A 72,089-nucleotide genomic window follows, 5' to 3' on the forward strand; every position below is an offset into this window, starting at 1 on the left:
TGGTTTTTCATTATACTATACGTAAACAGTCAATATAGCTTTGTGAGTCACGTCTTCAAGTACTTCTATAAGTACCAACAAAAGTCCTGTATTATAACCAAAATCTGTGTATAGATCTATACGGAACTGACAATCCCACGTCCCGACTATTAGCTACAGTTGGACCAGAAGGTCTGGGGTGACAAATGTCTAACATTCCGAGACCTAAAGAACGTCGTAACAGACCATCAGTCATTAGCATGGTTATAATAACTCAGAATTTGGTATGAACAATACGTTTGGTTTACAAATACATGTATACCTTTAATAGTTTTATTTTATAATAAAGCTATGTTACATTATTTACCGTACAACTAGTAGTATCAGGTACATACATTTAAAGTGTTTATACAAGATACAACTTTAGAAATCTATTTTCCTAGTACAATACTGTTTAAATTTCTGAAAACATGAAATCAAATGGTTTTATAAAGATATAAAACAACATTACACCGCTTTAGAGTACAAAAATACTTATACATTTTCATTCTTAGGATATTTAAGACTACATTACATTTTACAAGAAAATATTGGATTTTCGGAAAGAACACTATCATTTTAAAGAAGCAAAGACTTATCTTCTTATACAAAATTCTTATGAACTCACCAACTTAAATGTTGACAATCTTTTCAAAACCACTTGTATTCTCAGGAAATCAGTAGACAGGTATTCACGCAGGTTTTTGTGAAGACAGAGCATAGTAGTATACGCCTTATGGTTGCTTTATACTTTTGGAGTCAAACAAACATTGACTCGAACTCAATGTAAATATTAAATTATCAATATGATGGTTGTGTTTGCCTTGATTACTATTATGCCTTTGTTATATTGTACATGACATCATCCGCCCCCGGACGTTTCCGCTGTTCCGGTTCGGGGGTGTGACACTATGTGTCCTTTTAGAGTCGAATATTGGCAATTTACTTCGTTTTTGCATGATGTGTGGTTTGGAGATTCGCCCCTATCACTTATTTTCCATAGAATTTGTGCCCTGGATAACCATCATTATTGTACAGTTAGAGATTGGGTAGACATCGGTTGGGAGTTAGAGAATTTTATACGTGCTCCTAGAGGTGGTGTCGAGTAGAAGCAATGGGATCATTTTATTTCCATGATGCAGGATCTTCAGTTCGAGTCATGTCCGGATAGATTGGGTTGGGTCCTTGATGTCTCAGATACTTTTCAGTTTCATATGCTAGATCCTTTCTAGATGGCGGTATATTGTTTACGGGAAGGGCAGAGACTTGATGAAATAATTGGATTCCCATCAAAATCAATATTCTTATTTGGAGAATTCGGTTACATAGTATCCCCATTTGAGAGAGACTTTCTTAAAGAGGAATCACTATAGATTCCACCTTGTGTCCTGTGTGTAATCGTTATGTTGAGACAGTTGACCATCTTTTTTTTCTAGATATAGTGAGTTGATTGACATATGGTCGCATATTGCTATTTGGTAGGGTGTTCAGAATCCTGCTCAGATTGCAGTGTAATCTCTTCTTTCTTGGTCAATTTCGATTCCTTTGAGGGATGGTCAACAGAAGGCCTTTCAAGCGGTGATTTTTACTACTTTTTGGTATTTGTGGAACTTCCGCAATAATATGGTTTTCGGAAAAATTCTTCCTAGGAAATTGAACATTTTTTATGATATTGTTCATAGGTCATTTATCGAATTCTAATAGGTGTAGGAAAGCAAAGTTTGGATGGTCTTCTTGGCTGCATAATCCAACTTCTGCTACTTTATCTATGCAATTGTTGTTTTCTAGCTTCTTGCTAGTTTTTAAATAAAATTTCCACCATTAAAAAAAACATTTATAGGCATCTTGAATTTCAGTAATAAAATACTTTGAGTTTCTCTCTATTTTTTATTTTCCTTCTACGTCAGATGCTAAAAATATATAATATAGTAACAAAGAAAGTGAAAGTGTATATATATGATTTGATTGAAGGATCAAGTATAGTATAAGCACCATAGTTGATAAAGGTTTGAAGAAGCCTCTGTTTACCACTACAAGATTGAAAAAAGGGAGAAGTTCTCTACCTGAAAAGTCGTACACGCAGATATACTTTCAACTTCTTTTCTTTTTTCTCACAACATATTATTATTAAATTGATAATTTATGGGAAAAGAAAGAATATTATTAAAGTAATAATTTTAAAAAATAGGGGTTGTTGAGTTTTGTGAAGGTATAAGTTGTGCTTCAATGGAGAAAAGATGGTGAAAGCATGAGGAAAGGATATGGAGATAAAAGGTACAACAGCATAAACATGAAAGGGTGCTGGTGGTGATGACAAAAGCAGTTTCATGGATGTTAAATGGTCTGAATGTAAGAAGCCTCTTCCTCAGAGAGTCATACGTGTCATTGGCATCCCATTACCACCTGAACATCTACATGTAATTAATTTTTCATTTTTTATTCTTTTAAAAAATCTACATATCATATTGATATTAGATTTTTTTAACTACTTTCATTTTTTTTCTTCTTCGGAGTTTGTAACACTCATAAAATTCATGAAAATTTTAAACTTTTAAATAAACCCCAAAACCATCATTGTTTACAAATTATTTTTAAAATAAGTCCAATATCATAGAAATCCCAAATCATGAAACAAAACTTAAGGAGGTGCACGTTCACGCCTTTGCCTTCCCACGATCCTCTAAGGTAACTTAAACATAATCCAAAACTGTAAGCCCCAAAGCTTAGCGAGTTTCCCCCAAAATATCAATACATAACAATAGTGAAAATCCAAAACAACATACTGTGAGTCTAATCAACCATCAAGTTGGAATACCCCAGACCCCTCAACCATTGGGTTGGAATGCCAACATACTATTGGTCCAATCAACCACCGGCTTGGAATACCCCAGGCCCCTCAACCACCGAGTTGGAATGTCAATATACTATGGTTCAAGTCATCCTTGGGATGGAATACCCTAGCCCGTCAACAATCAGGTTGGAATGCCCCAGCCTGTTGGCTCATGCACAAAGCAGTGAAGCCTCAGCCCCCAACCAATCATGTGCACATAGTACATATCACCATATAATTAACCAGCTAGCAATAAATAAACATATCTTACAGATCACTAAGCATATCATCATCCTAACTATGAGGATACTGATCTAACAGATCACTATAACATACATGCATAACAGGATATCAATCCAAGGGCCAGTATTGGTGCCTTCGACCCACAATTACTGTGAGGAAAACTCACCTCACAAGCATCGCATAATTGATAAGGCGTGACTCCGAATATCATCTCACAACTCAAATGCCTACAAACACCATGTGACCAATTCCATCAAAACCCAAATATACCCAAAATGCTCTTAAAAATTAAACTTGGTCAACCATGGTCAAAAGTCAAAGTCAACGGTCAAGGTCAACAGTCCATGTTGACCCAACATGTCATGTTTCGTTAGCAATCAACCGGTTGGGAAAACCCCAGCCAACACGCCATTTTGGCTTTCAAACACGTTGTGTTTTCCTCGAGCTTAGTACATTCATATGTTCCTTCGATTCCACGGACTCCAAGGCTCGAATCAAGATTCAAATGCTATAAAAAAGGATAAACTTTCCAACTTTATCCGTTGGGACTACTCCAAGGGTTCAAAACCCCATCCACAAGGTTTGAAGATTCAAGGACTTAACCAATATGCACTAAATCCTTGAAATCTGGAACTCATCCTTTCAAGAAGAGATTCTAGCATCAAAACCAACCCAAAGGTCGGAGATTTATAAACATGCATGTCCAATGCATATCTTTAACCCAAAATGGGTCATAAAGGGGAAGTTATCACCTAATCTCTATGTATGGCATCAAAACTTGGCCAAAGACGAGATCCAAGTCACTACAAGGTCACCTTGACCTGGAGATTTAGAAAGTTGCAAACTTTATGAGATCCATCAATGGCAACATCCAAGAATAAGGAGAAAAAGGGACAAAACATAAGATCTAGCTACATACAGGAATAAAAATTGGATCTTAGACACGTATAAAGGTCTAGAAGAGTACCAAACTGAAGATGAGGGTTTTGCATGCTAGATCATTGCTTCCTTCTTCTAACTTCCTTAATATTTGGCTCCAAAAGAACCATGCTAGCTCACAAATAAGAGGGAAAGATGATTAAGGTTCACAAGGGATGATGTGGGGGATTGGAGGCTGATAAAATAACATCCATATGGAGTTAAGGATATTTATATAGGGTGCAAAACCCTAAAAATTAGGGTTTTCTAATCTGACTGCCAACACACCGTTTTTCCCTCCACCAACACGCCATGTTAGTCCATAAAAATACACGGCCCAAAAGTCCTTCAACACGTCGTGGTGAGGCTTCACCACACTGTGTTCCAAAGGAAAAATATAAATAATGTAATAAATCTTATACATGGGAATCAAGATATTACAACTCCCCCCCACTTTGACTAGGCTTCATCCTCGAAGCTTGTTATGGTGAAAAATAAGGATAATGCTCTCATATCTCAGCCTCTGGCTCTCAGGTCCACTCGGAGCCCCTACGATGCTACCACTATTCCTTTACCAATGGTACTTCCTTACTACGCAAAACCTTTAACTTCATTTCCAGAATGGCTACCAGTCTCTCAACATAATTCAGGCACTCATCAACCTGAATATCATCCAAAGATACCACTGCATCCTCATCCAATACACACTTTCACAGCTATGAAACATTGAAAGTGCTATGAATCTGACTAAGCTCGTCAACAAGATCCAATCTATAAGCAACATTGCCAACCCTAAAAATAACCCAAAACAACCCAATATATCGGGGACCCATTTTCCCCCTCTTTCTAAAGAGAATTACACATTTCCAAGGTGAGACTTTTAGTAGCACCATGTCGCTGACCTAAAACTCCAACTCGGATCGATGTCCGTTGACATAGATTTTCTGTCGACTCTGAGCAGTCTGCAACCTCTGCCTAATCTTCTGAATCATCTCCGTAGTCTGAAGGACCACCTCGGTCTGCCCCATAACCATGTGGCCAAACTCCCCCTAACAAACCAGGGTACAACTTCTCCGCCCATACAATAGCTCAAAAGGTAGAGCACAACTGATGTAGTGAAAACTATTGATGTAGGATTACTCCACCAAAGGTAGGTAAGAGTCCCAACTCCAACCAAAATCAATGAAACAGGACCACAACATATCCTCAAGATTCTGTATCATCTGCTCATTCTGGTCTTCGGTCTGCGGATGATAAGCTATGCTGAAATGCAACTTCGTACCCAGCTCTTCATGAACTTTTGCCAAAATCAGGAGGTGAACCGAACATCATGGTCTGAAACAATAGAGACCGGAACCCTATGTCAAGCAACGATCTCACAGATAAACACATCCGACAACTTCTCAGCCGAAGAACTCTCCCGAATCACCAGGAAATGGGCACTCTTGGTCAATCGATCCACGATGACCCAAATAACATCAAAACCCTTTGCTTTCTTCAACAACTTGGTGATGAAGTCCATCACAATATGCTCCCATTTCCACATGGGAACCTCCAGAGGCTGCAGATTTCCATGCAGCCTCTGATGCTTAGCCTTGACCATCCTGCAGGTCATGCACCTCTCCACGTACCATGCTATCTTCCTCTTCATGCATGGCTACCAATAACTTAATCTCATATCCCGGTACATCTTGGTGGCCCTGGATGGATAGAGAAGTGAGAATTATGAGCCTCCTCCAATATAATCAGTCTGACCCCACCAGACATGGGAACCCAAACCCGACCACAACGGGTCATCAATCCATGACTATCTGGAACAAATTTGATTATCTCGCCCCTGATCCTATCAATCTTCCAGTTCTTTTCCCGAACACCCTCAGCTTGAGCCTCCCTAATCAATCCCACTAGCAGAGAATCCACTGATATCCTCATAAAATGATACCCCATCAAAAGACCCAACCGACTTGTGGCTCAAGGTATCTGTCACCACATTCGCTTTACCCAGATGGTAAAGGATCTTGCAGTCATAATCCTTGACTACGTCCAGCCACCTGTGCTGCCTCATATTCAGGTTCGGCTGATACATAATGTGTCTTAATCTCTTGTGATCCGTGTAGATAGTATAGCAGAAACGCCTCTAAATATTGAGGGCAAAAACCACTACCCCAAGCCCATATCATGGGTGGGATATCTCGTCTCATGCGACTTCAGCTGCCACAAAGCATATGCTATCACCCGTCTTCTCTGCATGAGGACTGCCCCTAAACCAGTGATGGAAGCATCATAAAAACCACAAGATCATCAATTCCCTTTAGGACGGTCAAAAACGAGGTGTCGCACAATCTCTGATGAAGGGTCTCAAATGTTGACTTCTGCTTAGGGCCTTACCGGAAATCCACCCCCTTCCTCGTCAGACGAGTGAAGGGTACTGTAATCTTGGAGAAATCCTGAATGAATCTCCGGTAGTACCTTGTGAATCCTAAGAAACTCTTGATATCTAAGGGAGATTTCGGAACCTCCTACTGAATCACCGCCTCAAACTTGGCTGGATTGACCAAAATCCCATCCTGGTTAACGAGGTGTCTAAGGAACTGAATCTCTTGTAACCAAAACTCACACTACGAGAACTTAGCATATAGTCGTTCTCGTCTCAAAACCTCAAGAAGCTCGCGAAGATGCTCCTCGTGCTGCTCTATGGTCTTGGAATACACCAAGATATCATCAATGAACATGATAACCGAACGATCAAGCATCGGTTGACAAACTAGATTCATCAAATCTATTAATATTGCAGGCGCATTGGTGAGCCCAAATGGCATCACCACAAACTCGTAATGCCCATAACGAGTCTGAAACACGGTCTTCTCCACATCCTCCTCCCTCACCCTAACCTGATGGTATCCGGACCTCAGGTCTATCTTGGAGAACCAAGATGCTCCCTACAACTGATCAAAGAGATCATCAATCCTTGGAAGGGGATAACGAGTCTTCACTGTTGTCTTGTTCAACTCCTGATAATCAATATACATCCGGTGTGAACTATCCTTCTTCTTGAAGAATAAAATCGGTGCTCCCCACAGAGAACTACTCGGTCTGATGAACTGTTTGCCTAACAGCTCCTGCAACTGAGATGATAACTCCTGAATCTTAGGTGGTGCAAAACGGTATGGCGCCTTGGCAATTGGGGTCACACCTGGAACGAGGTCAATCCTGAATTCGACCTGCCTCTTAGGAGGCACACCGGGTAACTCCTCCAAAAATATATCAGAGAACTCCCTGATGACCAGAACATCAGCAACCAAAACCTGATCCCCAACCCGCGTATCCACCACATAAGCCAAATAGCTCGTGCACCCATGCTGAATATACTGTCGAGCCCTGGCTGCAGAACAAAACCTATAACCCATCTTGGTGCCCTCTCCATTGATAACGAGTTCTCCCCCACTTGGGGTTCGCACTACCACATGCTGATCCTCGCAGTCGATCACGACGCCGAACTAACTCACCCAATCCATGCATACTATCAAACAAATATCCCCCATGGGAATAGGAATCAAATCGATTGGATAAGGCACCCCGAAGATGTAACGCTCGGCTTGGAATCACTTCATTATTTGGGACCATGTCCCAATCATCAGTTATCATAAGGCTTAAGGCCTTAAGAAGAAAGGTTTAGACCCATTTGGATGTGGGTGGTGTTGGTTATGTGATGATAGGGTTCGGTTTGTTTTTTAGAGCCCAAGGGTATCAGTAAAGGCGTTGATTCGGACCTTTTATGAATTTTGGAGTTAATTTCGGTTTGTTTTCAAATTAAATAAAGTTGATAGAAGTGTAGTGCCTCTCATTACCTTTCCGTGGATATAAATAATGCCAAAAACGGATAAAGGACGCAAAAGTTACGATGGAAACGCATGGCGTTCAAGGAAATTTGGCCACAGGTCTAGGTAGGAACATAAGGCCTTCCCCAAGGGAACACAGTGCATTCACTGGGAAGATTCAAAAGCTTGTTTTTAGGTTTTGGTCCCTTTATAAGCATCATTATGGACCTAAACCTCTTCCATTCTTCATCGTCCATCTTCTCTAACCCTAAGAACGAAACCCTAGCCTCCATTTGTGTATTTCTTGAGCTTCATGGTGATTTTTGTGTGTTTTGGTGCTTGAAAAGAAAGAAGGAACTTCTTGAAGATTCAATGCTTGATTTAGAGCTTTTGGATCCAGGCTTTGCTCACCTAGATCTAACTTCTGGAGGTATAAAGTCTCAACCTTGACAACTCTTTCATGTAGATCTAGCTAGTTGATTTTGGTTATGTTTTGGTCCCTTTATGGTGGTTCTTGTGAGTAGAAGTTACTCCAGAACCTTTGATCTTCATATTTGGTCCTTGTTAGGGTTATGAAGTCTTAAAGTTTGGATCTTGATGAGTATAAACCTTTCATGCATGTTTTGGTGGTCTTTTGGTAAAGTTTGGGACCTAGGGTTTTGATTTGGGTCCCATTAAGTCTTGCTAAGTCATAATGTCAAGAACTTTACGACTTAAGAAGTCCCTTTGAATCAGATCTGGAAGGTTGGACTAAGGTCTTAAGGTAAACGTTTGCATCTTGGCCTCTTTATGGAGTTAGAATGCTTGAAATCATGATTGGGTCCTTTTGGACCATGCAAAGGTGCCAAGTTGACAACTTTATGGGTTAAGTCAATAATATGAAGCTATTATAAACATTTGGACGTTGGACTTAAGGTATTAAGTCGTTGGTGCAATTTTTGGACATTAACCGGGAATGTCGTGCGTTCGTCTTGGGAACACCGCGCGTTCGGGTCATCAGTGGACTGTTTGGGCTTTTTGTTTTGGACTTGATTTTGGGGTTGGACCTTTTGTTTTGAGCCATGTTCAAACTTATCTAGTTGGATAGCCCAGTTTGGGCCTAAGGAGTTTGGGTTGGGTCTTAGTGGGCCCAACGTCGGTTGGGCTTTAGTAGGCCCAAATGGTTTAGGCCATTAGTGGGTTGGGTTAGATTGGGCCATCATTGGGCCTATGTTTTGGGTTTATCCCTGGTTATTAATTTAGATCAGTTTGGCTTCGTTCAGTGCGTGGAGATTATAAAGCTTGCATATATTTTCTGGTAACTGCTCGATATTAGTTCGAGATAAATTCAGATACCACAAGTGCTTCAAACTGCCAATGTATTCGGGTACCTCACTTATGCTAATATTACTCAAGCTTAGGACCCTTAACAATGACAGCTCCTGAAGTAAGTTCTCCAGGACCTTATTTGAGAAGTAGAATGTTTGCCAACTTTTTATCACCCCGACAAATAAGGCTAAGAATGTCCTCACACTTTTAGCTCCTTTGAGTGGCTAAAACCTTCCGGAAACCATGTATTCCTCACGAACAAATGATATATTGCGGTACCTTTCCAAGGATTCCGTCCTAAATTCTTTCTTTTTCTCAATGTCTAATCTTGAAAAAAAAATCACAAGCAACAGATGTAGCCAAGTCATTTAAGAGGTCATGCATTACAAACAATGATTTGTTATTAGGAGCATTTTGAAAAAATGACCTTGACAACAACTGATCAAAATATTCGTGACCCAAGCGTTCCATTGTCTGGCTTGCATTTGATTGGTGAAAAAAACCTTCGTACATCCACAAGAGAATCAACTTCTCCTTGTCAAACTCAAAGTCCCTGGGGAATAAGGAGCAATATGCAAACAACTGCTTCAAACATGGAGAAAGATCATGGTAGCTTAATCTGAGAGCCACAACAACCCCATCTCCCTTTTCTAGGCTCCATATCTCACTATTCAACACAACTTTCCAGTCTTCCTCATGTATTTTTTTCCATAATAACCTCCCAAGTGCTTTCAAAGCCAATGACAAGCCATTACATTTTCTGACAATACCTTCGCCATATGGTTAAGTACCAGATGTGAATCAAAGTTGTTTTTTGATTCTCCCAATGCATGTTGACAAAATAAGGATAGAGCACTTTCATGAGATAAAATAGGCAAATTATGAGGTTCATTGTAACCAAGTTGGGTTAGCAACGACAGCTTCCAGGTTGTCATGATAACTTTTCTTCCGGGTGCCCCTGCAAGAAATGGGCCTCCTAGGATTTCCCAATTGGTATAGATGTCACTCCACACATCATCTAAAGCAAACAGAAAACGTTTCTTCGAGATCCTCTCTTTTAGAGCTACTTGAAGCAAATTTAAATAATTAAATTCTTGATTTGCCCCACCTAGAGATTGGAAGATAGTTTTGCTAATATTCATGATATCAAACTCATCAGAAATGCAAACCCAAGCCATGGGTTCGAAATGATCCTTCCCTTGCATTTAATCATACAAAAGTCTACCTAAAGTGGTCTTATCTAACCCACCCATACCAACTATTGGCAAGATGCTAAAGTTTCTATCACATGGTTCATATAGCTTGAGAAGCAACGCTTCCTTATCATCTGTGCGTCCAACAATACTAGATGGATCTAGCAAAGAGATCTCTAATTTTCTATTTCGAAGTTTTCGGCTTTCACCAATTTCACATAATCCAAGATTATTTCTCTCTTCTAATAGTTCTTGTAACTTGCTGGTAATATTATGTATCTTGTTGCGCATCTTAGTACTTGACAAACTAGAGAAACAAGATGGAATTAACTTTCGTACCTTGTTGATGGTGGCCCCGTATTCCTCAGAGAACTTACGATGGATAGCTTTGGTTGCCAAATCGCCAAGTAGGTCGTCTATGTCGTAAGGCAAATGTTGAAGAGCATTCAACCATTCTTTAACAGCTTCCTTACTTATTTCCTTCTGAGAAGCATCATTGAGCAGAGCTTTTATATTGATTCATGAGCTATTCAATTTCTCGAGCTCCTTGTCAATTACTTTGGAGCAAGCAACCCTCTTCAAGGCTTCAGAAGCAAGCTTTTCAAAGAACACCGCAAAGAACGCAGAACCAAGGATTTCAGCCATTGCTTATAGTGAAAACCTAATATGGGAGCACTTGTATGTATGAATGATAGGGATTTGGAAGAAATGAGTGTACGGAGAAAGGACGATTCAAACCATTATTTATATTGTTTCTTAGCTGCTGTTTTGGTTAGCATTTATAATACTGTTTTTGCATATTACAGCTAGTGCATCATATCGCCGGTGGAATAATGGATTTTGGATTTAAACCTTTAATCATATTTTTTCTTAGCATTATATTACAGCTGATAGACCATCCTATATACGTCCAATAGTGGTGGATCCAGATTTTGGCTGAGCATTTCTATTAGTACTTCTTTTTATATAAATATAAATACGTTTGTTAGATATTTTTTTTAAAATATTGTTAAAAAGCAATTAATGTATTTGGGTTTAGCTGTATTTATAAAAGGAAGGAAAAACATATAACATTATATTATACATATACTTAAAAACATGACGGCTTATATATGAGTCGGCTACATTCTTCGGCTCCTGGCTTTTTTTTGGAGCCAAATGGAAATCGTCTACAACGTGTTCGTCTCCTTTGTTGCTTCCCAAAAGATGTTCTCATCCAATCACACACTTCAAGAACCTACAAAAAACAATGGACGACCTTCACTAACAGTTTCTATGGATTTTGAGTCTTGAAAATCCAAAATATTTTTTGGTATTTTCTATGGATTTTTAAAAATTAACATTCATATATTCTTTTAATCCTTGATATTAATCCTAGCAAAAATGAAACACACTTTGAGACTGTTTTTCGACATTTTGATCATATTTTATACATATTTTCTTCAAATGGGCATAAGTATGTTCAAACAGATGTGTGTGAAAATTGCATGAAAGTTTGGTCAGATGGTTTATTAATGCATAATTGATTTTTATTCCACTGGATTTTTCATAATTAGGCCATTAAAGGAGGAATAAGTTGACAATCACCAAGTTGCCCTTATATTTCTTTTTAATACATCAAATTAGTCGAATTAATTTTTCAATTTATACCCATTGAACTTCTTGACTGCATCTGACATATGATCTCATCCATTCTTCTAGATTTTTCTATAAAATTCAAATAACGTGATTATGTTTTTTACATAGTATTTTCACTTATAAGTCCATGAATTAAATTCACGAATTGGATCAATTGATATTCAAAGCGAGTCGGTATTCAATTTAAAGAGGAATAAAGTAGCTCTATCGATGTTCCATTTGAGCAATAGAACACATAAGTGAAAGCTTCGGCATACTTATAAATACTATGCTACATATACTTGCTCTATTGTAAAGAGAATAACTATTGGTGAAAGAAATATCCTTGTTAAACTGTTATGAGTTCATAGGTAAATAATATACATTTAAAAATAGTTACAATTTTTGAATTCTTCTTGATCTTTAATGTAATATTTGATAATGGAGCTATTTTTGAATTCTTCTTGATCTTTAATGTAATATTTGATAATGGAGCTATATTCTTATTGAAAGAGAGAAAATTAAGTGTTCTTGATAGAAAAACTGAAAAGCTAGAAACAAGAAGAGGGAAAATAAATCCTAGCTAATAGTCAAACCCTAATGGACTAAAGGTTAAAGAGTCCATAAACATATGGGTTAATAACATATGGTCTTTTTTTTTTGGTTTCATTTAGATTTGTAACAATTGCATGATGCTCTTAATTATAGTTTCCCGTTGGTCTCGTGAATTTATAAATATTTAAGACATGGATTTTTTTTTTTTTTTTTTTTTTTTGTCTTTTGTATTGTAGATACTAAAAATATGCAAGTAGCACTACAAGCAGAGCAAAAAACTTGTGAAGTAAAACGTGTTGTCTCAAATTTGGAGAAAAGAGTTTGCTATTCAATGTTAAAGGTGTTGCAGGTAGTGTTGTTTAATTAAATTGTTAGTAAGTTATGTTTTTTATTGAAAAAAGATATTTGACTGAGGCAGAGAAAGACCATTAGGAGCACAATTTGAGCAGTTCATGGCACACAAAAATGGAAAATAATCATTTGTCGTTATATTGGACACCAAGTATGTATACATGTCATGTTGGCAATCCATGTGATTTGTGTTAGTTAAGAGATGATGTGTTAGTTACCAGTCAAAGATAGTTAGGAGATCTTCTACTTACTCTCGAGTTAGGAGTTTATATGGTATAATAGCTATCTGGATTCATGAATTCCAAATTCCCACATCTTCATATGTAGAATTCTTGAATAGAAAATTTGGATTAGGTTGAAAGTTTTTGTATATTCATTTTAAAAATACATCAGGTTCTCATCCATTCGTATATATTACAGATTCCTAATTCAGAAACAGAACAATACAAATTTATCCTAATTCTATGCCTCAGAAGCACTTATAATTTTACAATTTTCTATCTATAATATGTGTCAACTAGGTGAGAGTGATCAGCAACCCATGGTCAGGAAATTTCTTCATACTTCGACACTTTGTTATTCGCCCAACCTCATCAGCAATCTCACAACCAACATAGAATATTTTCATCTCCTGAAAACCTAATTAATACTTGTTTAAAGCCCTGAACAAGATATCATGGACAATTATGTATACAAACAATCAGAGTACATGAGCATCTTGCCTCATCAGCATTCCCATCTGTTGAAGTTCTATAGTTAATTTCTACAGATGATCTTTAGACTAGCTCTCCATCTTTGTTCAATTTAACAGGAGTCAAAATTTGGTCCCTATCCTTTGGTTTTTTCAAGCTTCAAGGCATAAGTGGTATTTCACCTATACACCAAGATTAGAGTTTTAATAGATTCAGAACATGTAGAAGATGAAGTCAGCTTCGTAAACCACTTTTCATCAAATAGCATATGGATTTGTCAATCAACAAATAGTATGATAGAAACCGACCTTCTACACAAAAGCAATAACACAAACTTTTTCTTTCACAAATAATCAATGTTCGATTTTTTATTGCTTAAGCATATGACATAACCAAACGGCATATGCATAAAATGTTGCATTCCTGACTGAAAACTGAGAAAGGTGGGAAAAAACGATGATGGGGCTGTGGGTCCCAATGCCTGCAAATATAAGCCTACTAAGTCCATAAAATTAAAACGAAACAACCCCTAATTAGTATTAATCGGGGGTCAAATGGGTCACATATCATTTGGGATTTTCAAAGGGCGACTATTCCATATTCACAAACCCTAATCATATTCAAATCCTAATTAGTATTAATCGTGGGTTAAATGGGTCACATATCAATTGGTATTTTCAAATCCTAATTAGTATTAATCGTTGGTCAAATGGGCGGTGAATCATTTTAATTCATTTTGCAATCGAGCTTGACGATTCCATATTCATAAACCCTAATCGATAAAATATTTAATATTTTTTCGTTTGGATGAGGAAAATCAATTATTTCATATATACATATTGAAACTAGAAGAAGTCAAAAACATAGAGAGGGGCATACCTTCATATTAAACTTGTAATTACTCGTCAAAAGTGGAGTCTGGGATAAGGGAGATGAGGGGCCAATAGGAGCTTCTTCTAATGCTCCTTTCATTCAAATTTGGGCATCCATCGATTCTCAAAGACAAAAGCGAAGGAAACAACTTTTCTGGTAGATGTAACATCTTCGGGCACTTGGAAACAAAGAGACGCTGGAGAAAGGTGAGGTTTTGGAGTCCCATTGAAACTGATTCCAGTTTCTGAAATCCCATTATCGAAAGAGAAGCAAGAGATGAAGGAAAAAGATGCGACAATTGATCAAAGTTTTTCACATCATCATATATTCCGCCATTTAACATCAAGTTCTCGAGTGAGGTTGGGAAATTCTGTGGGCCCCACTCTGAGATGGGCTTCTTCAATCCTCCTATTCCAAGGTAACTCAATTTGGGAGGCCAAAGCCCACGAGGAAAGGAGGCATCAATACTTGGACACTTTGCTATTACCAGAATTGTTAAAGAGGTGAGATTGGGTAACTCATGGTCGGGAAACGACTCCATTTTTGGACACTTTGTTATCATCAATGTGGTGAGGTGAATACAGTAACTTAATTCAATGATAGATTTCAGATTTACCCAACCATTTATATCTACAGATTCAAGCATTTGCATGCTTGATTTGATAAGCAACCTACTCTTTTCTCCTCCAAGGTCCTCTTCCAAAAACTTCTGACAACCTTCAATTGCAAATGACTTGAGCTTCTTCCCTCCTCCAGTTGGGAAAGACACTGATGTAATTGAATCACAATCATGGATATTCAGAAACTCAATGCTATTAGGACAACTGCAATGCTCAATACTCTCACAACGTGCTATAGACAACATCCTAATAAACGTCTGGATGCTTCCACAGTTATCCTCCACTTTCTCTCCTAAACCCACCAGATTTGAACAAGCACTCACATTCAAATTCCTTAAATTCACTAGAGACTTACTTGCCTCTACTTCTGATTGCCACAAATATCTTATTTCATTACACCCACTAATGTATAACTTTTCAAGTTTCCCAAGATACTTGAAAACACTTCTCCACAGTTCATCAGTAAGCCCTGAAATATTATCTATTTCCAACATGGTGACTGAAGAAGCTACATGAAGCAGAGTTGTCAACACACCATGACCACATCCTTTTATTTCTAAAACTCTAAGTGAAGGTAGGGCTTCAAGTGAGACTTGAACTAAATTAGGACAAAATTCGATATGAAGTTCTTGAAGACATGGAAATGCTGTGTCTACAACCCCACCATTATCAGTTGACCATACCTCCCACCCTGACATATGACGAAAACTTAGAATTTCAAGTGATGGGAATGCAACTCCAGTTCCAAGTAACTCCAAATCAATAACTTTCACCTTGCTCATGCCAAGAATAAACAGCTCCTTAAGTGATGGTAACTTCCCAAGACTTGGTAGACATGTACATTCTTCACAGAAATTTATGGACACATGAGTTAGTATAAGAAACGAGGGATTCCCAACCCAATTTGGAAACTCTGTACCTCCATATGACAAAATTTCAAGCTTTTTCAAACTATCGTTATCAGGCTTCAGCTCATTAAGGACCTCCTTATCATGGGTTTGCTTTCGAGAAACATTCAACCCATAATCCCCATAACCCCAATCCAACTGTAACTCGCTAAGTTTCTTTTGTGATAAATTCGCCTCACGTGCCTCCATTGCATTTTGCACATCGCCCAACCCCCAAACGGAAATTTTCCCATGGAGATTTTGCAAGTTCTTAAGCTCGTTTAGTCTATTTTCACCTCCAATAATGACCTTGGAGAGAGTGTGTAGGTTCTTCAATTCACCAATCCCCGAGGACATCTTCTTCAAACCGGGAGTATCGCTAATGTCCAAATGCCGTAAATTTCTAAGCTTTAAGAAGTTGTCGGGAAACTTGGTTATAAAACAACAGCCACAAAGGATCAATGTCTGTAAGTTGTAAAGATTGCATATATTTTCCGGTAAATGTGTGATGGTAGTGTGTGATAAATTAAGATACCGCAAGTGTTTCAAACTGCCTATTATTTCAGGTACCTCCTTGATGCTAAGATGACTCAAACTTAGAACTCTCAACAATGGTAACTCATGAAGTAAGTCATCGAGGACCTTATTTGATAAGTAAAATGTTGTCCAACTTTCTATCATCCCAACAGGCATTGCTAAGAAAGTTCTCAATTTTTTAGCTCCTTTAAATGGTTCGAACCTTTTGTAAACCATGAACCTCTCACAAACAAATGATATATGGCGGTATTTTTCCAAAGCTTCCTTTTTCATTTCAATGTCTAATCTTAAAAAATAATCTCCAGCAACAGACGTGGCCAAGTCATTCATGAGGTCGTGCATCACAAACAACGATTTGTCATCTAGTGCATGTTGAAAAAATGACCTTGACAACAAGTCGTCAAAATATTCAAGACCTAAGCGTTCCATTGACTTGTTTGTATTTTCATTGTGCAAAAACCCTTCTGCCATCCATAATAAAATCAACTTCTCCTTGTTGAACACATAGTCTTTGGGGAACAAGGAGCAATATCCAAACAACTGCTTCAAAGAGGCAGAAAGATCATTATAGCTTAATCTAAGAGCCGGAATAATCTCGTCTCTCTTTCCTAACCTCCATATCTCACTATTCAATAGTTCCTTCCATTCTTCCTCATCTCTTTTTGTCCTCAATAACCTCCCAAGTGCAATCAAAGCCAATGGCAAACCATCACATTTTTCGACAATACCTTCACCATGTGGTTTAAGTATCGGATGTGAATCAAAGCTATTTTCACCCAATGCATGTTGACAAAATAAGGATAGAGCATTGTCATGTGACAAATCAGACAATTGGTATGGTTGATCATGACCCAATTGGTTTAGCAATGACAGCTTGCGGGTTGTGATGATTACTTTACTTCCTGGTGCTCCTGCTAGAAATGGGCGTTCTAGAATTTCCCAATCAGTATAGCTCTCGCTCCATACATCATAACACCAAGGGGGAAATGATGTTCCACATGTTATATCATGTTAAGAGGTAGAGAGAGAAAATAGAGAAAATTATTTGATTGGTTGATGAATGAGATAACCAATCATCTTTCTTGTTTTATCTCGTCCTCGTTACCACAACATCCAACATAACGAGCTTCAACGAGTTGGGGGGGGGCGGTGTTCCCCGCGTCGTGACGTTGTTTTCGTGTGCCAACTCAGCCAATTCGTTTCTCGTTGCGACCCACACCGTATACTCTTAAAAAAACTAATCATCTGTTTACTTTTCAATTTCGACAAAGATATCTTTTCAAATACCAACTATTGTTGTTTTTATGGTATGAATACATTGGCCGCTATTTTAAAAATATAGGATAATTAAATTATATAATATATAAATATAGGAATTTGTTACATTTTTTTTTATAGAAATCAACATTTATTTCGTATGATATCTCATATGATACGAGCATGACAAGTTGATATCAAAGTTGTTTTGAAAAAAGCCAAAAATCAAAAGTAATCAAGAATAATCTGAAGTGTTGGAAGATGATATTGATTCTTGAGTAAAAGATCAATGAAATAGTTACCAAAAATTTCCAAATTAATAGAAACGACTAATTTCCATATTCAATACTCGTGATCTTACAAAACAAAGTAACAATAACTTCAAAGAATACCAAGTTAAATACCGTATCTAAATTCAACAACTAAGTTTGAATATGTTGTAGCTATTGAAGCTACAGTAAGTAGTATGCAGATGAAGGAGCGCCTAGTTAGATATTGTAGGTAAATTCAATAGTTGAGTTTGAAGATATTGTAGCTAGTGAAGCTACGATAAATACTATGTGGATGAAAGAAGTTGTCACACCCTAAAACCGAGAACGACGGAATACGTTCTGGGTTGGAGGATGTCATGACAATGCATAATAGTAAGGACATGCAACAACATCCATTACATTAGCATAATAATTGTAATACAAGCGTGTTCTGTACAGATAGACACCAAATGTATGATCAAAATAAAAGATGAGTCTTGTATATATATACTCCATCTTCTCAAAAGCTGCATCTATACCTGCCTACTGATGACCTGAGAATACAAGTTATTTTGAAAACGAGTATCAACATAAAACTGGTGAGTTCATAAGTATTTAGTGTCATTATTTGCATAACAAGTGTTTGAGACCAAGTAATACAATAATTGTTATCAAGTTTTGAAAATAGTGTGAACCCTAGAAAATCCTATATTTTCCAACAAAGGTAGTCTTTTACCAAGACTCGGATATTTGTAAGTTTGATTCTTTGAAAATGTAAGAGTTTTCCCAGTGAAAATGTCAGTGTGAAAATACAGTTTTAAATTTCGTTCATATAAGGAAATTGGAAGAATTGAGTTTTACCCAGCAGTGTCCCTGCCGGCTAAATGTAGTAGAGATGTAAACTCTAGGTAGTATTAAATGTGTATACACCTCGGGAAGTCTGTTTTAGCTTTAATTCTTAATATGTTAATTAAGGTTTGAATATGAAACTCGTATGTAACCATGCTGAGTGACAGTAGTATAACAGTTGACCCTCCAGGTCATGTGTAGCGTAGTGATGTTTTGTCATCCCTGAGCCTGATCGGCTCGGATTGTAGCTAGCAGTCGGGATGTGGGAGTGTCCGTCCCGTATAGATCTATACACATAGTGTTCGCTCTCCCTCCAGGAGGCCCTGGTTACACGACGATCGCATAGCGAAGTGTCTTATCGAGAAGTAGTGCTTCACATTCTATTTTAGTATATTCTCTCGTATAGTATATAGTATTTTCTTCATTTAGTATATAGTGTTCTCTTTGTGTAGTATATAGTGTTCTCTTCGTATAATGTATAGTATTCTCTTCGTATAGTGTATAGTATTCTCTTCGTATAGTGTATAATGTTCTCTTCTTATAGTGTATAGTATGTATAGACTCGTAACTGTACTGCCCATAGTGAGTATCATAGTAGCAATAGTAATGAGTGGAAACCTTTAACTATACCTATTATAGTTAAATAGAGATGTTAGTTTAATGCCTTTGATACACAAAGGTGTTGAAATGAAGCGAAGACTTTTATATCCAACACAAATATACATGATATATAACTAAGAATTCAACGACAGTCGGACAGATAACAGAATACCCTAAGTCCACAATCAAACAAGAACAGGAAATAAGGTGAGCTATCAGTTCTAAGTCCTTCAATCCTTACTTATATAAATATATTAGTGTAGATATGATTTGAAAACGAAAATAATTTTTGAAAGTGTTGGAAAATAGTTTTTAGAACAACTAAACATGAAAATAAGTTTGATAAACGTTTAAAACAATTTTACTGGCATGGTAATTTGAAAATATAGAAAATCCTTTGATAACAAGTTGTAAATCACATATGATTAGTACTATAGCTTGTTTGGTTCAACTTGTATCCCCCCCCCCCATAAAACGTATAAAAACATTTAAAAGGTTGATTAAGGGGTATGAACTCACCTGTAGTGAGTGATGCGACGGTAAGATCAGTTTAGTAGGTTGAGTGTTAATTGCGAACTTGAGCACAAACAGATCCTATTAACCATATAATGACATATATATATATATATATATATATGTGTGTGTGTGTGTGTGTGAGTGTAATTAGTGCTTGGAATAACTATTTATTGTAGTGGGACCTCTTTAGGGACTAGTAAACACTTATTATGAAGTGTTACAACCATATAAGGTTGTATATGAGTGGTATACTACACAAGGGAGTGTATGGTCAAAATGTACAACAAATGCGTGTGTGCGGTTGCACACATGAGTGTGTGGACCTATAGTGGGTGTGTGCGGGCGTACACTCCTAATTTGTGCCCAAAACGTCGATTTTTTAGGTGTTCTTAAGTCTTATGAGTAAATGAAGGCCAAACTCTTCACTTTGGAGAGTTTTTAAGGTGCGTGCGGCCACCATATAAAGGTGTGCGGCTGCACTCCTTCAAAGGATGAAGAACACATGAAGAACACTAAGAACACTATGAGTTTTAAGCTTAGATTTAGACGTTTTACCAGAAACAAACTGATTGATGGGGGTGATTCACGTTCTTGAGACCCTTAGAGTGTTCTTTGGACGAGATTTTTAGAGAGAGAAAGTAGAGAGAGAAGTAGATTGCAGCCAAAGAAGGAAAGAATGAATGAAGGGGGTCCTTCCCTATATATAGAGGTGAGTGTGTGGCTGGAAACGGGTGTGTGGCCGCACACTCCATGTTTTGGAGTGCTTGGCCCGATTTTGCTTGATACGCATTGTGTTATCCTGTTTCTCGGTTCCTACCTCATTTGTATTACGTTTAGAACGCTCCAATAGACCCCAAACGGTGTTGAAAGCTAACAAAATGAGTCTAACTTGGATTCAATTGGTCTCTTGTACAAGAAAGAAATTTCGCGTTGTCACATCATCCCCCCATTAGAGGGAATTTCGTCTCGAAATTAGAGTTCAAACAACTAACTTATTACACAATATCTAAGCAAAAAGATGAGGGTATTTTAGTTTTATTTGATCCTCACTCTTCCAAGTGAACTCTGGTCCTCGTTTGGTGTTCCAACGAACTTTCACAATTGGGATGCGGCTTAGTTTCGTTTGTTTGACCTCTCAGTCCATAATCTCCACAGGTTCTTCCACGAAGTTGAGGCTCTCGTTGATCTCGATCTCGTCGAGTGGGATCACAAGAGTCTCGTCGGATAGGCACTTTTTCAGGTTCGATACGTGGAAGGTACGATGAATATTACTGAGTTCGCGGGGTAGATTGAGTTTGTAAGCTACGGGGCCGATTCTAGCGAGAATCTCGAAAGTCCCTATATATCTTGGATTCAGCTTTCCACGCTTTCCAAAGCGTATCAAGCCCTTCCAGAGTGAGATTTTCAAAAGGACTCGGTCTCCCGCCTGGAACTCCAAGGTTTTTCTTCGTTTGTCTGCGTAGCTTTTCTGTCGGTCTCTAACGGCTTTCAATCATTCACGAATCTGAATGATCTTCTCTGTAGTTTCTCGAATGATCTCCTGACCCATGAGAGTGCTTTCAGGAGCTCATCCTCTAGCTAATTGAGTGTCACCCACTTCAGCCCAACACAGAAGGGACCTGCACTTTCGACCGTAGAGGGCTTCGAATGGAGCAGCCTTGATGCTCGTGCGATAACTGTTGTTGTAGGAAAACTCGACAAGGGGTAAGTGGGTATCCCATGCCTTACCGAAGTCAATCACATAGGCTCGTAGCATATCTTCGAAGGTTTGGATAGTTCTCTCACTTTTTCCGTCGGTCTGCGGATGGTAGGCTGTACTCATGTCCAGCCTCGTACCCAAGGAGTTTTGCAGCGATTGCCAAAATCTCAAAGTGAATCTGCTATCCCTATCGGAGATAATAGATATAGGAATACCATGCAGTCATACAATCTCCCTAATATATGTTCTTGTGAGCTTCTCCATCTTGTCTGTTTCTTTGATGGGCAGGAAGTGTGCGGACTTGGTCAATCTATCGATGATGACCCATATGGTATCATGCCCACCCGTTGTCTTGGGTAGCTTGGCTATGAAATCTATAGTGATATGCTCCTACTTCCATTCAGGTATCTCCGGTTGCTGTAGTAGACCCAATGGTTTCTGGTATTCGACCTTGACCTTGGCGCAAGTAAGGCATTTACTCACGAAGGTAGCGATCTTTGCTTTCATGTTAGGCCACCAGTATAACTTTTTAAGGTCCAGATACATCTTATCTGAACCTAGGTGAACAGAGTATCGAGTGTTGTGGGCTTCCTTCATGACTAAGTCTCTAAAGCCACCGTGTTGCGGCGTCCAGATTTGGTCCATGAGATATAAGGCTCCGTCACCCTTGACTTCCAAGTTCTTATCCATTCCTCGTAGGGATTCTCCCGCCACATTTTCGGGTTTCAAGGCTTTGAGCTGAGCCTCCTTAATCTATGCGGATAGATGCGAACGGATAGTCATTGTTAATGACTTGACTCTTCGACCAGAATATTCTTTTCGACTTAGGGCGTCTGCTACTAGATTGGCTTTACCCGGATGATAACGAATTTCGCATTCGTAGTCATTAAGTAGCTCGACCCACCGTCGCTGCCTAATATTAAGCTCCTTCTGGTTGAATATGTGTTGTAGGCTTTTGTGGTCGGCGTATATCGTGCTCTTTGTACCATACAAGTAGTGTCTCCAGATCTTTAGGGCGAACACAACTGCTCCTAGTTCGAGGTCATGTGTGGTGTAGTTGACCTCGTTTGTCTTCAGTTGTCTTAAGGCGTAGGCGATGACCTTACCTCGTTGCATCAGAACACAACCGAGCCCTTGATTTGATGCATCGTAGTATACTACGGAATCTTCTGTCCCTTTGGGGAGGGATAGTATTGGTGCGGTGCATAAGGCTCGTTTCAGGGTTTGGAATGCCTTCTCTTGCTTCTCTCCCCAATCGAAGGCCACACCTTTCTGAGTCAATTTTGTAAGGGGTTTCGCGATTCGAGAGAAGTTCTGTATGAATCTGCGATAGTTGCCAGCGAGACCTAGAAATTGGCGAATTTATGTAGGCGTCTTCGGTGCTGACTAGTTCTTGATAGCTTTAATCTTGGATGGGTCCACGTGGATTCCTTCTTCACTAACCACGTGTCCTAAGAATTCGACTCTTCGGATCCAAAATTCGCACTTAGAGAACTTCACGTATAGTTTCTCCGATCGTAAGGTTTCCAGGACTTGTCGTAGACGATTGTTGTGCTCCTCCTGACTTCGAGAGTAGACGAGTATGTCGTCTATGAAGACAATGATGAGCTGATCCAAGTAAGGACGACACACCCTATTCATTAAGTCCATGAATACTGCGGGCGCGTTGGTTAGTCCGAACGGCATCACTACAAACTCGAAGTGTCTGTAACGAGTTCGGAAGGCTGTTTTTGGGACATCCTCCTCTAGCACTCGTAACTGGTGATACCCGGACCTCAAATCAATCTTAGAGAAATAACTCGCCCCTTGCAGTTGGTCAAATAAATCGTCTATGTGAGGAAGAGGGTAACGATTCTTGACCGTTAGCTTGTTGAGTTCTCTGTAATCGATGCACATACGGAACGATCCGTCTTTCTTCTTTACGAACAAGACCGGTGCTCCCCGGGGTGAGAAGCTTGGTCTTATAAATCTCTGGCTGAGCAGCTCGTTAAGTTGACCCGACAGTTCTTGCATCTCAGTGGGCGCTAGAAGATAGGGCGATTTGGCTACAGGGGTAGCTCCTGGAATCAAGTCGATCCTGAACTCAACCTGACGTTGGGGAGGTAGACCTGGTAGCTCTTCTGGAAAGACGTCGGGGAAGTCGCATACTACGGGGAAGTCTTTTAGATCTTTCGCTTTCCGGCTCGTATCGACGACGTGTGCACGGAATGCACGATATTCTTTACGCAGGTATTTCTGGGCTTGAATACTTGAGATGATACTGAGGCTCGTACTGGGCTTCTCTCCGTAGATCATCAAGGTTTCGTTATTTGGTAGATTTAGATGGATGGCTTTGTCGAAGCACCGGATATCTGCATGATGGAGACTCAACCAGTCCATGCCCACGATGACATCAAAACTTATGATTGATACTGGTATGACGTCGATTGGGAATGAGTGATTATCTAGCGTGATAGTGCAACCCATGTAGAGCTCGTTAGAACTCTCTGTCTTTTTGTTAGCCATTTCTACAACGAAGGTTTCTTTTAACGGTTGCGGGGATTGTTTAAGTAAGTGTTTAAAGTTTTGATTTATGAAGCTTCTTTCGGCCCTACTATCGAATAGGATACAAGCATAAGAGTTATCAAGAAGGAACGTACCCGTGACTACTGTGGGGTCTGCTACTGCTTCATTGTGGCCAATAGCAAGTAGTCTTCCTGTTCCTCCAGTATTCCCAGTTTTCGGACAGTTTCTTTTTAAATTCCCTACATCGCCATAGCCATAGCAGGCCTGGCTTACTCCCGTGCTAGGGACTTGAGAAATGGGTTTGGGTTGAGACTTTCAAAACCGGACGGTATGGCCCTTCTGGTCGCAGTTAGTGCAATGCAATTCACGGCAGGGGCCGTTATGATGAAAAGGGCACTTGGTGCACTTCGGCAGGTTCCCTGCATATGTTTTGGTTGGCACAAGGGCAGCAGGAGTAGTGGCAGCATGGAAAGCTACCACTTGTTGGTTCTTTGAAGATGATTGGGTTGATTTGCCCTTCTTCCGATCCCACCGTTTCCTCTTGTTGTCGGATGTCTTGATGGGTGCAGTAGCAATCATCGTTATCATTGATGGAGTGGAAGGAGCTTCATGGTCAATCAACCTTTGGGCCAATTCCTTGACGCTGTCAAAGGTCGTAGGGCGTGATGCTAAAACATTCCCTCTATACGGAGGCACTAAACCCCAAATGTATCGCTCAATCTTCTTGCCCTCAGTGGGGATCATGATAGGACACATAGTTACCAGGTCACAGAACCTGGCCATATAAGCCACCACATCGGTCCCTTTCATCCTGAGGTTCCAGAGTTCCTCCTCGAGTTTCTGGATTTCTCCCCTAGGGCAGTACTCCCTTGTCAGAAGGTCCTTTAGCGTGTCCCATCCCATGGCATTGTCTGTTACCAAGGAGAGTGATTTAACATGGCCATTCCACCATTTCAAGGCCCTTTCGGTGAAGGTGAAAGAAGCGAACTTAATCTTGCTTTCCTCGGGGCACGGACACATCTCGAAGACGGCTTCGGTTCTTTCGATCCATTAGGACAGTGAAATGATTCCTTCGGTTCCATTGAAGAACATGGGTTTGCAGCTCATGAAATCCTTATAGGTACACCCCTGTGTACGAGAGTGGATTTCACCATGTCTAGAGTTGGTGCCCATTCCGGCTCCACTTGCATCGCCAAAATTTATTTGGGCCATAGCTGCAGTCATAGCTGTGGTTACAGCTGTATGAAACATCACCAGATCGAACTGTGGAGGAGGAGGAGGAGGAGGAGGAGGTGGAGTTTGATTCGCAGGCGTGCCTCTGATCGGACGCTTGCGAGGCGACATCTTTTACTGAAAATTTATAAGACAATAGTGAGAAAAAATTGTGAGTATGATGAGAGTGTTTCATGAATTAAATCACCATAGACAATGTGACAACCCGAAAATTCTTCCGTCACGATAACCCGTTCCTGTCAGCGAAACCCGTTTATTTTTCCAATTTTCCGTTAACATTTTGTGTTAGGTATTTTAATTTGAGACTTTTATAATGAACTCGTGAGTGTCCAAACCCGTTAGAAACACATGAAAATGCTCCAAATTATTATTTGGAAAAATTTTAGTTTTATTCCGTCGGGTTATAAACAATTAAATCGGGTACGACCAAAAGCCCCGTCTAACGTCAGTATCGGGTAGAATTCCACTGTGTCTGAAATCCAAACCATATATAAAGTTGATTAAGCCTCATTTGAAGCCTTTTCACTCTCTCTCTAACCTCTCTCCTCAAATCTAAGTTCTTGATCCAAAATCACTCATTTCAAGCTCCAAATCATCAAGGTAACTATCCTAGCTCCTAGTATAACATCCTAAACTTTCAAATTCGTGTTTAATCTATGAAATAAGACCCTTAACATGAGTTTACAGCCCTAGAACAGTCCTAGGCCATGAACTCACATAAAATGGGTTTTGGAGCCCAAAACCCTTCCAAACCACCTTTGGAGCTTAGATATGGCTTAAGGACTTATTGGAATGGACTTGGAACACCTTGAACTCATCATTTAGGGAGTAAACATGAGTTTACTACCCAAGAACATACTTGGGCCGTAAACACCCTTTCATGGGTAGTAAACTCCTTTTAAGGTGTTAAAATGCTACTTACACACCTCCTAAGCCTTGAACTAATATCTAGAAGCAACCACAAACGAATTAGGAGCCTTAAACGTGATGAAAACCACTCCAATAGGAGCTTATAGCCGTAAACCCCCCAAGGATGGGTTCCTGGGCTGTAAACTCCTATAAATGGGTCAAATGGTGCCCTAAATTCACCCCATGGCTTGTAAAATGACTTAGAATCACTTGTGATTGACCTAGGACCACCAAAGCACAATAATAATGGGTACATAAGAGTTTATGGCCGTAAACTCCTAGTTTACTGCCGTAAACTCCTCAAATGGTCCTTAGAATGTCCAAATTACTTTCCAATGCCCTAGAACCAAACCTAGCATCACCCCTCAAATGTTATAAGACCATTTAGCACCCTAGAACACCCCACCATGAGTTTACGACCGTAAACTCATGGGGAGTGGGTCATTAGGGCTGTAAACACTCTTGGGAGTTTACTCTTCATATCCAAGCCATATACGTCCATAGATGTCACACCCCCGAACCGGACGACGGAAACGTCCGAGGGCTCTTGTGACTTAAATTGAGTACCATCACAATGATTATACATGAATCATAACATCATTCATCACCATGCATTGAAATATTACAACTGATATTGTTCACATTCAGTACATTGTTTTAAACATTACAATTTCATAACATAAACCGTTCGATAAATAATCTAAGCAAAACACCATGACATAACTTGTTACATATTCTTCGGCTTACCTGGTACCTGAGAATACAAGTTATTTTGGAAAACGTCAACATATGAAATGTTGGTGAGTTCATAAGTAATGTTATGGAAAAATGATTTTTGTTCAGTTTGAAAAACCCAGAAAATCCGATATTTTCTGAAAAGAGCATTTATTTATAAAAAGTGTGAAGATCCGTAAATATGCTTGTCGATTTTTGAAAACATGTATAATTGTTGAACTTTGTATACATCACATAGGTGAAAATGTTGAACTTCCTGGGAAAACCCGATGTTTTCCCAATACGTAAATTACATGACTTGTTTATTGTTATAACGATACGACGATTGTTTTTGATTACCCAGGTGACATTGGATTAATTAAAGTTTGTGAGTTGTTACAATCACGCATTAATGAAAATGACTAGTTTATAACTACAAATTACGGACGATCCTTGAGGCGTCGTCCATACTACCCACGTAATCCAACCACCCTGACTTCTCTTGTTTAACGTCACGAATCTGATTACTCGAATTCTTGTAAGCCCAACAACCGAGGAGAAAGGAGGGTACGAAGCCCCCTTTTATTTCCATAAGTTATTCAAGGCTATTGGGAATGCGTAAGGCGCTTGGCCCGAATCGCATTTGACTTCTCGACCTCACTAGCAGTACTAATGGGCCATTAGGGCCCAATAGCACAATAGAGCTATTGAAAGTCCTTTTACATGAAACTAGGTCATAGAAGGCCCATTAACATGTAAGCGCGTTCCCTTCGAGCCCAAAGATCATGTTATTGGGCTAGTAAGGCCCACCAATCACGATCTGAAACTTTCAAGCCCAAAGATTGAATGTTGACTCATCGTAGTTATCGCGTGTTTATTGAAATCCTATGAATTATTGATTTTTGTTTTGTTATTGATTCGAGACCGAATCAATTCGTTTTGTAATGATATTGGGTGTTGAGAGTGTATTTGTTCTTATGCTTCGTCGGTAGTCGTGGATCTTGTATTTTGTCTTAATGAATTAATTCGTTTAAAAGTAAGATTTTTACTTTTTCACAACCTTTCTTTTATAAAAATAGCACTTTTAGTCCTTTATATAAAAGAATTTCATTTTAGTCCTTAAAACATTATTTTGACACTTTTGTGTCATAAACTTGTAGAAAAGACATTTTTACCCCAATTTTTGTTTTGTAAATAGCTTTATTCCTTCCAGAATAATGTTTTCTCAGTTAAACCCTCAATTTCACAACTTTGACAGTTTTGGCCCAAAATAGAAAATTTTTACATTTTTGATTTTTTTGCATTTGAAAAGCATTTTTGACCATTAGAATTGTTTTGTTTCACTTCAAATCCCCTGTTTTACAGAAATTTGCATTTCCAGCCCCTCAAATTTAGAAATTTTGCACTTTGAAGCTTATTGGGCCGAAAAGCCCAAATTTAGCCCATTAAATTCAAAATTTACATTTTAAGCCCCTAAAAAATGTTGATGTTCAGAAAAATTATTTTAGAAACTGTTTGGACCCTTTTGACCCTCCAGAAATTATAATTTGTCGGTTTGGACCCCAATCTTTGTATTTTTGACAATTTAAGCCCAAAAATAAGTTTTATGTTCAAGTATGTTCATTCTAACCATATAAACTATTTTTCTTGACTTGATTAGTGTAAAATAGTTTAAGTTATGTTTATTTCTTTCCCCATGTTTTAGATCACATTTTTTACACACTTTTTGGATAACATATTCATCACAAACACATGATATCACACACATACATGCATCAAATCACACATAACATACATTTACACATAGATCTACACATTTACTTGTATTCTCCCCCATAAAAACTCATAAAAACCGAAAAGAAGGGGGTATGAAACTCACCTTGAGTTGTGGATCGGTTTTAAAGAAGAAAAGAGAAGAGTTTGTTGTTATTTTCGGCCCTAGCAACCTTTCTTGGAAGATCTCGAATTTAAAGAGCTTCTAAGGTGCAAGATCACAATATTGAATGGATTTAGAAGAGATTTTGATGAAATGAAGGGAGTTAGATCATAGGTTAGCCATTAACTTACCTTAGATGATGAATTACTTGATGAAGATCCTTAGACTTCAAGCCAAATTTTCGAGATTTTGGATGAAGAGAGTGGATGATTCTTGAGTGATTTAGAGAGAGTTTTTTGAGGTGTGTGTGTGTTCATTCTCTTGCTCTCGGCCGAAGGAAAAAGAGGGAGAGGGAGAGAGAAGATTGATGAGATAGTACATGGATACTTGGGTTATTTGCATGGATAACCTCCATGTAAAAATGAGGTGGCAAGGCCTAAGTCAACTGTTCCCCATGGATTGGGCTTGGGCCAAGAATGGAGAAAAGAGAATAGAGTTTTGGGCCTTAAATGCTTAAGCCCAATTTTCATGGTTATGTTGAGTGATTTTTGGTCCAAATAAATATAAATGTGATTTTTATGACCTATTAGGGCTAAATTAGGTTAATTATGGCCCAATATGGTTCATTTAAATAATTTATTTCATTCTAGGCCCAACATGGCCCAAAATATTGAAATAAATGGAAGTGGGTCCAATTAGAGCCCATTCAAGAGTTCTAAGCCCAAGATAGTCCGATTGGAAGCTTATTGGTCCATTGGGCCCAATAAGGAAATCCTAATCCATAATGGACTTAAACAAGGATTTCTAAGGTTTCCAATTGCTTGTTGACTATTTGCATTGCTTGTATGAAGTGTTTGATTGAAATTTTGTTGTCATAGAGTAAGCATCATACATGATTTCATGTTTTTGATTCATAATTGGCATAAGTGTTGTAGTTACAAGGCACAAAAATTTCTAGTTGTGACAATAGATGTCACCCGGGTTACTCCAAACACTTGAAATGAAGTGTTTTTGCAACTAGAAGTGTATATCCTCAACTAATTAGTAGTTCAAAGCCTAATTAGATACAAATGTGTATCTTTTCATATTACATAGGAACCTCACACGCGTTCAAGCCCCGAACTGACGTTTAGCATCCAAACCGACACATTCCGCGACTGGTGAGTTCATACCCCTACGTTTTTCCATGTTTTCAATGTTTTAAGGGGGGGGGGGGAATACAAGCAAAAGTACAAGGAAATCTTGTACTCAGACTTATGATTTCATTTGATCTGCTTCATATTTCATATACTTTTAACACTGAAAACTATATTAACCAATCGTTCAACTTGCAGAGTAAACCGTCATATTATTTGTGAAACCCGTTTTAAAATGTTATATTTTATATTTCACAAATGAATTTCCATATCATTATTGTTAAAAGCATGAATCTTAAATCTTTAAAACGTTCTTGATGTCACTCCCCGTAGATACGAGAGTGCAGGACTAATAACATTAAACTTAGAACTTTACCACTCCCCGTAGATACGAGAGTGAAGGAATAATAACATTAAGCTAGGAACCTTACCACTCCCCCTAGTTACGAGAGTGGAGGAATAGTAACATTAAACTTAGAACTTTAGACAAGTCCTTGATAACACCCCCTAGTTACGAGAGTGAAGGACTAATTAATCAGAATTTCCCGTTTTATTGTCTTTTAATTCATTAATCTTAAGATTGGAGACACGTCCTTGTACCCCTCCCCCTAGTTAAGAGAGTGTAGGACTACCCCCCATAACCAGAATCTCTTGGAGGGAGAACGTGACTTGAGTGTATAAATCTATACGGGATTGACAACCTCGCACCTGGTTGCTAGCTACAGTCGAACCGAAAGGTTCAAGGGTGACAAAAGTCATAAAAAGATATTGGCCCCTGTTTCGAGCCTTATCCAGCCTATAGTATGGTTATGGAACTCACAACTTAGATTATGAATACTTTTATACTTACTTATTAGTTTTATATACGAGTTAAACCTAATGTACTTTTCAAGGATAAACAGGTTTTCAGGAAACATCACACGAACACATAAAGTATAGTAGACACTTGTACATTACTTTCGGAACCGATAACCAACTATAAACTTTTAAGGAAAATAAGGGTTTTTCCTGGGATAACATAACCGGATCGTATAACAAACGGATAACTAAACTTTACTTATAAGAAAATATGGGATTTTCTTGGATAACAAACTTGTTCGGAAAACCAAAGGAAACTTGTACATTTTTAGAAAACAAACTTCTTATGAACTCACCAGCTTTATGCTGATTTTCAAACTGCTTGTATTCTTAGGTCCACATTAGACAGGTACACAACGATCTTTTGGAGAAGATGAAGCATATAGAAGACTCGTCTTACTTTTGTTCATATGATATATATGTATAACTCTTGTAACACTTTGCTTTCAAACAAATGTAAATTCTAATATGTAATGTAATGGTTGTTTACTTTGCTTACTATGTACATTGGTTGTGATACTTAACATGAAGTCACCTCCGCCCCGAAACGTTTCCGCCTTGGGTTTCGGGGTGTGATAGACAAGTTGTCAGACAGAGTCATATATCGAGTAGGGAGACATAATAGTATAAACCTTTCCCAATAGGTTAGATAACTGTCAATACTACTGGTATTACTGATGTAAACAAGTTCTTGAAAAATGGCCTAACAGTAGGCCTTACATCAAACCATATGAGAGGAAAATGATTGACAGTTTAGAAGACTACATAGCATACTGAAAGATGGGAATATTATATAGACAAGTGTTTCATTCAAGCACAAATGCTAAAGGCTATTCCTAAGTCAAAAGAAAAGATGTGCTAGTCATCTTTTAACGGAGGCAGTGGATGTTTCTCGGGCGAACCCTAAGGTCGGCCAGTTGACGTTCCATGTCGAGGAGGTGTCCCTCGTAGACCCTCTGGTGAACCCGAAGCTCTATGACTTCAGCCCGAGTGTCAGCTAATGCCCGAAGCAAGGCCTTGTGGTCTGATGCGGACCTCTCCCTAGCATGCTCCAGGCGGCTGGTGCGAAGGGAGTGCAGTCCTCCATTTGTATCAACCTCTGTGATACGCTGGAGGGCCGTCTTGCCTTGGATTTCATTGCGGGCAACTCTTCGGACCAGGATGGGCAAGACTCTGTCTGCTGATCCTCCTTCACTTGTGTCATAAAAGCTTCGGTATCCATTGAATGGCATGGGTTGATTTTGCTCTTCACTGCACATCTCTATGCATTCCACCCATGCAGGCGTCGGGGCTTGGAAGGCCTGGCGGGGGTTAGGGTTTGGGACCGGGGCCACAGGGGATAGGTTGTTGACTACAGGTTCAGAGTCAGACCCATCCGAGAAGCCTTCTACTTGGTGGTCATCCAAAGGGATTTGATGTTCCTCATCGGGCTCTTCTTCAAGCCATCCCGCATTGCCGTGATTTGGGAAGTACGGGTCACCATGATGAAATCCTTCGATGATATCTATGCAAGAAAAGGGGAAGAATAGTTAATAGGCGTACTAATCTAAGATACTTATAAGAGGATCGTTATTAGTCAGACCAATACTTGTATAGTGCATACTAATTGCATGCGACCGAAACAAGATAGACCTTCGAATAAGCGACCCTAACTCTAAATCCACAACCAAACAAGGAACAGGAAGTAAAGCAAAGATCACATATTCTAAGTCTATATGTAACATCCCAAAATTTAAGACCAAAAATTTCTTTTTAATAAAACATTACTTTAAACAAAGACATCATTCCAAAACATAATCTGAGTATAAGTTTTCAAAACACATGTTTATTATTAGAGTAAACATTCCCAGGCTGACTAATCTATGGTGTGTGCCATGCGATCACCCCGAGCTCCTCCCTCCGCTACCGGAAGTACCTGAAAACAAAACTGAAAACCGTAAGCACGAAGCTTAGTGAGTTCCCTACCTTACCACATACCATGCAAAACCACGTACTGCACATACTGGGCCACGCCCGCTATCCTTGGCTTCGCCCCTACCCCGGGCATCGCCCGATACAACGGCCCCGCCGCTCCAGGCCCCGCCTGGCTTCGAGTCCCGCTCGGATACAGATCTGTTTCACTTAGGCCTCGCCTGTCACAGGGCCTCGCCCACTAACATATAATAGCACATAAACATATTACATAACATCACATAAACTAAACATATACTAACAACTCTTTCTCTAAGGCCTCTCCTATCTCCGGGCCCCGCCCGTGTCCTGCTACTGATGAGTCATGGAACCTCGTCCATACTCCTGCTGATAGTGAGATACGGGCCCAGCCCACCCTCACTCCTTTCCTAACTTGGGCCTCGCCCCTGTTCTGCTGCTACTGAGATGTGGAACACCATCCACACTCTGCTATTGGTGAGATACGGGACCTCGCCCACACTCGCCTCCCTACCAGGCACATACAAGTATCACACAGACAACAAGTATAAACTATCACATAAACCGCTCCTTGGGCACCCGCCCTCTATCATTGGATCTCATCCGAATATCATACTAGCATACGGTGCCTAGGGCTAACCCCTGGGTCTTCTACTCATAACTACATGGGCCGGCATTATGGTCGTAGACCCATTCATACAAAGGGAAACTCACCTGATACTGCTGAACTGCTGCAGCTAACCCCTCTGACCGCTACCTGACCACTGACTCCGAACTGCTGCTCCGCTAGCTCCCCAAAGTATGTTAATCACAATTCACAACTTATTAAAGGGATTTTGGTATCAAATTTTAATGGATGGATACGCTAAAGGTTGATAGTTCAGATTTGTTTGGGACAAGAAGAGTTGATTTAAAAATAAAATGTCTTTCTAATAAAATTCAAGACTTATCATATAATTATTGAATGTAAGAAATCAAAGACTTATCTTATAATTATTGAATGTAATAATAAAAATAAAATTCAAAATAGTATCTTATCTACTTTAATAAATGAAAAATCGATTTTGCCACATGTCAATCTCTCATAAGTTTTGACACTTGTCAGTTTGTGATATTTTTGAAATAAATAATATCCACATGTCAATTTCTAGGTTATTTTAATTTTTAAAATTAAAAAGTCACATATATAATACACATAGTTATATAATTAAAGTATTAAATGAAATAAATATGATCATAAATTGTAATAAATATATTTTTTCCATCCTTATTTTAAAATTTAACTTTAATATTTACATTTTGATATTTAAATTTTTTAATTAACCATGTAATATATGAGTCTTAAACCTAGTGGTTGAATATAAATATTTATATCGAACTATATTATTTTAATGACATCTATCCGAAGAGTTGTATATAAATAAAATTGTGTAAATTTTTTTATTTAATCTTACCTTTATTGTTATAGTTAATCGACTTAGAGCATTGGGTGTGGCCAACGGGATGTAACACCAAATTGATGTCACCTCATCCATAACACCACCATAACACTAAGGGGGAAATGGTGTTCCACATGTTATATCATGTTAAGAGGTAGAGAGAGAAAATAGAGAAAATTATTTGATTGGTTGATGAATGAGATAGCCAATCATCTTTCTTGTTTTATCTCGTCCACGTTACCACAACATCCAACATAACGAGCTTTAACGAGTTGGGGGGCGGTGTTCCCCGCGTCGTGACGTCGTTTTCGTGTGTCAACTCAACCAATTCGTTTCTCGTTGCGACCCACACCGTATACTCTTAAAAAAACTAATCATATGTTTACTTTTCAATTTCGACAAAAGATATCTTTTCAAATACCAACCATTGTTGTTTTTATGGTATGAATACATTGGTCGCTATTTTAAAAATATAGGATAATTAAATTATATAATATATAAATATAGGAATTTGTTACATTTTTTTTATAGAAATCTAACATTTATTTCGTATGATATCTCATATGATACGAGCATGACAAGTTGATATCAAAGTTGTTTGAAAAAGCCAAAAATCAAAAGTAATCAAGAATAATCTCAAGTGTTGGAACATGATATTAATTCTTGAGGAAAAGATCAATGAAATAGTTACCAAAAAATTTCAAATTAATAGAAATGATTAATTTCCACATTCAATACTCGTGATCTTACAAAACAAAGTAACGATAACTTCAAAGAATACCAAGTTAAATATCGTATCTAAATTCAACAACTAAGTTTGAATATGTTGTAGCTATTGAAGCTACAGTACGTAGTATGTAGATGAAAGAGCACCAAGTTAGATAGTGTAGCTAAATTCAATAGCTGAGTTTGAAGATGTTGTATCTAGTGAAGCTACGATAAATACTATGTGGATGAAAGAGGTTGTCACACCCCAAAACCGAGAACGGTGGAATACGTTCTAAGGTGGAGGACGTCATGTACAGTATCATAACAATGCATAATAGTAAGGACAAGCAACAACATCCATTGCATTAGCATAATAATTGTAGTATAAGCGTGTTCTGTACAAATAGACACCAAATGTATGATCAAAATAAAAGATGAGTCTTGTATATATATACTCCATCTTCTCAAAAGCTGCATTTGTACCTGCCTACTGATGACCTGAGAATACAAGTTATTTTGAAAACGAGTATCAACATAAAACTGGTGAGTTCATAAGTATTTAGTGTCATTATTTGCATAAAAAGTGTTTGAGACCAAGTAATACAATAATTGTTATCAAGTTTTGAAAATAGTGTGAACCCTAGAAAATCCTATATTTTCCAACAAAGGTAGTCTTTTACCAAGACTCGAATATTTGTAAGTTTGATTCTTTGAAAATGTAAGAGTTTTCCCAGTGAAAATGTCAGTGTGAAAATATAGTTTTAAATTTCGTTCATATAAGGAAATTGGAAGAATTGAGTTTTACCCAGCAGTGTCCCTGCCGGCTAAATGTAGTAGAGATGTAAACTCTAGGTAGTATTAAATGTGTATACACCTTGGGAAGTCTGTTTTAGCTTTAATTCTTAATATGTTAGTTAAGGTTTGAATATGAAACTCGTATGTAACCATGCTGAGTGACAGTAGTATAACAGTTGACCCTCCAGGTCATGTGTAGCGTAGTGATGTTTTGTCATCCCTGAGCCTGATCGGCTCGGACTGTAGCTAGCAGTCGGGATGTGCGAGTGTCCGTCCCGTATAGATCTATACACATATTGTTCGCTCTCCCTCCAGGAGGCCCTGGTTACACGACGATCGCATAGCGAAGTGTCTTATCGAGAAGTAGTGCTTCACATTCTATTTTAGTATATTCTCTCGTATAGTATATAGTATTCTCTTCATGTAGTATATAGTATTCTCTTTGTGTACATCATTTTGAAGATTATGTCATCGGATCTAAAGATAATGGATATCTTATTTGGGAAGCAATCGTGTCAGGAACATTCGCTCACTCAGGAAAATCAAAGATCATCAAAACTCAGAAAGAATACAATAATCTGTTAAAAGATGTAAAAGACGTTGCTCAAGACGAAAAGGAAAAGTTTCAGTGCAATATCAAAGCATTGAGACTGATCCGATTCGCTCTTCAATCTGATACATTCAGGTTGGTGAGCTCCTGCAGTACCGCTAAAGAAATCTGGGATAGGTTGCGAGAGCTTTATTCCACAGATGAAGATTTGGAGCATTCCATTCAGACGTTGCTGTTGTCTGAGTTTGGTGAATTTAAGCAGAATTCTTATGAAACTGTCACTCAAACATTCGATCGCTTCAATCATCTTCTTAGCAAGATGATCAAACATGATATAGAAAGGAAGCTGATTGAACAGAAGGTCACCTTTTTAAATGGCCTAAGACCCGAATGGAGAGCTGTTGTGTCTACAGTCAAAGCTCATGAGCAGTTCAAGTCTAATTCGCTGGCAAAGCTAGTGGGAATTTTGAAATCCCAAGAAAAGATTGTCATGCAAGAGAAGAATGTGGTCTCAAGTTTGGGATCCTTGGCCCTCCTATCTAAAAGAAAAAATATGGTAGAAGATGAAGATCTGAACCTAGAAGACTATGATCTTACCTCTGAAGATTATGCAATGATGGTGTCTAATCCAAAAAGGTTTATCAAGAAAAGGTTTCCTACCAATAAGAACCGAAATTGGCAGGGAAGCTATAGTTCTGAAAAGATTAGGGAGGAGCCGAAGACTGAGGAACCAAAGAAAGAGGCGAAGGTTGATGGTGATTCTGGTGTGAACTGCTTCTACTGTGGAGGAAAGAACCATTATGCCAAAGACTGTGTTCTGAAGAAAATGGCAGAGAAGGATGAGGAGAAAGACGAAGAGGCTGTCTTGATGAAAAATCTGGAAGAGATCAAGAGAAAGAAAGCTGCTACTAACCCTTCTATGAATGCTCTTATTGTACAAGGTTCGGCAGAGGATGATGATTTCAGTGGCGTGCAGGTATGGTCAACCGACTCAGAGGATGATGAAGTGAGAAAGCCTTCACATGGAAAGACATATGTTGCAAGAGGTGACGAAAGCAACGGGAAGTGTTTGATGGTGAATGATGTATCTCACATGAGGGGATACAATACTGATGGCGGAAAAGAGGACACCAAGGAGCGAGAGGACCTATGCTTCACAGCAAAACCTCTCAGTGTGCAGATCAATGAGCTTGATGAATTGATTAAGAAGGTACAATCTTTTTTTGTTTCATTCAAAGTCCCACAGAAATCATATGAAAAAGAATTAAATAGCTTAAATTCAAGAATCTCAAAATTGGATAGTTGTTTAACTCAAACAAGGTTCACCAATTCTAACCTAATTGACCAAATAAGCAGGGTGTCATCCAAGAGTGAGGAGCGGAGGATGTGGATAGAGCAGAAGGAGTCGGAGCTGATTAAGTCTAAGGACGAAAACATTTATTTACAAAGAGACAATTTAAAACTTTTAAAACAGAGAAATGTTTTTTGTTTGATTGCTAAACGTCTTTATGCTAACATCACTCAACTGCATCTGAACTGTGAAATAGGGCAGAAAATTCATCGCATGATTTTGCCCTTCCTTGAGTTTAAGGAGGATGAAATCGATGCTGAGTCCTATAGCTGCGAAAGTGTTGTTTCGTCTGATGATGTAAATCCCACTTACATGTATGGTCTGGACAAAATAGAATCTTTCATAAAATCCAAAGACCATAAGGACATGCTGAAAAACCTTTTGGATGAAAATGATAAGCTGAAACTAAGAACCGAAACTATACCAAAATTTGACTCATTGAATGCCAATTTAAGTTCAGAAAATAAAATTAATGTCGAAAACGTGTCTGAACTTAATGAGGATGATGATATGAGTGTAATTTCTGTAGAGGATGAAATCGACTGTTCTGAGTTTGTCAAGAGCGAACCCGAAAACCACAAAAATCTTATTTCTGAAAATTCTGTGGAGTTTGCACGTTTGTCCCAAAATAAGTCCCCGATTCTAGAAGAAAAGGTTGTAGTGTACCAAAAGGTGAGAACAACACCAAATCAAGTGTATAAGGTCACATGAGTAACTGAACATCAAACAGCCGAACTCACTGCCATAATGAATGAAGATAACGCAGATGGCTGTGATGAGTTTTTCTGGTCTGCTCCTATAGATAATGCTGACGAAACTGTTGGTCTGTCAGAGCGGACGTCCTGGAAAACCAAAGGTAGATATGTACCAGAGCCTCTGAACAAGCCTGACAACTTCGACGTGCCAAGCACTAGCGGTACAAAAGAAGTTCCTGTAGAAGAAGTTGCTTCCACAAGCGAAACATCATCTGTGAGAAGTGAACTGGCTGACAAGAAGCAGAAGCAAAAGGCTAACATCCACAAACAGCCGAAACAAGTGAAGTATCAAAAGCAGCAAAGGAATCAAAGATACAAAAAGAATCTCTCTGAGCGAAAGCAGTTTTGGCGCTCTCAAAACAATCATTTCTCTTATCACGATAAGAATTCAAAGCAAGAGAAAAAGGATTTCAAGTCACATGAGGAACGGAACCAAAAGGACAGATTCGGTTCAAACAGCAACCGAAAGGACAGGTTCGCTCCCGAAAGCAATGGCTACCGAACGTCTAGGTTCGGTCCCTCCAATGACTAAAAACAAAAGGGTCATATTGAAACGCAAGTCAGAAGAAATTCCCATTCTAATTCTTCTCATTCTCAATTCTCTTCTAAACCTAATTCTGTTCCTGCTCTAAGTTCAAAATCAACAAAGGATTTGAAAGGAAAAGCGAAGATTTCCTCTGTCAAGGATGACCGAAAGCAGTCTAAGGACCAAACGCCAAAACCTGAAACCAAAACGATTGTAACTACTCCTAACAAAATCAAAGTATATACCATTAAGAAGAAAGATGAAACAACATTAATAAAAAGAACATATCTTGTTGATGTTTCTCTTACTATTCCTGTTCCTGTGAAAGGCTCACGTGGACCCAAGAAACTTTGGGTTCCTAAATTTGCTTAATTTTTGCAGGTTATTAGTGACGAGCAGTTCGACGAAGAATGGTACATTGACAGTGGCTGCTCACGTCACATGACAGGGAGGAAGGAGGAGCTAAGGGAGTTTCGATCTCTTCAGAATGGTGGGAATGTCAAGTTCGGGAACAACTCATATGGAACGATAAAGGGTTATGGTATGATAACCAATGGTGACTTCACCATAAGAAAGGTGGCGTACGTAGAAGGGCTACAGCATAATCTCATCAGTTTGTCTCAACTGGTAGGAGGTACCGGTCTCAAAGTTTCATTTGACGATGAAGGTTCATAAATCATAGAAAAGCAAAAAAAAAGAGTGATTCTCAAATCGGAACGCAAAGGCGAAATGTTTCCTCTCAATCTCAAACCTATCAAAGGAAACCCAGCTATATGTCTTTTATCCAAAGCACATTCTGACGAAAGCTGGTTATGGCACCGAAGGCTCTCACACCTTAACTTCAAAGACATCAACAAGCTTGTCACAGGAGGTCATGTTAGGGGACTCCCATTGCTCAAGTTTGATCGAGAACATTTGTGTGTTGCGTGTGAAATGGGGAAGCAGAGTCGTCAAAGTCACCCATCCATTATAAACACTAAAGTTGTTGAACCGCTTGAGTTACTTCACATTGACTTATGTGGTCCATCATCTATCGAAAGCATTGGCGGTAGCAAGTATATTCTTGCTATTGTTGATGAATTTTCATGTTTTACATGGGTATTCTTTCTGAAGCAAAAATCTGAGGCCACTCTCAAGCTAAAGATGTTTATTAAGCAGGTTGAAGTGCAACTGAGAAAAGTCGTTCGCAACATCAGGAGCGACAATGGACTGGAGTTCAAAAACAAAGAATTTGAAAACTTTTTGGCAGAAAAAGGAACCAGTCACAACTTCTGAGCCCCCTACACCCCTCAACAGAATGGAATTGTCGAAAGACGAGACCGTTCCTTGTGTGAGGCAGCCCGAACAATGCTAAGTTTCGCTTCTCTACCTTTATATTTCTGGGCTGATGCTATTGCTGCAGCATGTTTTACGCAGAACAGGTCCTATCTCAACAAGCGTTTTTCTCTTACCCCTTATGAGATCATCAACAACAGGAAGCCGAATGTAAAATTCTTCCATGTATTTGGCTCACGATGCTTCATTTTCAACTCCAAAGAACATCGTAACAAGTTTGACGTTAAAGCTGATGAAGGAATTTTTCTGGGATACTCACTCAGTTCAAAAGCGTACCGGGTCTTAAATAAGCGTTCGAGGAAGATTGAATAAACGTATTATGTGATTTCCGATGACAGCTACGTCAAGAAGCTAAAGGCCACTGAAGAAGCAATTGGAGAGATTTTCACTCAAACAGGTCAAGTCACGGCCTCAATTGCTAATTTGTTTGAGCAGTTTGTAGAACTATTCGATGAACTGGAGAAAGCTACTCTCTCGGAAGCCAAGGCAGCAGACAACAAAGTCGACCATCTGAAGCAAATCGTCTAAGATACCGCCAAACGAATGGGTGAAGGAGAACATGTTCCAAACAAACCTCCAAAGCATGGTGCTTCAGTTGAGGGGGAGAATCCATCTCCTTCAAAACAACCGAGTTCACAAATTGAGGGGGAGAATTCCATTCCAGTTCCACCCGGAAGCTCAGTTCCACCCGAAAGCTCAACTGCACCCGAAAGCTCAACACCACCCGAAAGTCCTGTAGCACCAGAAAGTCCGGCTACACTGGAAAGCTCATCAGTCGAGGGGGAGAATGCCAACATGTTCTACGACGATGATAGTCAATCCGAAATAGAAGAAATGGTAAATGCTGAATTGGATCCATCCTATGATCCAAATTACCCTCCTCTTGTTAAGTGGACCGGAGATCATCCTGTATCTTAGGTAATGGGTAATATCTTTGAAAAGGTTCTGACCCGATCACAACTGAAGGCAAAGCAAACTTCTCTATTCTCCAAAGTAGAGTTCTGTATGTACAATTTTTTCGTCTCCAAAGTTGAACCAAGGACAGTTAATACTGCTCTTGATCACTCTGACTGGGTTCAAGCTATGCAAGACGAACTCAACGAGTTTGAAAGAAATAAGGTTTGGCGCCTCATTCCAACTCCTAAAGACGCCTCAGTTGTTGGTCTCAAATGGGTATTCAGAAATAAAATGGACAAGGAAGGCAATGTGATTTGAAACAAAGCTCGTCTCGTGGTGAAAGGATATTGCCAGGAGGAAGGAATTGACTATGAGGAAACTTTTGCTCCGGTAGCAAGGCTGGAATCTGTTCGAATATTTTTGGCCTATGCTGCACACAAGAACTTCGAGGTCTACCAAATGGACGTGAAATGCGCCTTTCTTAACGGAGAACTTGAAGAAACAGTTTACGTGGAGCAACCTCCTGGATTTGTTAATGAAAAGTACCCCAATCACTGTTATATTCTGGACAAGGCGGTTTACGGTTTGAAACAAGCACCCAGGCCATGGTATGAAACACTAACTAAGTTTTTAAAGATGTCAAAATTCAAACAATGTTCGGTTGACCCAACCTTCTTTCGTAAGAAGGAAGGTAACCACCTTATGATTGTTCAAATCTATGTCGATGATATCATCTTTGGCTCAACGAATCCTAGCTTAACAGCTAAATTCAGAAAGCTGATGGAGACTAAATTTGAAATGAGCTCAATGGGTCCGATTAACTTTTTCCTTGGTTTAAATATTAGACAGGGACCCGAAGGCATCTTTATCAACCAGGAAGCTTACACCAACACTCTTCTTGCTAAATTTGGCATGATGGGAGACTCAAAGGTTAAAGTTCCAATGGCATTCGGCACCAAGCTCACACCATCCTTGGAAAAAACGGCAGTCGATATTATGTTATATCGCCAGATGATTGGTTCTCTAATGTACCTTACTGCTAGCAGGCCTGATATAATGTTTTCTGTTTGTTACTGTGCTAGATTTCAGGCGAATCCTCGTGAACCCCATATGCTTGCTGTGAAAAACATACTTCGGTATCTAAAACGAACCACCTTGTTGGGTCGTGTTTTGTTTTGTATTGCGTCTATTTCGCTAATTAGTCCAAGTTTTGTATCTCCGGTTTGGGCCTGTCCAACCGTGAGCTTGATAGGGTTTAATATAAATATAGGTGCTTGCATGCATCTTTAGTCAGCGATGAGAACGACTGAAACGATAGAACGATAGATCAGAAATTATTCAGAAGTTTTTTATTGTTCTTGTAACCCTAAATCCTCTACAGCGGAAGTTCTTAGTCGAGCTCTGCTGAGGATTGCTTAAATTAATCATTCGACATATTGTGATTCAACTTTGTCTTGTTTACTGTTTGTGTTCTTCATACTACCTTTATAAAGATCTAATCAATCTTCAAGTTTATTTAATAACTTATCAATTGGTATCAGAACAGGAGGCTGTGTAATTCATACACTTCTTTTCTGTGAAAAAGGTTACGATTAGGGTTATTCCGCATTTACTGATATTTATTGAGCCGTCATCCCATAATTGACGTAACTCAACATTTCTTTGTGTTGCCCTAATTTAATAGATTACAAGTCTGATCTTTTAAACAGGTTATTCGATCAAGCATGGACGAGTCACAATCCAATCCCATCAACATCTCAAACAGCATTGGATCAACGACAAAGATTCCCATCCTTTACACCCAAGATTACGAGGTCTGGGCACATCACTTTGAAGATTTTGTTATCGGATCTGAGGACAATGGATATCTCATCTGGGAAGCAATTGTATCTGGACCATTCGCTCATTCAGCAACTTCAAGAATTATTAAAACTTAGAAGGAGTATAATGATCTTTTGAAAGATGTTAAAGATATTGCTCAAGACGAAAAAGATAAATTTTAGTGTAATATTAAAGCATAAAGACTTATCAGATTCGCTCTTCAATCTGACACTTTCAGGCTAGTGAGTTCATGTAGCACTGCCAAAGAAATATGGGATAGGCTGCGAGAGTTATATTCTACGGACGAAGATCTAGAGCATTCCATTCAAACCCTGTTGTTGTCCGAATTTGGTGAATTCAAGCAGAGTCCTGAAGAAACTGTGACTCAGACGTTCGATCACTTCAATCATCTCCTTAGTAAGATGATTAAGCATGACATTGAAAGGAAGTTGATTGAACAAAAGGTTACATTTTTAAACGGTCTCAGATCTGAGTGGAGAGCGGTTGTGTCCACTGTTAAAGTGCATGAGCAATTCAAATCTTACTCTTTGGCGAAACTGGTAGGCATCTTGAAATCTCAAGAAAAGATTGTGTTACAGGAGAAAAATGTGGTTTCAAGCTTGGGATCATTGGCCCTTCTGTCCAAAAGCAAAGCTGTGATGGAAGATGAAGACCTCAACCTAGAGGATTATGCCCTTACCTCTGAAGACTATGCAATGATGGTCTCAAACCCAAAGAGGTTCATCAAGAAAAGGTTCCCTACAAATAAGAACCGAAATTGGCAGGGAAGTTATAGCTCTGAGAAGGTTAGGGAAGAACCGAAAGCAGAAGAACCAAAGAAGGAACCGAAAGCTGAAGGAGATTCGGGTGTGAGCTGCTATTATTGTGGAGGAAAGAACCACTATGCTAAAGATTGTGTTTTCAAGAAAATGGCAGAAAAGGATGAGGAAAAAGACGAAGAAGCTATGCTGTTGAAAAAGCGGGAAGAGATCAAGAGAAAGAAATCTACAGCTAACCCCTCTATGAATGCTTTAAACGTGCAGGGTTCGGTAGCGGATGATGAGTTCGGTGGCGTGGAGGTTTGGTCAACCGATTCTGAAGACGATGAAGTCAGGAAGCCATCTCATGGAAAGGCTTATGTGGCGAAAGATGAGGCTAGCGGTGGAAAGTGCTTGATGGTGTCTGATGTATCTCAGACGAGGGGATACAATACAGATGGTGGGAATGAAGACGCATGTGACAACCCCAAATTTATTCCCGTTACAAATTCCATTTTCTCTAACGGAATGCGTCACTATACGTTATTTCCTGTAATATTTGGAATCTCCAATAACCGAATATCTAATTATATGCATGTCTTGATATTATCTTAAGTAAATATAACTTGTATGTGTTAACCCCGTTTAACCTAATAGAGTTATATTACTTTTTCAACCACTTCACCCGGGTAAAAAGTTTTAACCCTGTTAACTTTAAGCATCGGGTAGCCGTGTATCGGGTGCGATACCCGAGACATATGAAATGAGTGTGCACAACATTTGAACACTCTTTTACCACACATTCACTCTCTCTCACTACTTTCTCTCTCTAGACCCGAAATCGACCCCAATTCCGCTAATTTCCGACTTCCAAACGTAAGTACTCATCCCCTATCTTAATCTAGACATACTTTACTGAATTTAGAAGCCAAAATCATAGAAATCAAGGACCAAAAAGGAGTTTACAGCCTAAGAAGCTCCTTAGGCCGTAAACCCCCAAAATCATGCCAAAGACCATGTTTTTCCTTCCTTTAAGCTAGTATACTAATTAAGGCATATACCTAGAAGGGTTTGGACACTAAAACACAAGAAATTGATGCTTAAAAAGGAGTTTACGTCCGAAGCTTGTGCTTAGGCCGTAAACACCTCAAACACCCCACAAATCCTTGCTTAAAGCCCCAAAAACTCATCTAGGGTGTTTGGTAATTTAGACTTGACAACAAGGAAGGCTTAAATGCATCAAACAACATCATTTGAACACAAAAAGAGGAGTTTACGGCCAAGGCTAAGCTTGGGCCGTAAACACCCAAGTTTTTGTGTCAAACAAGTCCCAAAACTACTCAAATGCATATAAGGAATTTAGCTAAGGCCTTTGGGGGTGTGTTGTACCATTAAACATCTCATTTTGATGCCAAATGAAGAGTTTACGGCCAAGGATATTCTTGGGCCGTAAACTCCCCAATTTTTATGTCAAAATTGTTTCAAAACTCATTTTTAGGCTTTCTAGGATTTATCTAAGGTGAATAAGAACATGTTGTACCATTAAAACATACATCTTGAAGGATTTAATGGAGTTTACGGCCCAAGAACAAGTCTTGGCCGTAAACTCCCCAAAAATGTCACAAATTAAGAGTTTAATCCCTCCCTTTTGGTCCAAAACACACACCATTAAATTAAGGAAGTGGAATAAGGCCTTAAACATACATTTTGGAGTACCACATGAGTTTACGGCCAAGCCTAGGGGGCTTACGGCCGTAAACTCCCAAAGGGTGGCCTTTAGGCCATAAACTCCAAGGGAGTGAGCTCATGGACCCTCCCGTAAATCATTCATGGCCTTGTACCACTCCCGGGAACCCTTTTTAGGCCCTAAAACCCCGAAAACGATGCTAGAATGCCCAAATACTATAATGAAAAGCATAAGATGATTAACTTCTTGTAAAATACATATTTCATATGACATTAGGGTCCTAAAAGGTGCTCAAGTGGTTATTTGGTACCAAACGCTCAACCGACACTTTTACCCGATTCACCTGAATTACGCGATTTCAGGTGAGTTCATACCCCTTTAATGAACCTTTCAAATGTTTTAAATGTTTTAGGGGGGAGATACAAGTTGCTTATAAATGTTTATGGAAAGTTTTACAGAACGATTTCCGCGTTACAAGGATTAATCACATGTGATTCACTATCCTTAGTTCAAATCACATGTGATTTATCACTATGCCTTATAAACAATTTTTTTGTTACATTTTTAAAACTATTTTTGGACAGCAAGCCAGATTTTAAATATTCTTTTGGAAAATACTTTTATTAAATCAATTTACTTATAAATCGTAACCATTCTGATATAGTTATATAAGTAAGACTTGGAGGACTTAGGACCGATATCTCGCCTTATTTCCTGTTCTTGTTTGATTGTGGGCTTAGGGTAGTAGTTATCTGTCCGACTGTCGTTGATTTCTTAATTATATAACTTGTATATTAGTATGGGATACTAATAATTCCTTTTTCACTAAAATACTAAAGTCACTAACATGTCAAGAACCATCCCCACTAAGATAACTATAATAGGTATAGTTACGGTTGCTACTGCTACTACTCGCTAAAGTCACTACTCTCTACACTATAATACTCACTAATACCAGGCAATACGCTAGAAAGAGAAATCACGATGCTCAATACTATAGGATTTCTACACTATAACAAAAGAGAAAACACTAAAAAAACAATAATACACTAACCCACTACGAGATACTCTATTCGCTATCCACTACGCCCGGAGTTTTCCAGCAGGGAGACGACTCTACATGTATAGATCTATACGGGGCAGACGCTATTACATCCCGACTGTTAATTTCAGTCCGCGCCGTGTAGGCCCAGGGATGCCACTACTTCACTATACTGTGCATGACTGGGAAGGTCATGGGATCCTCTATTATCTTCACTATTAGTAATATACAAGGAATACACTACAACTACCCTAAAATACTACACTAAATGCTAAACTGCATCCCGAAGTAAGTAAGTATCTATCACTAAAGGAAGCTTGCACCTCTATCACTGATTACAGGCTTAACCTATTCTATCACATTTGTTATTTGGAGATTTGCCAATATACTTATACAATAAACTGGTTCAAAGAAATGAAGGATGCATACCTTTCACAGATTGTCACTTACAATGTATTTTCTGGAAAATATGGGATTTTCTAAGTTTCTACTACTTATGAATATAAATGATACATTTTTGGCACTAATGCTTTGTATACAAAAACTCACACTAAACTCTTATGAACTCACCAGCTTTATGCTGATATTCGTTTTCAAAATAACTTGTATCTTCAGGTCAAAGATAGACAGGTACAGACGCAACATTTTGGAGAAGGTGGAGCACGCAAGACCCATCTCTTATTTTTGATTACTTTTGGGTGATTGTTAAACATTACAAAACACACTTGTAATTAAATACACTAGGTAATGAAATGGTCGTATGTTTCTTGTTTTACTATTATGCAATTGTGATGATACTATACACTACGTCATCCACCCCGAAACGTATTCCGCCGTTATCGGTTTTGGGGTGTGACAGATTGGTATCAGAGCATTGTTTATAGTGAATCAAGTATATCAACCTATAAAAGATATACGAACTATAAACGCTTCAGGACTAAAATACTCTGACCAAGAATATATATACTGATAAGTATCTAAAAGATCTAACTAAGTATATATATATATATACACACATCACTATAAAACACAGGAGTCAGTATTGTCCTAGAACAAAACGAAAGTATTAAGATTGTTGGGCAGCACAATTGGGTTTAGAGACATATAGTCACATTCAGGGTGATGTAGCCTGATCACCTACGTTGTCCTGAGAGTGACTAGCATGTGCCTAAGTTTGGTTGTGATGTTGCAACAAGTCTAAAACTTACCAACAATACCACAATAACGCTACCATAAGAATACTATAGGAGTATTCTGTATCTCTAGACTATACGTAGGTATTAACAAAAAGGGTCGTACTAGTAGGACAATAGTTGCTAAGTGGATACGCCACGATTACATGTGATTAAGGCGCTATAGACTCAGAATCTGCAGCCTTTGCTTCATTCCTTGTTCTTGTTTGATTGGGGGTCTGAAGTTAGGGAGGTTTATTCGAAGGACTATCTTGCTTCGGTTACATGTAATCGGTATGCACTATGCAAGTATTGGGTCAACTAGTAATGATTCCTCCTATAAGTATCTTAGAATAGTACGTCTATTAATCCTCTTTTCCCCCTTTCTCGCGTAGATAGCATGGCTGGCTTCCACCTACCCGGCGATCCGTACTTTCCGAACCAGGGCAATGGAGGATGGCTCGAAGAGGAGTCAGACGACGATCACCCTATTCCTTTAGATGATCATCATGCTGAAGGCTTCTCGGATAGCTCGAGCTCCGAGCCAGAAGTCAACAACCAACCTCCTGAAGCCCCGAACCCTAACCCCCGACCGGCATTTCAGGGCCCCACTCCTATGTGGGCGATATCCTTGCATCGATGGAGCGAGGATTAGGGTCAGCCCTTGCCTTTCAATGGAGACCGAAGCTTCTACAACATAAGCGAAGGAGGATCGGCGGATCGGGTTCTGCCCATCATGATTCGAAGGATTTCCAGGAATGTTGAGCAAGGTCAAGCTGCTATTGGTCGAGTTGTAGAAGTGGATGCCAACTCAAACCTCAACACTGTTCGCATCCGCCAACTCGAAGAAGCCGTGGACAGGACAAGGAGGACCAACGAGGCTCTGCAGCATCAGCTGGCTGCATCCCGAGCTGAAGTTAGGGAACTCCGAGCACACCAAAGGACTCATGATCGACACCTTCAGGAAGTTATGCGTCAACTAGCGGATCTGAGGATTCGCCCAACAAGCAACCGTCGCCAGTAGAAGACGTCTAGTTACCTCACTCTTTTGTTTAAAGGACTAGCCTTTTATCTCTATGTTCCGTAGGTCTCTTGTCTGTAAACATTCCTAGTTTAAAAGTACTCTAGCTGAACCTCTAAACTGCCAACATTTTCTCTATGGTATGATGTAAGACCTACTACTAGGTCAATTTTCATGAATTTGTGTTGCATCATTAATACCAGTATATTGGCAGTTGATTTCTCTATTACTATAACTCTTACCCTGATCTTGGATTATGTTGATTTAATCCATGAAACACTCTATTCATATTCGCAATAGGCTCTTACTATTACTATCATTTCTATGATCTTCCAGTGAAGGATGCCTCCACGAAAGCGTCCCAGCAGAGGAAGACCCGCAACTCAAACCCCTCCTCCACCTCCTCCTCCGCAGTTCGACCCAGTGTTGTTCCAAACGGCTGTGACTGCGGCTGTAACAGCAGCCATGGCCCAAATGAACTCGGGAGATGCGAGCGGTGGTAACTCCAGGTTCGGTGAAGTCCATCAGAGGGTGCAGGGATGCACTTGTAAGGACTTCATAAATTGTAATCCTGCTTTCTTCGATGGTACCGGAGGAATTCTGGCGCTGTCCCAATGGTTCGAAAGAACCGAAGCTGTATTCGAAATGTGCTCTTGTCCCGAAGAGAGCAAAATCAAGTTCGCTACTGCTACCCTCACTAACAGGGCCTTGTCATGGTGGAACGGCCATGTCAACGCACTCTCCTTAGTCACAGCCAATGCCATGGGCTGGGACACTCTAAAAGATCTTATGAGAGGAGAGTACTGCCCTAGGGGCGAAGTTCAGAAGCTTGAGGAAGAACTCTGGAACCTCAAGATGAAGGGGACCGACATAACGGCTTATACGGCAAGGTTTTGCGACTTGGCGGCTATGTGTCCCAACATGATCCCCTTTGAAAGCAAGAAGATTGAACGTTACATCTGGGGTTTAGTGCCCCCGTATCGAGGAAATGTTCTGGCTTCTCGCCCTACCACTTTTGACAGCGCCAAGGAATTGGCCCAGAGTCTGATCAACCACGAAATCTCCTCCACTCCAGCAACAACAACCACAACAACCACTGCACCATCCGGATCATCTGATAGAAAGAGGAAACGATGGGATAAGAAGAAAGGCAAGAAGACTCAAACCGCCTCCAAGGACCAACAAATTGTGGCGGTCCATGCTGCCACCACCCCAGCCACACCAGCTACTCCAGCCCCGCCAAAGGCTTACAGTGGAAACTTGCCTAAGTGTCCCAAGTGCCCTTTTCACCACAACGGTCCTTGTCGTGAGTTGCAGTGCTCCAACTGCGGACGAAAAGGCCATACTGTCCGATTTTGCAAAGCCCCTCCCAAACCTATCACACAGGTTCCAGGTACGGGAGTGACCCCAAGTTGTTATGGCTGCGGTGAAGCGGACCATTTTAAGAAGAACTGTCCGAAGGCTGCAAATGCTGGAGGAACTGGAAGGTTACTTGCTATCGGTCATAATGAAGCGGTAGCTGATCCCACGGTGGTCACGGGTACGTTTCTTCTCAACAACTCTTATGCCTGTGTCTTATTCGATAGTGGTGCAGAAAGAAGCTTCATAAATCAAAACTTTAAACACTTACTCAAACAAACCCCCCAACCACTAAAAGAAACATTCGTTTTAGAAATGGCTAATGGGAAGACAGAAAGCTCTAATGAAATCTATATAGGTTGTACTATCACGTTAGATGATCACCCCTTTTTAATCGATCTTATACCAGTCTTAATCAAAAATTTCGATGTCATTGTTGGTATGGATTGGTTAAGCTTTCACTACGCCGATATCCTATGCTCTGAGAAAGCCATTCGCCTGAACTTTCCGAATCAAGAGACCCTATTGATATACGGAGATAAGCCAGGTGCAAACCTTCGTATCATCTCTAGTATTCAAGCTCAGAAATACTTGCGCAAGGAATATCGCGCCTTTCTTGCTCACGTTGTCGACACTAACCAGAAATCGAAAGATCCAAAAGACATTCCTGTAGTATGCGATTTTCCTGATGTCTTCCCGGAGGATCTTCCAGGCCTACCTCCCAAATGACAGGTTGAATTCAGAATCGACCTAATCCCAGGAGCTACCCCCGTAGCTAAGTCGCCCTACCGTCTAGCGCCCGCCGAAATGCAAGAACTCTCCGGTCAACTCAACGAACTGCTCAGCAAGGGCTTTATAAGACCGAGTTTCTCACCTTGGGGAGCTCCGGTCTTGTTCGTGAAGAAAAAGGATGGGTCGTTTCGGATGTGCATTGATTATAGGGAACTCAATAGACTCACGATCAAAAATCGCTATCCTCTCCCTCGTATCGACGACCTATTCGACCAACTCCAAGGAGCAAGTTACTTCTCCAAGATTGATCTTAGATCGGGGTATCATCAGTTACGGGTGCTTGAGGAAGATGTTCCAAAGACAGCCTTCCGAACCCGCTACGGGCATTTTGAGTTCGTAGTGATGCCCTTTGGACTGACTAACGCCCCCGCAGTATTCATGGACTTGATGAATAGGGTATGTCGTCCATATCTAGATCAGTTCGTCATCGTCTTTATTGATGACATACTCGTCTACTCTCGGAGCGAGGAAGAGCATGGAAATCATTTACGATTAGTCCTGGAAACCCTGCGATCCGAGAAGTTGTATGCGAAGTTCTCTAAGTGCGAGTTTTGGATCCGAAGGGTTGAATTCTTAGGGCACGTGGTCAGTGAAGACGGAATCCACGTGGACCCCTCCAAAATCAAAGCTATTGAGAACTGGTCAGCTCCAAAGACGCCTACGGAAATTCGTCAATTTCTAGGCCTCGCTGGCTACTACCGCCGATTCATCCAAAATTTCTCTCGGATTGCGAAACCTCTCACCATGTTAACACAGAAGGGTGTATCATTCGACTGGGAAGAGAAGCAGGATAAGGCATTTCAGACCCTGAAGCGAGCCCTATGCACTGCACCAGTATTATCCCTTCCCGAAGGGACAGAAGATTTCGTCGTATACTGTGATGCATCCAATCAGGGGCTCGGTTGTGTCTTGATGCAACGAGGCAAGGTTATCGCCTATGCCTCGAGACAGTTAAAGAACCATGAAGTGAACTACACTACTCATGACCTCGAGTTAGGAGCGATCGTCTTCGCACTAAAAATCTGGAGACACTACTTGTATGGGACGAAGAGCGTGGTGTACACTGATCATAAAAGCCTCCAACATATACTAAACCAAAAAGAACTCAACATGAGACAGCGTCGATGGGTCGAGTTACTTAACGATTACGACTGTGAAATTAGATATCATCCGGGGAAAGCCAACGTAGTATCTGACGCCCTGAGCAGAAAGGAATATTCCGGACGAAGGACCAAGTCGTTGACAATGACTATACATTCACATCTGTCCACGCAGATCAAAGAGGCTCAGCTGGAAGCCTTAAAGCCTGGGAACGTAACGGGAGAATCCCTGTGCGGAATGGATAAAAATTTGGAGGTTAAGGGTGAAGGAGCCTATTACTTCATGGACCGAATCTGGACTCCACGCCATGGAGGTTTCAAAGATTTGGTTATGAGGGAAGCACACAACACTCGTTACTCCGTCCACCCGGGTTCAGATAAGATGTATCTAGATCTCAAAAAGCTATACTGGTGGCCGAACATGAAAGCGGAGATCGCTACCTTTGTAAGTAAGTGCCTTACTTGCGCGAAGGTCAAAGTCGAATGTCAAAAGCCATCAGGACTCCTCCAACAACCGGAGGTACCAGAATGGAAGTGGGAGCGAATCACAATGGACTTTATCACCAAGCTGCCCAAGACAGCAGGTGGATTTGATACCATTTGGGTCATCGTTGACAGGTTGACCAAGTCTGCACACTTTCTACCCATCAAGGAGACGGACAAGATGGAGAAGCTCACTAGAACATATATAAACGGAATAGTGCGACTGCATGGCGTCCCTATATCTATTATATCAGACAGAGATAGTAGATTCACCTCTATATTTTGGCAATCATTGCAAAAGGCACTAGGAACGAGGCTGGACATGAGTACAGCCTACCATCCGCAGACTGACGGACAAAGTGAGAGGACGATCCAAACCTTAGAAGACATGTTGCAAGCTTGTGTGATCGACTTTGGGAAATCGTGGGATGCACACTTGCCTCTTGTGGAGTTTTCCTACAACAATAGTTATCATACGAGCATCAAGGCAGCTCCATTTGAAGCCCTCTACGGCCGGAAGTGCAGATCCCCTTTGTGCTGGGCTGAGGTGGGTGACACTCAGTTAGCTAAAGGACGGGTTCCTGACAGCACCCTCACTGGTCCGGAGATCATTCGAGAGACGACCGAGAAGATTGTACAGATACGTGAACGACTAAAAGCCGCTAGGGATCGACAGAAAAGCTACGCCGACAAACGAAGAAAACCCTTGGAATTCCAGGTGGGAGACCGAGTCCTTCTGAAGATCTCGCCCTGGAAAGGCACGATACGCTTCGGGAAGCGTGGAAAGTTAAACCCAAGGTACATACGGCCTTTTGAGATTCTTGCCAGAATCGGCCCTGTAGCTTACAAACTAAACTTACCCCGTGAGCTAAGTAACATACATCCTACCTTCCACGTCTCAAACTTGAAGAAATGTCTGTCTGATGAGACTCTCGTGATCCCCCTCGACGAGATCGAGATCAATGAGAGCCTCAACTTCGTGGAAGAACCTGCGGAGATTTTGGATCGTGAAGTAAAACGGACGAAACAAAGCCGCATCCCAATTGTGAAGGTTCGGTGGAACGCCAAGCGAGGACCGGAATTCACTTGGGAGCGCGAGGATCAAATGAAACTCAAATACCCTCATCTCTTTGCTTAGTAGCATTGTAATAACCTATCTATTTGAATTCTAAATTTCGGGACGAAATTCCCCTAACGGGGGGATGTTGTGACAACCCCAAATTTATTCCCGTTACAAATTCCATTTTCACCAACGGAATGCGTCACTATACGTTATTTCCAGTAATATTTGGAATCGCCAATAACCGAATATCTAATTATATGCATGTCTTGATATTATCTTAAGTAAATATAACTTGTATGTGTTAACCCCGTTTAACCTAATAGAGTTATATTACTTTTTCAACCACTTCACCCGGGTAAAAAGTTTTAACCCTGTTAACTTTAAGCATCGGGTAGCCGTGTATCGGGTGCGATACCCGAGACATATGAAATGAGTGTGCACAACATTTGAACACTCTTTTACCACACATTCACTCTCTCTCACTACTTTCTCACTCTAGACCCGAAATCGATTCCAATTCCGCTAATTTCCGACTTCCAAACGTAAGTACTCATCCCCTATCTTAATCTAGACATACTTTACTGAATTTAGAAGCCAAAATCATAGAAATCAAGGACCAAAAAGGAGTTTACGGCCTAAGAAGCTCCTTAGGCCGTAAACCCCCAAAATCATGCCAAAGACCATGTTTTTCCTTCCTTTAAGCTAGTATACTAATTAAGGCATATACCTAGAAGGGTTTGGACACTAAAACACAAGAAATTGATGCTTAAAAAGGAGTTTACGTTCCAAGCTTGTGCTTAGGCCGTAAACACCTCAAACACCCCACAAATCCTTGCTTAAAGCCCCAAAAACTCATCTAGGGTGTTTGGTAATTTAGACTTGACAACAAGGAAGGCTTAAATGCATCAAACAACATCATTTGACCACAAAAAGAGGAGTTTACGGCCAAGGCTAAGCTTGGGCCGTAAACACCCAAGTTTTTGTGTCAAACAAGTCCCAAAACTACTCAAATGCATATAAGGAATTTAGCTAAGGCCTTTGGGGGTGTGTTGTACCATTAAACATCTAATTTTGATGCCAAATGAAGAGTTTACGGCCAAGGATATTCTTGGGCCGTAAACTCCCCAATTTTTATGTCAAAATTGCTTCAAAACTCATTTTTAGGCTTTCTAGGATTTATCTAAGGTGAATAAGAACATGTTGTACCATTAAAACATACATCTTGAAGGATTTAATGGAGTTTACGGCCCAAGAACAAGTCTTGGCCGTAAACAACCCAAAAATGTCACAAATTAAGAGTTTAATCCCTCCCTTTTGGTCCAAAACACACACCATTAAATTAAGGAAGTGGAATAAGGCCTTAAACATACATTTTGGAGTACCACATGAGTTTACGGCCAAGCCTAGGGGGCTTACGACCGTAAACTCCCAAAGGGTGGCCTTTAGGCCATAAACTCCAAGGGAGTGAGCTCATGGACCCTCCCGTAAATCATTCATGGCCTTGTACCACTCCCGGGAACCCTTTTTAGGCCCTAAAACCCCGAAAACGATGCTAGAATGCCCAAATACTATAATGAAAAGCATAAGATGATTAACTTCTTGTAAAATACATATTTCATATGACATTAGGGTCCTAAAAGGTGCTCAAGTGGTTATTTGGTACCAAACGCTCAACCGACACTTTTACCCGATTTACCCGATTCACCCGAATTACGCGATTTCAGGTGAGTTCATACCCCTTTAATGAACCTTTCAAATGTTTTAAATGTTTTAAGGGGGAGATACAAGTTGCTTATAAATGTTTATGGAAAGTTTTACAGAACGATTTCCGCGTTACAAGGATTAATCACATGTGATTCACTATCCTTAGTTCAAATCACATGTGATTTATCACTATGCCTTATAAACAATTTTTTTGTTACGTTTTTAAAACTATTTTTGGACAGCAAGCCAGATTTTAAATATTCTTTTGGAAAATACTTTTATTAAATCAATTTACTTATAAATCGTAACCATTCTGATATAGTTATATAAGTAAGACTTGGAGGACTTAGGACCGATATCTCGCCTTATTTCCTGTTCTTGTTTGATTGTCGGCTTAGGGTAGTATTTATCTGTCTGACTGTCGTTGATTTCTTAATTATATAACTTGTATATTAGTATGGGATACTAATAATTCCTCTTTCACTAAAATACTAAAGTCACTAACATGTCAAGAACCATCCCCACTAAGATAACTATAATAGGTATAGTTACGGTTGCTACTGCTACTACTCGCTAAAGTCACTACTCTCTACACTATAATACTCACTAATACCAGGCAATACGCTAGAAAGAGAAATCACGATGCTCAATACTATAGGATTTCTACACTATAACAAAAGAGAAAACACTAAAAAAACAATAATACACTAACCCACTACGAGATACTCTATTCGCTATCCACTACGCCCGGAGTTTTCCAGCAGGGAGACGACTCTACATGTATAGATCTATACGGGGCAGACGCTATTACATCCCGACTGTTAATTTCAGTCCGCGCCGTGCAGGCCCAGGGATGCCACTACTTCACTATACTGTGCATGACTGGGAAGGTCATGGGATCCTCTATTATCTTCACTATTAGTAATATACAAGGAATACACTACAACTACCCTAAAATACTACACTAAATGCTAAACTACATCCCGAAGTAAGTAAGTATCTATCACTAAAGGAAGCTTGCACCTCTATCACTGATTACAGGCTTAACCTATTCTATCACATTTGTTATTTGGAGATTTTCCAATATACTTATACAATAAACTGGTTCAAAGAAATGAAGGATGCATACCTTTCACAGATTGTCACTTACAATGTATTTTCTGGAAAATATGGGATTTTCTAAGTTTCGACTACTTATGAATATAAATGATACATTTTTGGCACTAATGCTTTGTATACAAAAACTCACACTAAACTCTTATGAACTCACCAACTTTATGCTGATATTCGTTTTCAAAATAACTTGTATCTTCAGGTCAAAGATAGACAGGTACAGACGCAACATTTTGGAGAAGGTGGAGCACGCAAGACCCATCTCTTATTTTTGATTACTTTTGGGTGATTGTTAAACATTACAAAACACACTTGTAATTAAATACACTAGGTAATGAAATGGTTGTATGTTTCTTGTTTTACTATTATGCAATTGTGATGATACTGTACACTACGTCATCCACCCCGAAACGTATTCCGCCGTTATCGGTTTTGGGGTGTGACAACACAAAGAAGCGAGAAGACTTATGCTTCACAGCAAAACCGCTCAGCGTGCAGTTCAACGAACTTGATGAATTAATCAAGAAGGTACAATCCGTTTTTATTGCATTCAAAGTCCCACAAAGTTCATATGAAAAAGAATTGAAAAATGTTAGTTCAAGAATCTCTCATCTAGACAGCATTTTAACTCAAACCCGTGTCACCAATTCTAACCTAACTGACCAAATAAGCAGGGTATCTTCAAAGAGTGAGGAACGGAGGATGTGGATCGAGCTAAAGGAGTCGGAGTTAATCAAAACCAAGGATGAAAAAATTTTATTTGCAAAAAGACAATTTAAAACTTTTAAAACAGAGAAATGTCTTTTGTTTAATTGCTAAGCGTCTTTATACTACTATCACTCAGCTTCATTTGGACTGTGAAATAGGGCAAAAAATTCATCGCATGATTTTACCCTTCCTTGAGTTTAAGGAGGATGAAATTGACGCTGAAGCATATAACTGTGAAAGTGTTGTTTCGTCTGAGGATGTTAATCCGACGTATATGTATGGTCTAGACAAAATCGAATCTTTCATAAAGTCCAAGGGCCATAAGGACATGCTTAAAAACATTTTGGATGAAAATGATAAACTAAAACTGAGGACCGAAACCATACAAAAATTTGACTCATTTAATGCCAACTTGAGCTCAGAAAATAAAATTGATGTTGAAAATGCCTCTAAGCTTAATGAGGATGACGATATGAGTGAAATTTCTGTAGAGGACACAGTTGATTGTTCAGAATTTGTCAAGAGCGAAACCGAAAACCACAAGAATCTCATTTCAGAAAATTCAGTGGAGTTTGCTCGTTTGTCCCAACAAAAGTCCCCAATCCTTGCAGAAAAGGCAGTAGTATATCAAAAGGTTAGAACCACTCCATATCAGGTGTATAAAGTCATAGGCGTAACAAAACATCAGACAGCCGAACTCACAGCTATTGTTAACGAAGACAATGCTGATGGTTGTTATGAGTTCTTATGGTCTGCTCCTATCGACAATGCTGACGAAACAGTTGGTCTGTCAGAAAGGACTTCATGGAAAACCAAAGGCAGATATGTGCCAGAGCCTTTGAACAAACCTGATAGCTTCGACGTGCCAAGTACCAGTGGTACAAATGATGTTCCTGAAGAAAAAGGAGTTCCTGCAAAAGAAGTCACTACTTCAAGCGAAACTTCATCTGTTCAAAGTGAACCTGCTGACCGAAAGCAAAAACAAAAAGCGAATATCCATCGTCAGCCGAAGCAGGTGAGAAATCAGAAACAGCAAAGAAATCAGAGACACAAGAAGAATCTCTATGAGAGAAAACAGTTTTGGCGATCTCAAAATGCCCATTTCTCTTATCCTGACAGAAATTTAAAGTCAGACAAAAACACTGTTAGGTCACAAGAAAGTCGTAACAACCGAAAGGAGAGGTTCGGTTATGAAGGTCAAACCAACCGAAAGGATGCGTTCGGTTCTGAAAAATTTGACAACCGAAAGCAAAGGTTCGGCTCAGAAAACACTATCAACCGAAAGTAGAGGTTCGGTTCAGAGAGCAAAAGAGACCAAAGATCTTGGTTAGGTCCCACTAATGATCAAAAACAAAAGGGTCACTTAGAATCTCAAGTCAAGAAATCATCTCAGTCTAACTTCTCTCGTTCTTCTTTTAAGTCTTCTAATTCCTCTCAACCTCATTCTAAATCCAATTCTTTTAATGCTCAAAATCCAAAATCTTCAACAGATTTGAAAGGAAAATCGAAGGTTTCCTCAGTCAAAATCGATCAAAAGCATTCCAATGTCCCAGTGTCTAAACCAGAAACCAAACCGAAAGTAACAAATCCTAATAAAATTAAGGTTTTCACCATTAAAAAGAAAGATGAAACAACTTTAATAAAAAGAACATATCTTGTTGACATCTCTCTTACTATTCCTGTTCCTATGAAAAGCTCACGTGGACCCAAGAAACTTTGGGTTCCTAAATCTGCTTAATTTTTGCAGGTTATCAGTGACGAGCAGTTTGACGAAGAATGGTATATTGACAGTGGCTGCTCGCATCACATGACAGGAAGGAAGGAGGAATTGAGGGAGTTTCGGTCTCTTTCAAACGGTGGAAATTTCAAGTTCGAGAACAACTCCTTTGGCACCATCAAAGGCTATGGAATGATTACAAACGGTGATTTCACGATAAGGAAGGTTGCATACGTAGAAGGACTACAACACAACCTCATCAGTGTATCTCAGCTTGTTGGAGGTACCGGTCTCAAGGTTTCATTCGATGATGAGGGTTCAGAGATAATTGAGAAGAAAACGAAAAGATTTATTCTCAAATTAGAGCACAAAGGTGAAATGTTTCCCCTGAACCTCAAACCCATCAAAGGCAATCCAGCTATCTGCCTGTTATCCAAAGCACAATCTGACGAAAGCTGGTTGTGGCACCGAAGGCTCTCTCATCTCAACTTCAAAGATATCAACAAACTTGTCATAGGTGGTCATGTTCAAGGTCTTCCATTGCTCAAATTCGATCGAGAACATTTATGTGCTGCGTGTGAAATGGGAAAGCAGAGTCGTCAAAGTCATCCATCGATTATAAACACTAAAGTTGTTGAACCACTAGAGTTACTTCATATTGATTTGTGTGGTCCATCATCTATCGAAAGCATCGGCAGTAGCAAGTACATTCTTGTTATTGTTGATGACTTTTCGCGTTTTACATGGGTGTTCTTTCTGAAGCACAAATCTGAAGCAACACTCAAACTGAAGACGTTTATCAAGCAGATTGAAGTACAGCTAAAGAAAGTCGTTCGCAACATCAGGAGCGATACTGGTCTAGAGTTCAAAAATAAAGAATTCGAAGAATTCTTAGCCGACAAAGGAACCAGTCATAACTTCTCAGCTCCCTATACTCCTCAACAAAACGGAATTGTCGAAAGACGAAACCGATCGTTGTGTGAGGCGGCCCAAGCTTGCTAAGTTTTGCTTCTTTACCTTTGTATTTTTGGGCTGATGCTATTGCTGCTGCTTGTTTTACGCAGAACAGGTCATATCTCAATAAGCGATTCACTCTCACTCCTTATGAGATCATTAACAACAGGAAGCCAAATGTCAAATTTTTCCATGTGTTCGGTTCACGGTGCTTCATCTTCAATTCTAAAGAACACCGCAACAAGTTTGATGTCAAAGCCGATGAAGGGATATTTTTGGGCTATTCTCTCACTTCTAAAGCCTACAGGGTATTAAACAAGCGCTCGAGGAAAATAGAAGAAACTTATTACGTGACCTTTGATGATAGCTATGTCAAAAAGCTAAAGGCCAACGAAGACACAGCTGGAGAAATCTTTCCTCAAACTGGCCAAGTCATAGCCTCAATCGCAAACCACTTTGAGAAGTTTGTCGAGTTATTTGATGAACCAGAGAAGGCAACTCTCTCAGAAGCGAGTGCAGCTGACAACAAAGTAGATCATCTAAAGCAACTCATCGATGATGCTGCAAAGAGAATGAATGAAGGAGGATCAAGTTCTGACGACCTTCCACAGCACGATACTTCAGTTGAGGGGAGGGCATATCTTCGTCATCACAGACGAGCTCACATGTTGAGGGGGAGAACAGTTCTCAAGATGCTCCCGAACGCACTTCACCAACCGAAAGTGCCACACCAACCGAAAGTGCCTTACCATCCGAAGGTGCATCAACACCCAAAAGCTCGACGCCACCCGAAACCCCTGTAGCTCCAGAAACTCAAGACACATCAGAAAGCTTATCTGTCGAGGGGGAGAATGCTAATATAATTGAAGACGATGGTAGTCAATCTGAACTAGAAGAGATGGTAAACGCTGAATTGGATCCATCTTATGATCCAAATTACCCTCCTCTCGTCAAATGGACCAGGGATCATCCTGTTTCGTAGGTTGTCGGTAATGTCTCTGAAAAAGTCCTGACCCGATCACAACTAAAGGCAAAACAAACTTCCTTATTTTCAAAAGTCGAATTCTACATGTTTAACTCCTTCGTCTCAAAAGTTGAACCAAAGACAGTTAACACTGCTCTTGATCACTCCGATTGGGTTCAAGCTATGCAAGATGAACTAAATGAATTCGAAAGGAATAAAGTTTGGTGTCTCATTCCAACTCCTCAAGATGCCTCAGTTGTTGGTCTCAAATGGGTCTTCAAAAATAAGATGGACAAGGAAGGCAACGTGATAAGAAACAAAGCCTGTCTTGTAGTAAAAGGATACTGCCAGGAGGAAGGAATCGACTATGAAGAAACTTTCGCTCCTGTTGCTAGACTGGAATCCGTTAGAATATTTCTTGCTTATGCTGCTCACAAAAACTTTGAGGTCTACCAAATGGATGTCAAGTGTGCATTTCTAAATGGTGAACTTGAAGAAACCGTATACGTGGAGCAACCTCCTGGATTCGTCAATGAAAGGTATCCCAATCACTGTTACATTTTGGATAAAGCGGTATATGGACTGAAACAAGCTCCAAGGGCCTGGTATGAAACGCTAACCAAGTTTTTAAAGATGTCCAAATTCAAACAAGGTTCGGTTGACCCAACCTTCTTTCGTAAGAAGGAAGGTAACCACCTTATGATTGTTCAAATTTATGTCGATGATATCATCTTTGGCTCAACGAATCCTAGCTTAACGACTGAATTCAGAAATCTGATGGAGACTAAATTTGAAATGAGTTCAATGGGTCCAATTAACTTTTTCCTTGGTTTAAATATTAGACAGGGACCCGAAGGCATCTTTATTAATCAGGAAGCTTACACAAAGACTCTCCTTGCAAAATTTGGCATGATGGGAGATTCAAAGGTTAAAGTTCCAATGGCGTTCGGTACCAAGCTTATTCCATCATTGGATAAGCCGGCAGTTGATATCACACTATATCGCCAGATGATCGGTTCACTGACGTATCTTACTGCTAGCAGGCCTGATATCATGTTCTCTGTTTGTTATTGTGCTAGATTTCAGGCGAATCCACGAGAACCTCATATGCTTGCAGTGAAGAACATACTCCGGTATCTCAAACGAACTACCTCTTTAGGCCTCTGGTATCCATCCAACTCAGGCTTCTTTGTTCAATCCTACTCAGATGAAGACCTTGGAGGTTGCGGACTAGACAGGAAAAGCACCACGGGAGGCTGCCAATTCTTAGACGGAAAGTTAGTTAGTTGGCAATCAAAGAAACAAACTTGTGTGTCATTATCTACAGCTGAAGCAGAATACATTGCAGCAGCCTCCTGTACTTCTCAAGTGATTTGGATCCAAAGTCAACTCCGGGATTATGGACTCAATATGAAAAAGATCCCTCTGTATTGCGACTCAGAAAGTGCAATTAGGATCTGTCATAACCCAGTGCAACACTCGAAGACTAAGCACATAGCACTGAGGTATCACTTCATCAAAGATCATGTGGAAGATGGGAACGTCGAAATTCATTTTGTTCGAACCACTGATCAACTGGCTGACATCTTCACCAAAGCTCTTCCTGAAGCATCGTTCAACAAAATTCTACAAGGGCTAGGTATGATGGAATCGGAGTCAATACCAAAGATTACCTCTCAAACTCAAAAGTAAGAAGCGAAATAGACCGAACGTTCGGGTTCGGGTCTTGTACTAATGTACCGAAATGAACCGAACGCTCGGGTTCGGTTGAATCATCTGCTTTTTGCTCATCAATTAAAGGTAGTTTTCTTGGTTGTACGCTATTTGTATAATTGCTCCTATTGCATTTCTTCTATTATTAAAAAAAAATTAAAATCTATTTTTGGTAACCGAAATAGACCGAACGCTTGGGTTCGGTTTCTTAAATTCTCACAACCGAGATAGACCGAACGCTCGGGTTCAGTTTCTTAAATTCTCACAACCGAAATAGACCGAACGCTCGGGTTCGGTTCCAAAGTTTTTTTTTTTTTTTTTTTTTTTTTTTTTTACTTTTTAATTTTTTCTCAGTCTTATTTTTTTTTATTTATTTATCAAAAATTCGAAAAATATTTTTCTTATATTTCATTTCAAAAACTCCAAAAACATTTTGTTCTTTATTTTTTTTTTGTTTTGGGCTTTACTTTTATGTGTGTGTTCGTTTATGGGGAAATTATTGAATTAGCTAAGTGTCCCTAGAAGCATGCTGCTGTATGTGTCCAAGGCCTCACTTGATTCTGAATAATAAGCCTTACTGACTTGGTATAAACAAACCTTGTCTTCCCAATTAGGCTTTCTTATTTATTCTAATCATGAGCTACCTAACTCTCTTCTCACATGAGATAAGAGTTTTCTGCTTGGTCCAGTTTTTCACAGCAGAGGTACTTTGTTTTCTTACACCATCTAAATTGCATTTCTCCATCACTTTCGTTTCAAAAAAGTAACCCTTGACACTCTCAGAAATTACCACTGAGGTTTATGGTTACACAATTTCTGTGTTTATGATCTTAGTTTCGTGCCACTACGATCTAAGTGAAACCCAAAATTCAATACCTAATACGAATTGACGGTGAACAATTAATTTGCTCTAGTTTTCACTAATGAATTGACGGATGTATCTTCATGAAATCTCCAATTTTTCTTTTGTGTGATTCCTATGAAATTGTTAAAAACCATAACATTTCTTCCCTTGGGATCCAGCTTTTAATTTTTGTTGAGATTTTATATTCCTTCCACTTTAAATTATTCCCAACCTACTTGTTCAACAGACTACACCGGTCTCACAAGTACCTCGTTCACTTTCTATCTTATATCAAGATTAGGAATGTTGAATCGAAGCAAAAGCCACCCTACTAAGCCTAATTAAAAGAAGCCTTTCAACACTTCTTAATAAGTGTTTGATCGTCATTCAACGGGAAACCACACCAACACTTTAAGGTCTTTCTTGACTTTGAAGGAAGAGATTCGTGCCCGGGATCATTTGTTTCGTGTCTTTATTGACATCACATTTTTCCACAAATTATTGCTTTATTTCTTTTCTTTTACACCCTTAGCACGAAAATCTCTGATTTTCCAAAATTCAGGTTTCATTAATTACAAGGCATTTTACTTGGATTGGCAGTCGATTACAGGATATGGTTGATTTTATTCCACGTGGCGGAATTGTTCAAAAGATGCCGTTACAATTTCAAGAGATAAGATAAAGGCGTGCTGACTCAGGCGGGAGTCTAATCAATTTGATTTCAAACGGCGCTAAAAGGGCATGCGTGAGAATCGGAAGCGTTTTATCTCCAAACGACGCAAGAAAGGCGCGTGTGAATCTGAAACGGTTCATATCCAAACGGCGCTTGATGGGAGGCGTGTTCTTTGGAATCTGACACTCTCTCTCATGCGTGATCATCGGCTACCCCAACTGTCACGCATCAGTCAACTCCGGAAAACTCTTCGTTTTTCGATAGAAGATTTGGGAAGATCTTTCTCTCTCCTTAACCCACAGTATAAAAGGCAACATCCTCTACCATTTACCTCTTTACTGCAATTAAAATTCCCAGAGCGCAAGAAATCCCTGAAACTTCACTGTTCATCATCTTCTTCACTCTCTTCAAGCAATGGCAGATTCATCTTCCGTTCACGCAACATCCCACATTCTGCCTATTCGCCCACAACAAAGCCTGATAATCGATTTATCTCCTCACGGTTACGACGCCTTCATGTTCCCGATTATCGAGCGTTTAAGGTTTTCGCCGATTGCTCCTGCACTTACAAGAGCAGAATCAGTTCCAATGGAGTTCTTGTCGCAGATCTTTGCGACTGCTCACTACGACAAGGCTGTGGATAGGATCTTCTTCGACATCTTTCAGCATAAAGCCTCAATTTCCAAGCAACGATTTTGCTCCCTGTTAGGGTTTGACGCTGACTCTACAAGGGTTAATCCTGAGTCGATTCCCATGGGGCACTTGTTCAATATGTTTTACAACATGGGTTATACGGAGGTGCTTACTTCAGTCGCGAAATTCAAGAAGTCGTGCCTACCGCCACAGTGGAACGGGATGTTCACTGTTTTATTCAAAGGACTCTCTGAAAGAAGCTCTGGTTCTGATGGTGCTAGCCGGTTGTTCTTATCGATAATGTATGGTGTCTACAATGGCATTAACATGGATTACGGGTCCATTCTGTGGCAACAACTCATCCAAAGTCTCTCCTCTACATCAAGGCATTCTGAAATTTCCTACGCCAGGTTCTGGACTTTGGTAACGAAATGGGTGATGGCCAAGTACCACGTCCCCATTGTCGCTGGTTCTCCAATGTCTTCGATTGGTACATTCCATACCACGAAGATCATTATCTCAGATGCATCCAAGTTCCCATTCAACGGCTCCATTCCGGAGTCTATGTATGGTGATGTTCCAGCTGATAGCCGGATTATCAGAACTTACAAAGAATTTAAGCGTTCTGGTCCGAGGGATCTCACACCGGAGATGTTGAAGTCGATTCACGAAGCCGACAAGCCTGCTCCAAGAGGCAAGAAGGCTGAAAAAGGGAAACAGGTGGCGAAAGGGGCTAAAGGCCCTTCTCCAAAGAAGAGGAAATCCACAAAGGCTGCTCTGTCTCCGCAGCAAAAGAGGCGAAAAACCCAACCCAGGAGAAAGCTGGTTATCGCTTCTTCCTCAAGCGAGTCTGAGGGAGAGAGTTCGGGTTCTGAAGACTCTCCACGAGGCAACACTCCACCCCAATCTCCTACCCCTGAAATTCAAATCCCTCCTTCTCCAATTCCCTCTCCTCCTAAAACTATTCCTACGTCCATTCCCACCATAAACCCCTTTACACACATTCCAAACACTTCAATCCCAATGCCACCACCAATATTCACCGAAGCAACCACAACATCCACTGCAGATGTTAGAGCCAACGTATTTGATACGGGGGTTCATACTGATGCACCCGAAACTACCCCAGCACCCGAAACCACAAACACATCCGAACCTACCCCTACACCTATACCCGAAACAACCCAACCCGAACCTACCCATACTACTGTACCACCAGCTTCACCACCACCACCTTCTCCTGGTCATGTTTCAGAGGGTGAAGAACCTTTCCTTGGCGGGGAAAATATGACGTTTGACTCGGTCTACTATAGTACGTTTCAAGTACAGAGCGATGATGATGATGATGCTCCGGTTACAAAGAAACATCTCAAGGAGCTCCATGACAAGGTTGACTTGCTCATTGCATCTTCTTCTACGTCTCAATCATCACTTTCCGAAGCTGCGGTTCAGAAGATTGTTGATGCTTTCTCAAAGGCTCAGCAAGATTCTCTCGCTTCTGCAACCTCCGCCATTGATGCCTCAACAAAAGCCTGTCAGGTTGCGACCGAAAAAGTCGATAAACTATTTTCTGATGCCTCTACCCTGTTACAGTCTTTACAGGAGAGTGCAAATGTAGCTAAGACTACGTTGGAACCGATTGTTCAACAGTTGGCCATGTCTGTCTCCACTGAGTTGAAGTCCTTCGCTTCATTACGTCAAACACTCTCAGACGACAACTCAACATTTCGTGCTACTATTGACGAGCGTCTCTCAAAACTCCAAGAAGATTTGGCTGCTGAGAACTCGTTGATGGATGTTTTATCCAAAAAGACCACCGCTCTGAAGGTCAAGAGCGTTCAACTCTCTAATTATCAACAGGAGGTTGATTCTCTTCGGTCCGAAAGGGAGGTGATTAAGTCGTGTGTTTCGGATGTCCACTCTGCCATATCCAACATCCTTGAAGCACATGATCCCATCTTGCACTATACTGTGAGGCGAGACCTTGCAGAGAAGCTTGCTCCTGGCCTTGCCCTGCTAAGCAAAATTAAAGGGCTACTTGATTTCGTGTCCATTCCGAAACAAGGGGGAGAAAAGGAGTCCATGTCTCAACCACCTCCATCCTCAAAGGCAACTCACACAATCGAACCTCCTCCAGTAGGCCAAGCCTCCGATTCGGGTGTGAAAGACAAAGGCAAACATGTTGCTGAGGAAGAAGAGGAAGAAGACAAAGAAACCATTGCCGACTTGTTAAAACGCAGAAGTCGACGCAATGTGGCTGATGATAGTGCTCGTGTGGCTAGAGAAGCTGAAGAAGCTGAAAGAAAACAGAAGGAAGCCCACGACCTTCTTGAGAGTAGGAAAATTCTTTTTCCTGTCTGGACTCTCGAGAGGATGATAAAGGAAGCCATCGATACTCCGAGCATCTTGTGGCTGGAACCTGTTATTTCTCTAGACTGTTCCAATACTGTCGATTCTCAGTTCGACATGCCACTGACCCGAAAGGCGTTCATCTTTCACGCCTTCTCCAACGTTGCCGAGTTCCCTCATCCTCATTCACAGGTTGATCGGGACTTGATTAATTTCTATCTGAAGGCTGCTCAACCTCCATATCAGACTTGGAGCGCTCAGAAGATTATCAACGTTCGGGTCTTGAAGCCGTACACTGAAGGGAAGTTCATCAACGTTCGGTTCAAAGTGCTTCGAGGGTCTGCCAAAACCGAACATGCCATTTCTTTAGCAGATCTTCCGAATCTCAATCCCCATGATTGGATAATCTTGCACAACATCCTTCTGACCAACGAGGCTGAATATGGTCCGATCATCGACCATCTCAAGAGGATGCTGGTGTGCTACATCATGGAAGTTGCACTGATGGATCAGGAGATAGCAAGTGTCTTCAAGAAGAAACCAAAAATATCTCCTGTTGGCTCTGCCAGTGATCTGAACCAAAAGCAGATGGGAAAAATTGACTCGAAGCGGAATTCAGTCATGTTCACTAGGGACGAAGGACAGAAATGTCTTTTTGCCTTAGCTGATAAACATCTGTACACCACTGCTTGCCTAGAGCATGTGTTGGGGATCATCCACAGATGCAAGCAAAACTCAGCAGATGATGTCAAGTACTTTGATGACATGATACAATGATACATTCGGTTCAGACAGACCATTCTCGCTCTAATCACACGTCTGTTTGACACTGTAAAGAAGACACCCGTTACTGGCCCAAGCAAGAAGAAGAAGTAGTCTCGCTCCAATTTGACACAAAGGGGGAGATTGTTGGGTTGTGTTTTGTTTTGTATTGCGTCTATTGGGCTCGCTAATTAGTCCAAGTTTTGTATCTCTGGTTTGGGCCTGTCCAACCGTGAGCTTGATAGGGTTTAATATAAATATAGGTGCTTGCATGCATCTTTAGTCAGCGATGAGAACGACTGAAACGATAGAACGATAGATCAGAAATTATTCAGAAGTTTGTTATTGTTCTTGTAACCCTAAATCCACTACAACGGAAGTTCTTAGTCGAGCTCTGCTGAGGATTGCTTAAATTAATCATTCGACATATTGTGATTCAACTTTGTCTTGTTTACTGTTTGTGTTCTTCATACTACCTGTTATAAAGATCTAATCGATCTTCAAGTTTATTTAATAACTTATCACACCTCTCTCGGTTTATGGTATCCATCAAAATCAGGCTTCTTCGTTCAAACCTACTCAGATGCAGACCTTGGGGGTTGTGGTTTAGACAAGAAAAGCACAACTGGAGGCTGTCAATTCCTAGACGGGAAGTTGGTTAGCTGGAAATCAAAGAAACAAACTTGTGTATCTCTGTCTACAGCCAAAGCAGAATACATCGCAGCTGCCTCCTGTACATCTCAAGTGATTTGGATCCAAATCCAGCTCCGGGACTATGGACTCAATATGAAAAAGATCACACTATATTGCGACTCAGAAAGTGCAATTAGGATCTGTCATAACCCAGTGCAACATTCCAAGACCAAGCATATAGCACTGAGGTATCACTTCATTAAAGATCATGTGGAAGATGGGAATGTCGAAATTCACTTTGTTCGAACCACTGATCAACTGACTGACATCTTCACCAAAGCTCTTCCTGAAGCATCTTTCAACAAAATTCTACAAGGGCTAGGAATGATGGAATCGGAGTCAGTACCAAAGACTACTTCTCAAAATTAAATGTTGGAAGCGAAATAAACCGAACGTTCGGGTTCGGGTCTCATGTGTGCCGAAATGAACCGACCGCTCGGGTTCGGTCGTATTATCTGATCGTCGCTTATCACTCTAAGGTAGTTTCTTTGGTTGTAAACCTTTTGTATCATTTTCTTTATTCATTTTACTCATTTTCAAAGTTCTTTTCTTTTTTAAACTTATTTTTCTTGCAACCGAAATAGACCGAATGCTCGGGTTCGGTTCCAAATTTGTTTGTGTTTATTTTATTTTTTTTAATTATTTGTTTTTTTATATATATCAAAAAAAATTCCAAAAATATTTTTTTATTTTCTTTTCATCAATTCAAAAACTCCAAAAAAAAATTTTTGTTTTATTTTGTGTCTTATCCTTTTGTGTGTTTATTTGTGGGGAAATCATTTCACTAGTTAAGTGTCCCTAGAAACATGTTGTTGTATGTGTCCAAAGTCTCACCTGATTCTGAATAATAGCCTTACTGACTTGGTAAAGACAAACCTTGTCTTCCCAATTAGGCTTTCATATTTGTTCTAATCATGAGCTACCTGACTCTCTTCTCACATGAGATAAGAGTTTTCTGCTTGGTCCTTATTTTAATAGCAGTGGTACTTTCGTTCTCTACACCATCTACTCTAATTTTCTCCATCTCATTCACTTCATAAACGTAATCCTTGAGACTCTCAGAAATTACCACTGAGGTTTATGGTTACATAATTTCTATGTTTATGATCTTAGCTTCGTGTCACTACGAACTAAGTGAAACCCACAATTCAATACCTACTATGAATTGACGGTGATCAATCAATTTTGCTCTAGCTATCACTAATGAATTGACGGACTTATCCATGGGGATACAAAGTGAAATCTCTAATTTCCTTTGAGTGATTTCTATGAAATTGTTAAAACCAATAACATTTCTTCCCTTGGAATCCAGTTTTATTTTTTTTGAGATTTTACATAAACTACTTTATCTAGTCACTTAAATTTTTTCAAACCTACTTGTTCAATAGACTACATTGGTCTCACAAGTACTTCGTTCGATTTCTGTCTTATATCAAGATCAGGAATTCTGAATTGAAGCGAAAGCCACCCAAATAAGCCTCATTAAAAGAAGCCTTTCAACACTTATAAATAAGTGTCTGCTCGCTATTCAACGGGAAACCACACAAACACTTTAAGGTCTGTCTTGACTTTGAAGGAAGAGATTCGTGCCCGGGATCCATTGTTTCGTGTCTATATTAACATCATAAAATCCCTCATATGTGTTGCTTTATTTCTTTTTCTTTTACACACTAAGCACGAAAATCTTTTTGATTTTCCATAATTCTGGTTTCATTAATTACATGGCATCATGTTTAAATGGGGTTTGAAGTAATAAAAGGGTTATGGTTAATATTGATCCACGCGGGCAACTTTGCTTTAAGATAACGTTAACTCTCAAAGGATAAGATGATAATATGCTGACTCAGGCGGGAGTCCAATCAATTTGAATTGCAAACGGCGCTTGACGACCAGGTGTGTGAAGTGGAACCGTTTCATTTCTAGACGGCGCCTGATGGGAAGGCGTGTTAATCGAGACTAACACTCTCTCTCATGTGTGATCATCGGTGCTCATAACTGTCACGCATCCATCACTTCCGAAAAACCCTTTGCATTTCCCTCGAAGATTTGGGACAGATTCTTCTCTCTCCTCTACTTACAGTATAAAAGGTAACGTAAACCATTGTTTACCTCTTTACTGCCCCATATTTCAGAGAGCAAGAAACCCTCAAGCATTCTACTGTTCATCATCTCTCCCATCTTCTTCACAACAATGGCGGATTCTCCATCAGTTCATGCAACCTCTCACATCTTGCCGATTCGTCCCCAACAGAGTTTGATCATCGATCTTACTCCTCAGGTTTATGACGCTTTCATGTTCCCGATTATCGAATGCCTCAAGTACTCGCCAATTGCTCCTGCTCTTACCAAGGTTGAAGCAGTTCCTATGGAGTTCTTATCTCAGATCTTCGCCACTGCTCATTATGACAAGGCAATCGACAGGATTTTCTTCGAGGTGCTCGATCACAAGGCATCGATCTCCAAGCAACGTTTTTGCTCGATTTTAGGGTTTGAACCTGATTCAACTAGGGTTAACCCTGGATCAATTCTGGTGGGTCACATGTTCTCAATGTTCTACAACATGGGATACACTGAGGTGCTGACTACGGTCACGAAATTCAAGAAATCGTGCCTGCCTCCTCAGTGGAATGGGTTGTTCACAGTACTATTCAAGGGTCTGTCTGAACGTAGTGCTGGATCAGACGAAGCAAGTCGTCTGTTCATCACGATTCTGTACGGGATCTACAATGGTATCAACTTGGACTACGGGTCGGTCCTATGGCAACAGCTCATTCAGAGTCTGTCTTCTATTTCTCGACATTCCGAGATTTCGTATGCTCGATTTTGGACTCTCATTACAAAATGGGTGATGGACAAGTATCAAGTCCCCATTGTTGCTGGTTCTCCAATGTCTTCGATTGGTACTTTCCATTCCACGAAGATCATTGTCTCTGATGCCTCAAAATTTCAATTCATTGGCTCTATTCCAGAGACGATGTATGGAGATGTTCCTGCTGACAGCCAGATTATTCGCACTTATAAGGAGTTTCGACGCTCTGGTCCGAGAGAGCTTACTCCTGAGATGCTCAAGTCTATTCATGAGGCTGACAAGCCTGCTGCAAGAGGAAAGAAGACTGAAAAGGGCAAAGACAAGCAGATTGCAAAGGGAGGGAAAGGCCCTTCTACCAAGAAAAGAAAAACCACCAAGGCTGCCCAATCCCCTCCAATGAAGAAGAGAAAAACCCAACCAAGGCGAAAGCTGATAATCGCCTCCTCCTCAAGCGAATCTGAGGAAGAAAATTCTGCCTCTGACGGATCTCCTCGTGGTAACACTCCACCACGATCGCCTACTCCAGAAGCTCACTTTTCAACTTCTCCAATCTCTTCTCCACCAGTTACAATTCCTATTTCTATTCCCCCCATAACCTCCACCACTCAAATACCATCCACTTCCATCCCAGTACCACCACCCATCTTTACCGACGCAACCACCACCACTGCAGACGTAAGAACCAACGTATCTGATACGGGGGCTCATACTGACGCACCCAATGCCACTTCAGCCCCTAAACCCTCACCGACTACCAAACATACCATCCAACCCGAACCTACTACAAATACTGAGCCTCCACCCTCACCATCACCATCATCTCCTGCTTAGGCAGCAGAGGACGAAAAACCATTCCTCGGCGGGGAGGATATGACTTTTGATTTGGTCTATTACAGTCCGTTTCAAGTACAAAGTGACGATGATGATGATGCTCCTGTTACCAAGAGGCATCTCAAGGAGCTTCACGACAAGATCGATTCGCTCATCGCCTCCTCTTCTTCATCCCA

At 40.0% G+C, this 72,089-nt stretch overlaps 1 protein-coding gene and 1 pseudogene across 1 annotated transcript; both read right to left on the reverse strand.

Moving 5' to 3' along the window:
* Positions 1–9,796: 9,796 nt before the first annotated feature.
* Positions 9,797–10,838, reverse strand: LOC122197224 (putative disease resistance RPP13-like protein 1; annotated as a pseudogene).
* A 2,363-nt stretch (positions 10,839–13,201) lies between these two features.
* On the reverse strand, positions 13,202–25,157 carry LOC111918844 (putative disease resistance protein At3g14460). The gene is made up of 3 exons (XM_052769950.1): positions 24,544–25,157; positions 14,423–17,226; positions 13,202–13,725 (listed from the first exon to the last, which is right to left on the reverse strand). Exons 1-2 carry the CDS (start codon positions 25,155–25,157, stop codon positions 14,442–14,444), a joined length of 3,399 nt encoding a protein of 1,132 aa, XP_052625910.1. The 3' UTR covers positions 13,202–13,725; positions 14,423–14,441.
* Between the last annotated feature and the right edge of the window lie 46,932 nt (positions 25,158–72,089).

The sequence above is a fragment of the Lactuca sativa genome, chromosome 3, assembly GCF_002870075.4.
Source record: "Lactuca sativa cultivar Salinas chromosome 3, Lsat_Salinas_v11, whole genome shotgun sequence".
In the NCBI taxonomy this organism is placed as follows: Eukaryota; Viridiplantae; Streptophyta; class Magnoliopsida; order Asterales; family Asteraceae; genus Lactuca; species Lactuca sativa.

Bases quoted from the DNA above. Each gene is read 5' to 3' on its own strand.
- LOC111918844 (XM_052769950.1), bottom strand. From the start codon at position 25,157: ATGTGTCCGTGCCCCGAGGAAAGCAAGATTAAGTTCGCTTCTTTCACC. The intron at 17,227-24,543 runs GTGCACCAAGTG...GGGTGAAAATAG, and splicing joins TATGCAGGGAACCTGCCGAA to CTTTGATTCACATCCGATAC.